Source organism: Prionailurus bengalensis, chromosome B3, assembly GCF_016509475.1.
Source record: "Prionailurus bengalensis isolate Pbe53 chromosome B3, Fcat_Pben_1.1_paternal_pri, whole genome shotgun sequence".
In the NCBI taxonomy this organism is placed as follows: domain Eukaryota; kingdom Metazoa; phylum Chordata; class Mammalia; order Carnivora; family Felidae; genus Prionailurus; species Prionailurus bengalensis.
Window position 1 is genome coordinate 135,399,829 of NC_057355.1, and position 72,089 is coordinate 135,471,917.

General features: G+C 38.8%; 1 protein-coding gene and 2 long non-coding RNA genes across 6 annotated transcripts; 1 reads left to right on the forward strand and 2 right to left on the reverse strand.

The window, feature by feature from the left end:
• Positions 1-2,903: 2,903 nt before the first annotated feature.
• Positions 2,904-40,182, reverse strand: PPP4R3A (protein phosphatase 4 regulatory subunit 3A). 2 transcript variants are annotated; one of them, XM_043556851.1, is made up of 15 exons: positions 40,041-40,182; positions 28,773-28,828; positions 25,367-25,465; positions 21,320-21,937; positions 18,008-18,085; positions 17,810-17,926; positions 17,256-17,372; positions 15,257-15,388; positions 15,053-15,155; positions 13,219-13,377; positions 7,867-8,036; positions 6,595-6,737; positions 5,825-6,015; positions 5,214-5,440; positions 2,904-4,161 (listed from the first exon to the last, which is right to left on the reverse strand). In XM_043556851.1, the coding sequence occupies exons 1-15, from the start codon at positions 40,180-40,182 to the stop codon at positions 4,051-4,053; spliced, it is 2,463 nt and encodes an 820-aa protein (XP_043412786.1). In that variant the 3' UTR covers positions 2,904-4,050. The 2 variants fall into 2 exon arrangements, with proteins under 2 accessions (XP_043412786.1, XP_043412785.1); XM_043556850.1 differs by having other exon boundaries at positions 17,217-17,372.
• Positions 40,183-42,824: 2,642 nt separating this feature from the next.
• LOC122469448 lies at positions 42,825-45,829 on the forward strand. Of its 3 annotated transcripts, XR_006293473.1 has the most exons (3): positions 42,825-42,911; positions 43,291-43,407; positions 45,372-45,829. It is a non-coding gene; the product is annotated as an uncharacterized LOC122469448 (long non-coding RNA). The 3 variants fall into 3 exon arrangements; XR_006293474.1 differs by lacking the exon at positions 43,291-43,407; XR_006293472.1 differs by having other exon boundaries at positions 42,831-43,407.
• A 370-nt stretch (positions 45,830-46,199) lies between these two features.
• LOC122469449 lies at positions 46,200-46,628 on the reverse strand. The gene is made up of 2 exons (XR_006293475.1): positions 46,521-46,628; positions 46,200-46,288 (listed from the first exon to the last, which is right to left on the reverse strand). It is a non-coding gene; the product is annotated as an uncharacterized LOC122469449 (long non-coding RNA).
• Positions 46,629-72,089: the final 25,461 nt, after the last annotated feature.

A 72,089-nucleotide genomic window follows, 5' to 3' on the forward strand; every position in this document is an offset into this window, starting at 1 on the left:
TGAGATAGCCCTTTGTTGGTATTTCTAACCTGAGGCAGGACAGGAGACAGGACAGAGGTCTCAAGTCTTCCCCTTATATCCACAGAGTGGGAATCTCATGGTCAAGGAGTCAAACTCGTAACTACGTAAGGGCATCAGCCAAAAGACTTCCCCAGTGTGTATAATCTGTGTGCACCTTACTCCATCTTTCATTCACCCAGTAAACGTTTTGGAGAGCCATCTGTGGGCTAGGGTATCTTGCTAGGTACTATGGAAACAAAGTTGAAGAGGATATAACCCCTTCCTCAAGGAGGGAGTAGTGTCAGGGGCACATTTCCCAAGGTTGAAAGATGAATATAAGTTTATCAGCAGGCAAGGCAAGAAGAGCATTCAAAGGGGCACATGACAGATTAGGCAGTCTTGTAGGGCACAGCATGATTGGACAGGGACATTAACATGCCCTGGCTGGAGCTTGGGAAGATGAGCACCCAAGACGGGGCAGTAGAGAATCCCAGCATTTAAGGGATAAACAAGGGAGCTATCAAAGGAAGAGAGCATCTGCTACTATCCACGGTCTTCTCCATACCTTGGCCTCTATTAACACCACGTGCTTAAAGATTTGACCTAGGTGTCAAGAAACATAAGGATGGAGGGGTGCTTGGGTGGCTCCGTCAGTTAAGCAAGCGTCTGACTCTGGATTTTGGCTAAGGTCATGATGTCATGGTTCGTGAGATCGAGCCTGGCGTGGGGCTCTGCACTGACAATGTGGAGCCTGCTTGGGATTCTCGCTCTCTCTCAAAATAAATAAACTTTAAAAAATATACATAAGGATGGAACAAGGGTCCACTCCAAATTTGTAGGTAGAATGTGACTTACACTAGAGCAGTGTCTTTGGAATAGTAGGAATAGAATTTAAATCAAAACCCATTCAGCATCATGTTGGAGAAATCAGTGTTCCCTACGAGTCGATGGAAGAACTTAACCTGGGACAGCAAAAAGGTCAAGTAAACTTCTGTCTCCAACCAGAGCTATTTTAAGGACCAAGACATCTGACTCCACTAGACATTTATCTGTCTGAAGAGAGGCGCTCCACAGTTTCCTTTCAGAACTATTCTCAGGAGCCAAGATGAAAGGCAGAGAAAGGAGTCAAACTGGCTTACCAGTTTATACTGGGTATCACAATATACTATTTCCCCATTTCCCCGTGTTCTCTGAGTGTCCCAGTATAACAGCAGACAATAATCCAGCCCATACAAATTTGTTTTTATAATCCTCTTGCTCAAAATGGATATTATGGCAGAAAAAGTTAATATAACCTTGTACATAAGAATTTTGAAGGTCCTAAATTTTCCTCCAAAAGTGATTTTGACCGTGCTGTTTAAACAGTTATGATAAATACCAAAACTCTGTTGAGAAACTGAAAAGTTTTCCACTTAAAGAGATCTTCTAATATCAACTGCTTGCTATTCTATTCTTATCTTGGTAACTTTACGAAGACTACTGCTTAAGGACAAAAGTAGGAGGAATGTGTCCCCCGTTCCATGCTTCTCTCCTTCATTTCCAAATTCACAAAAACTGACTTCCAGAGAAAATCATGTGCAAGATTTGAGTATAGTCAGGCAGGGAAAAAACTATCAGGCTTCAATTCTATTTAAAAAAAAAAAAAAGCCAGGGTGGCATTTCTGGACCAGAAAGGATATCAAGGTGTTTCATGCAGTTGTCTTTTTCAGAAGTTGTTGGGAAATCACCCCACAGAAATGCAATTTTTGTTTTTCATTTTAAGCACTGCAAAATGAGCAAAAGAGCCAATAGGTATCATTAAAATGGAAAATAAGAATTTCTAACTTCACACCATTATATTTACATCTGTTTTCAAGACCGTATCTATTCAACAGTACAGGCTTTTGAGTCAGGTGGACCTGTCAATTCAAGTGTTGTCCTTCTAGCAATTTATTGCTAAGTTTCCCTCTGCAAAGCGATCAGCTGTTTTAGAACTAATTTCTATTATAGCAGTTGGTGTCAGTTTTCTGCTTCAGTAACTGTAATTGCTAATAGCTGAGAAAATGCAACTATCCATCAATGAAGGGGTATCTCTTACCTGTTAAGGGCCAATAGTTAACTACTGGACCGGAATTTATGAAAGCATGGGGTGCTCCTCCCCTCTACTCAGAGCTGTGAGAACACCAAGACAAGTGTTCCAGGAGCCCAACCAGCAGTGAGTTTAAACTGTACGGTTAAGGCACAAACATGGGACTTGCTAGGTAACAAAGGAAGACGTAATATAATTAAACTTAAGATCTTTCTTCGCTTTATTGATAAGGTAACTTGATTAACTTCTATTAATAGCCAGAACTGGAGTCTCCGAAGTATCTCTAGACTGTAGTGAAATACACTTAAACGCTTATAGTTAATTATGCACCCAAAATTTGTTTAAAAAAACAGCCGACAATAAAACTTGTTTCATGACTGTAACAAGTTATCACTTCCTGGTTTTCTTTCCAACTATTAAATATAACCTTGTTTTTGGTACCACATGTTAGAATTTACTGAGGACTAAGCAAAAGAGTAGAAGCACACAGTGCTTGTTAGATTAACTCAGTTAAAAGTATGATACTTAAAATAGTATCATTTCCTGGATATGGATTTTTATTCACATTTGTAAACCCATTCTTAAGGTCTAAAAGCTTATTTAAAAAAAAAAAGTGAGGGTATGTGATGTCAAGGTATGTTTTCACTTCCTTAAAAGAATTTTAACACCTACGACAATAAAAGGAACCTATTTAAAAATACTGTTGCACTAAGGTGATAGCTGATGGTCCTTTGGCCACGTATTTATTTAGGGACCACCACTTACAACTCCAGCTGGTATTCCAAAGGGAGTGGTTAAAAAAAAAAAAAAGAAAAGAAAAGAAACATACAACTAATACAATTTCTCTTACTCTTCACTTTTCTTTTTATTATTCAAAAGTCAAATATGTTATTTTTAAATCATCCAGCCTCAATTTAGATTTAATGTACCGTCATTTTCCCAAGATATGAAATTTCAGAATCTCTTTGGAATACTAATTTCACGTTTCTAGGTTTAACAAAATGGTTGAAATTTTAAATTCCACTCTATTTCCCTGAATTCTCAAGACAGTTGCTGATGTAAATTTTAATATAAAATATTTAGTCACAAAATAGTATTGCTTTTGTATGCACATAGTTGTAAGATTACTTTGTTTTTGTCAATAAAAACTATACCATCTTTCATAAAACTCTAAACAAATTAAGAACTGTGATGTAGAACAAAAATTACACATGGTAAAACAGGTACCAGCACAACGTTAGGTTATATTACATCAAAAAAAGTTTTAATGGTCCCAAATATATATACTCAACAACTAAGCATACACTCAGGGGAGAAAAAAATCAAAAACAAAATGAAACCAAAAAATTATGACACAAATGACCACATCTAGAATTCCACTCAATCTTTAATCAAGTAGGGACAAATCCCCACTTTAAAAAAAAATCTGCAGTTTGAAGGGCAAAGGGAACAGATAAAAAAGAGGAAACTTTATATTCGCCCCTCCCCCAAAGAGGTTTTCCAAACCTGTTGTAGCTTGACTAAAATGCTCAGAATGTATGATTTTAAAGGCAGGTCTCTTTATACAAAGAAACTGCTGGCATTCTTAACTAGTGAAGAATCAGGGCACAAGAGCCTATTCTTCTGAGTCTCAAACGTGGTCCGAGAAAGCATATTCTGATTGTAGCAACTGACCAGTCAATCCAGAGTTCCACTTACAAAACCCCTGCCCTGTTGGCTTTTTGTTTCCATTTCCTTCCCTGAGAAAAGGGCAATGTGTGGTCCAAGCTGGAGAGCTCAAAGGCTTAAGTCTTTCCCCTAAATGTATAATATCCCCTCCTCCTGCTCCATTGAATTGGCACTTGATGAGCAGAAGTCAAGTGTGGGAGGCTGATCTGGATCAGTCATTCACAAGAGACCACTGCTTTGTTGTGGATTTTGTAGGGGGGAGGGGTAGAGAACCAGTTTTCTCAACAGGTACTGATCAGAGGCAGTTGCCATTATTAGGACTCAAACTTTGCTTTCTTTGACAACGGTAGCGTGTCTTCCTTGTCTTCATCCTCATCATCGTCTTCATCATCATCAGGATAATCTACCAGACCCACGAGGCCTCCCTGTTCAGAAATAAGGTTTATTTTTTTTTTAAACTACATTTCCAGCACATATTTTAAGTCTAGATAAAGGATACAGATTCCCCCCTCCCAATATACTGTGTGGTTACGTGAGATTAGATGCAACTGAAATTCACTGTATTTTCCCTAAGTTTTCCGTAATAAAATTTTTAGTCTGTAATCCTAACAAATCACCCAGGAGATGGAATCAGTAATTACTGAATTGAAAAAGTGTTTTAAAATTTAATAGTGCATTAACAAACTACAGAAGATCAACAGACCAGGAGGGCAGACCATTAGAAGTTAGGAAAGGGAGTCTGCCTTTCCTTCCAGCTTCCTTTTAGACCCGTGCCTTCGCCAGAAACCACTGCAGCTCTATTTAGGAGGCTGTGGAAGAAGTCCCACTGCTCTGTGGTCCCTTCACTTCAGCATCTCTCAGATTCACTTCTTAGCCCTTAGGGGTCTCGTGCAATTGTCAAAGAAAAAACAACTGTGGGTGGGGCACTGTATTCCCGATTTAGATCAACGAATTCCAAATGCCCAGTCTGCTAGTCCTGGGCAGCATAAGGTGACCCAGGGAATGGGTTTTTATCCTAAGATTATGTCTTGTCCACATTTTTGGTGTTAAAATTTTGATCCTTTCTTATATGAAAAGAGATGATGGTTAATTCTTTTTTATAAACCTTGCTTGGAAAAATAGTGTTGGGAATGTCCAGGTATTTATTTTTCTTCCACACAAGTCTTTATCTGGGTGTTAATTGGGAAAGTTGATAAAGAATAACTTTAAAATTTTGTGTATGTTTTGAAACAAATCTGAACCGGAGTTCTAAAACACAAACCACCAAAATAATTTATTCAGACTTTGGTATTGGTCATAAAAAACTTTCAGAAATTGCTCAAGTTCTGCATACATTCAGGTAGTAGTGGGAGGATTATTCATTCCCTCTAGTTCAGAAGGGTTTGATCAGTTCCAAAAGACAGTACCCAAAGGAAATCTCAGTCACAGTTACTGTAGAACCAGATTAAATGAGAAAGGCCTGGAAGTCAAAATGTACCTTGGTAGTAATAGCTGCCGTCTGAGATGTACTTTTAGGGACAGATCCAGGAGAGCCTGGAGATCCTGGGGATCCCGGGGATCCCGGTGAACCAGGCAGATTTGCTGCAGGTGACTGGCTGGTGAGATTAGTTTTTGTTCCACTAGAGAGGGAAAGCTTGAAACTTGGGCTCTGCCGACCAGAAAGATTCGTTTTCAGAAGCACCTCTTTTTCCTCACTTTCTTTTACTAAAAATAAGAATATTGTCAATAGTTGTCACCCATACTTGTCTTTTTTTAATCCCCCCAAATGAGGTGGCACTAAACACAATTTCCTAGCTTACTCCTTTGCTGGGGGAAAACACATGTTCAACACGCTACTGAGAAGGGATGAAACCCTCCTTCTGTATCCAGTGTTTCCACCCTTCCCGAAATAATCTAGTTCTCCTAAGTCAAGTCAAATTAAGAAAATTTAGTCCATGCTTTCACCCCCAGCCATTAAGTCACATTCTGTAAAGCAACTAAGTCTTTGAAATCTAGGTCACGACACAAAGTAGATACTCGTTTTCTCAAGAAAGAGAGAAAGAAACCAGGGTGGGAAAGCTGTCATTTTTGCCCAGCTTTTCAACATACATTTCTTCCTTTCCATGAATTTACTTATTGGATCCATAATATCATCATCGTTTTTAGTTTTGTCAGATGGAGACACGACAGCTTCACCATCTTCCATGTCATCCTCATCAGTGTTAAACCACATCTCCTCTTCGTCTTCTAGTGTTCTGGCGTCTCTTCGATACCTGTGATTCCTCAAAATGGACCGCATGCTAGGAGTAAAGAGAAGAAAGTAAACCGACTCCTCCACAGACTCCTTTAGACAGTCTTCAAAGTGGTGCTCCGAATTAGACCGTCTTAACAGAGCAAGGAGAGAACAGATTTATACACAGGCTAATGACGAACCAGACTCTACCCAACCAGATTTTTCATATATGATTGAAAAAGTCCACCATCTCTAGTATTATGGATCAGTTATTAAACTTGTTAACATCAGGAATTAATCCTAATTCATGGATTTTTAAGTCTACCGTAAGTATGTGAATTCAGGCATTTAGAAAAATATACGAGATTTCTTAAGTAACTGGTAACAAAGTAATTCAAAGCAAATCAATGAAGCCCCATTGCCACATAAGTGTTGGGTTTTCTTTTTTACTATCTAGTCTGATAAATGCCTAAAGAAGAGTCCAAGACCAAGCCAATATCCACCTACACCTTCAGGACAACATTCACGTTGGCCATTGCAGAAAACTACAATGCCCGCTTATCCCATCCCTTCCTCCCCCAGCCAGGCTAGAAAGAGGCACCACCGTCGAACTTGAATGAATAGATTAAAAAATGTAGTAATTTACCTGTCAAGTTTGGGATTATCTTGCCTTTCTCTTTGTTGTTCAAATCTCAGTTTTAATCCTTTAAATGTCTGTACATAATCTACGTCTTCCAGCGCTTTCCAGTAATTTTCAATTACATGAGCAGTTAATGATTTTATATCTTCCTACAGAAAAGAATTATAATGAAAACATACAATAGGAAAATGTTACTTTTGCTGAGAGGAGGCTTAATTGTAGAGAATTCGATAACCTGCTCCAAACAGATGAACTTCATAAAATTATAAGCCAGTCTTAATCAAATGCTGAAAATGGGCATAATTGGCTATGCTACGTACCAAAGTGTCTCTGATTTTTGGTGTATCTCAGAATTAACGGGTCTTCCCAAAGTAAATGCCCAGGTCCCACCCCAGATGATTCTTAAATTTAAGTAAGTGTGGGGTGGGATCAGCACATCACAGAAAAGTGCTAGAGACAGATGGTGGTGATGGTTGCACAACAGTGTGAGCGCACTTAATGCCGATGAATTGTACGCTTTTTAAAAAGGCAAATTTTGGGGGTTTCTGAGGGGCTCAGTTGGTGAAGCACCTGACTTGGTTTCAACTCAGGTCATGAGCTGCACACATGCTCAAATATTTTTTTTAAAAAGGCAAATTCACATTATGTATGTTTCACCATAATTTTAAAGCATGTCACAGAAAATTCTAACACACTGTTTGAGAACCACTAGCCTACTCTATTACTAAAGATTCAGAAGTCTGTAATGAAATTATTCTTTAAATTTTTTTTAACGTTTGAGAAACAAACAGAGCACGAGTGGATGAGGGGCAGAGAGGGAGGGAGACACAGAATCCGAAGCAGGCTCCCAGGCTCTGAGCTGTCAGCACAGAGTCCGACGTAGGGCTCAAACCCACAAACTGTGAGATCATGACCTGAGCTGACATCGGCACTTAACCAACTGAGCCACCCAGGCACCCCTGAAATTGTTCTTTGAAAGTATATAGGGAAAAGTCACAATTCCAGAAGCCCTCAAAGTTTTGATGTGGTTTTTGTTAATTCTACTTTCTTAAAATGATTACCATGATGGTGTTAAATCAGTCGTCAAACTATCCTGTAAAGGATTCACAGCTGCTGAGAGACTGTATTACTTTGAACTGAATCCCTTATAAGCTTCTGGTTACATGGGTTTTCTTTTTAAAATTTTCTCCAAGTATAATCTCAAGCCACAATATCAATAATGCATATTCAGTATTCTCAATTAAAACCAAAATTCTAACTGGAAAATACAGAACCTACCACTCTAATAAATTCAAACATCTCTATAATGGCAGAGTTCATCAGATTGTAGCGGGATCCGTTGTTGAGAAACGCTTTGACAACTGGCTCGAACAAAAAACTTTTCATTATGTAGCGGTTGTAAAACTCATCTTTTAATCCAATAATCTTTCTCTTAAAACGAAGAGCACCTGAAACACAGAGGCATCGTTGTTCAAATTATATACCCCACTTCCATATTTTAGATTTAAAAAAAACAAAACAAAAAAACCTGTGCAATAAATAATTCTTCGTGCAGTGTTAGGTTACCGCTTCCAGAAGTATGTACCTAAGGAACAGGGATCACAAAAGGGTTACCAGAAAAATGTATTCTGGAAATAGTGTATGTCATGATAGAACACAAGTCTCAGAGAGTGGAAAAATTCTGGAACCTACTAATGACCAAAATGTACTTCACGTCTAAAATAAGAGCTAAAACGGGGCTGACAAATGAATTAAGCTTTATACTAAAGATGAGAAAATTCTAAATATGTCCTTCTACAGTCACCTTGAAAACAACAGAAAAACCATTGTTTTATTAGGGCAATCCACGTATAATTTGATATTCATTATTTTTGGACACTCTTACTATTCTGCATCAGAGTTCTGGGTTTATGATGGCTGATCTGTCAATGTGTCAGGAGCACTACTATAAACCCACAAAACTCTGCATGACCCATAACTTGCCTTCCCATAATTTTGAAATAAATTTAGAGAATGTTGCTTTTAAAACGTGGTCCTCTAGGCTTATTGCAGCGAGTATGCTTTTTAACTTTTTTTCCTAATTTTCCTTTTTACAATTAATTAGGCTTTAACTTACAGATTAAAAGGTATATTTACATCTTGAGGTATGGGGAGTTACTTAAGTCACCATTCGTCAAGATCCAAATATACTCAGACAGCTAGACAAACCCTCTTTACCTAAATGGAGTTTATCAGTAAGTTAATGCCCCAGTTATTGTAAACAGTTCAAAAAAGCATACTCACTTCATGCAGTCACATCGTCTTCGGTTGGCAAGATTAATTATTGTGTTTGTATTTTGGTTTCTTTGGAGATCATGGAAGTGGCTCGTTAAATTGCCAATTTGTTATTAATCAAGTCCTTCATGAGCAGGTAGCCAGGCAACCATGCTGACACGGTTTCTGGGTGGGAAGGCAGAGGAGTAAAGCAGCTCAATTTTTCTTTAGTTGGCAGAAAAGAGGTCCACAAGTGAATGCCCATTTAGGTACAAGCTGGTTATAAACTGCCTTAACAATGCAACTTATTGAAGAGTGTCTCTTTCTAAAGTGACACTCTGGGCAGGGAATTTCAAAATAATGTATAGAAGAGGAATTGCATTTTTTTTTTTCAACTACTGAATTATTTTCAAATACAAAAGCATGGTGAAATTAAGACATTTTAAACAGTAAGAGGCACCTGTGTGTTAAGTCAAGCCTAACAAGGGTTTATTTTCCCAAAACAGTGATTTTAGAGTTTGGTTTTTTTGTGATGTCACTTGACAAAGGAACTTAGTGAGGCGGTTCCATTTGTCAGAATAAAAAACAATCCATTGGAGCTCAGGCCAGATGTTCAGTTTTTAGTAATTAAGGCACAAGCTATTGTTTCAAGAATCAGTACTCTGAACTCTGCAGGCTTTGTGGAGACTTGTGTCCTACCATAACACACGCTAGCTGCACCCTGTGGTCTGCGTGCGGTTCCTAATTGGTAAGAAACTCTCTTCCTAGAATTCACTAAGACCGAGGTGTGCAGTGGGACCACTATTTCCTCAAGAGCAGTTCTGTCCAGAAACTGCTGGTGTAGATGGAAGACGGTTCTACTGGTCTTTGTTTTGTTCCTCCTTTCCATTTGCCCTCATTTATTTATATCCAGAAGTGGGTCACGTCCACTCAAAGTCTTCCCCAAAAGCAAACCTGCATCAAGAGTATCCAACCACTACTTGCTGTTGAATAAAGGTTGCTTTCAAAAATTTACCAGTGAGTTCTATCAAGTCAAGTTGCTCAGAGTAAATTAGAGAAAGCTTCTGGGAGAGGCCACAGTGGCATAACTGGAGGACTTTCGATGTAAAGTGCACTCTGCTTCCATGCTTCCCTCTAAACTTTATCAACATTCCAGGAATCTCTGGTGCTTCGTTTCAATCATCTCTAAAGTCATTCCTCTTTACCTCACACAACGGGAGATTTCGTGTCACAAGTTGAGACTTCTTGCCTCATATGTAACTAATGTGGCCAAATAAAGCATCTACAGTAACATTTTTATTTCATTCCTTTTATAGGTGTCCACATCTTTAACAAAAAAACTAGACATGAACCCTGAAAAACCAAGGAAATAAGACGGATAAAACTGCTCTATGTATATATCTAACCTATAAAGGCCTACATTGTGAAAGGACTGCTAGTCTCCCCTACAGAACCGATTTGTTGGCTTTAGGATAAAAGCCTTCTAATAAGCAGCGGATATTTAAAAAAAAAAAAAAAAAAAAAAAGGCAAGTTCGGTGAAGTTCCCAACTCGTTTACATTTAACCACTCATTCGTTACCTGCTGTCCTTATAATCTGGCGTCTAAATTCACGTATAATGAACACTGTACCTAACGTTTTCTTTCAATGTGATGTTAGCAGACTGAAAATGTTCTACATCTCCTCAAATTTATACTTCGTTCTTTAAGAAATCCTCAATCAAAAACTCCTACTCTGTACTCTACAGCCAGTCCTAGAGTGCTTATTCCTTATGACTGGCATCCTCTTCCAGAAACTACTCATGTTCTCAATCTGGGAAGACAGCCACACGGAGAATAATTTGAGAGTGAGTTAGGTTTAATGCTAACTCCGTTCGGAAAATGCGAAGAATAAAGCATAACTAAGGTTTTCCTACAATAGAAAGCTTCCCTGAAATGAAATCTCTTCATCGTTCTCATTAAATTTTGAGACCTTTTCTTGATGATACTGCAAGCAAAATAATGAGATCAAGAACTGCGAACCAAAAGCCCTTTTTATCCCTCTCCTGCCACTCTCCCACTGGACTCGTGTGTTCTACCTACACCAAACCATTAACATGTCACACTTTCCCCACATCTGCACATTAGCTGTGTGTTCAAGCATGCCACGTTCTCCCATGACCAATACAACCCAGTTTACCTCTTTTGCAAAATTTTCCTGATCTGACTCATTCGTGGAGAATAAATTCTTTCCACTATGCTTCCAAACACACCTCAATATAGTACTTAGGGCATTGTATTTTGATTTTTACAGGACTATCTCCTAATGAACTCTGATCCCTTTGACAGCTGAGTCCAGGTCTTAATCATCTTCATTTTCTTTGTACCAGGTATTTAGCATACTTCATCAAGTCTAAGATGCCACTGATTACAAGAAACTTTTTCTACTCTAAGAAAACCAAACCAACCAAACTATCATTCACAACAACATGCCATTAATTTTAAGACTCACCTTGATCTCACAGATGACAAATGTCTAAAATGCAGAGCTTAGTTCTGACAAAATAGGATAGTAGGTACTTGATACATTTATTGAAATAAATGATCAACATACTCATTTATTTAGTTTTTCCATTCTGTCCTAAACTGCCTTTCCCCGCACTTGAACAAAACCTTCTATTTTAACACGAAAGAAGTGTTCATTATGAATTCACTCTCAATTTAGTCAGGGGGCTCTCACTTTTGCTGTGGTTGGTATAGAAGGAAAATGAGTGAGTTTAAAAAGCCCTTCTTTTGCAAATGCTGAGCTCATTGACAGTACATTAGTAAGGCAGGACTGAAATAATGCATTTGTTTTTTTTGTTGTCCCATTTATTTTTTTGTTGTTCTTAGCAGTCTAGATTAATGCCACACATGCTCCGAGTTACTTTTGGCTGAAAAAGTTTACCAAGGGTAGCATCAAAGTTTCAGGACAATCAACAGAAACTAATTTTACTAAATATCTGAAAGTTGAAAAATGAAAATATACTATGACTACGTGTAGTCTCAGTCCATACTGCTGTGTGTACATTGGCCCAAAAAACTAAGTCAACTAGCGGTTACCCTGATAAAAATGTTTAATGTTTTTAGAAGGAAATCTATTTCTACTTACTACTTTAAAGTATTGTAGAGCAAATCAACATCAGACACATCCTTATAAAAATAATGTTCTTATAATGTTAAGGATATTTTAAAAATCCATTAAGTAAAAAAATTGTAAAAGAAGTTAAAAAAAATAGCAAAAAATGGATATACATGTATATACATATATTCAGGCCTTCAATTAGTGAATGACTGTGATGCCTTTAAACAATGACAAAACAACCAAACTTACCCATAAAAACCAAAAGACAAATTACCAGCAGACATTTTATGGAGCCTCTAAGGTACCCCCACATTGGTCTGTCAACTTACCAAAGGCTGGCTGCTACATGATCAAGTACATTCTCAGATAACCTATTTGCAATTCTGAAACATGTTTTATTTCAACAAATAGGGCCTTAACACAGTTAAGTTTTGAAAAACGTGTACAACTAAGAACAATCCATGTGTTGCTCTAAGAGAGCTGACAAACTTTTCCCATAAAGGTTTACGAGTCCACATTTTAGGCTTTATTAAGCCACATATGTATGGCATCTGTAGCGTTTTTTTTTTTTTTTTTTTTAAACAACCCTTTAAAAAACATGAAAACTTTTCAGCTTGTAAGTTGTGCAAAAATAGACCACAGCCTGGATCTGGTCACCTCTGAAGTCTGCCCCTCTCGCTCTGAATTGTCAGAGGTAATAAAATGTTATACTGTCCGGCACTGGTTGTTGTATGTGAAGTGATGAATCACGGTATATACACTGTATGTTAGCTAATCTGACAATAAATTATATGTTCAAAAAAATGTTATATTGTCAAATAGAAATAAACATGAGAAAAAAGTATTTGTGCTGGGCATTTTGTAACTCGGAATGTGTTTTAGGAAGTCAGTGCTGTTAGCTATAAATTTTCCAAATTACAAAAATATTCTTCATGATTTAGTGTAAGACCCAGGAACGCCTAATTTATAATTAGTAATGCAGTCCTAAAAAAGTTACGGAGATCAAATGATCTAAGGTGCCATTTTAATAATGGAATACTTTAATATTAATTTTGTAGATGCACACCAACCCCTTCGCTTATATAACTGAGAAATATGCAAATGAGGAAAATCATCTCAAAATGTGGTGAAATTATATAATCAGTGTAGTTTCCTATTAGAATGTAGGTCTCTTGACCTGAAATCCATGATCTTTTCTTAGACAGTTAAGACCCAAAGGTACCAACAACATGATAATATATCAATAATAAATAATTCTACCAGAAGTAACACTTACATAATGCCAAGAAAGCATGCTTCGAGGCCATAAGAACTAGCACTCTCCGGAGGATGTCCTTATTAATAATGTAGTTCTTTATGTGGTAGGTATGGTGCTCCACACAAAATGTTAACAACTCCAGTACAAGTGCCAACAACTGGGCAGTCTGAAAATCATCTAAAAACAAAACACGATTATATTTAATGACTAATATTCTTTTCCTTTCCAAATGTAAGTATCTAAATTCCAATCAAGTAAAATCCTATCAATCCAAAATTTTATTTTTTATATGTTTATTTACTTGGCGGGGGGGGGGTGGGGGGGGGTGGATAGAGAGAGAATCCCAAGCAGGCTTCCAGCTGTCAGCGCAGAGCTCAACACGGGGCTTGACCTCACAAACCGTTGAGATTGTGATCTGAGCTGAAATCAACTCAGATGCTTAACCAACCGAGCCACCCAGGTGCCCCAACCCCAAATTTCAAGTTAAGGAAAAGGGAACAAACAATGGATTCCTATCCTACCATGTGCCAAGAACTGTGCTTTACATTTTCTTCAGCAACTCTAAGAGGAATTTGTTTCACAAAACCCAAGTATGAACAGCAAGGCAGAGATGAGACATGAATCTATTAGATCTGCTTTATTCCAAGGTGCAAGAATGCTCTACCATGTCTTAACACATCCCTCATAAGATGGACAGTACACATGGCACAGGAGGGCTTGAAAGATACCATCTGGTCTTTGGTGGAATTATTCTCTCTGCTCCTATGATTCCACTATGTTTTGTGGCTCCTTTATTACACAGGATGAATCCACACTGAGTTATAATCACTGGCTTATCTTTCTTCCTCACCAGGCAGAAAGCTTCTGGAAGTATTTTACTTACTTTTTTCATTTCCCCCATTTAGTCCCTAAAGATTATATATAGCACAGTGCCTTCCACACAACAGGTTTTTAATAAATGTTTAAAGAACTAAATAAATGTGTTTGGAAAAAAGCCTTAAGCTTTACCTAGTACAAATAAAGTAGACAGAAAAATGAATTATCATGGTTCCCAGACTTAATCCTAGAGCCACAAAAAACTAAATTTAATATTTATTTTCTAAGTGGTATGTAAGTTATATTGTACTGATAATTCATCGAGAACAAAATCATCTTCTCGAAACATCAATAAAGGATTTCCCTTGAACATCCTAAAACTACTCTCTGGGGGCACCTGGGTGGCTCAGTCAGTTGAGTGTCCGACTTTGGCTCAGGTCATGATCTCACAGTTCGTGAGTTCGAGCCCCGCGTCGGGCTCTGTGCTGACAGCTCAGAGCCTGGAGCCTGCTTCCAATTCTGTGTCTGTCTCTCTGCCCCTCCCCTGCTCAATGCTCTGTCTCTCTCTCTCTCAAAAATAAACATAAAAAAAAATTAAAAAAAACCTACTCTCTGAAATACACACACGCAAGCTAAAGGAATGAAATGCAGAAATAATGAGTCATCAGTATATGAATAATCCCCAATGGAAAGAAAGAGTTTAAGAGTGAGCACAGCCTTGCTCTGCACATCTGGAGTGCAAATAACAAAATTACTTTGTTCATAATTACTTCCTTCTATTTTTTTAACCTATGTAAATAAAAATAAAAAAATATGAATATTGCCTTAAAAACTTTTAAAATTCTGAAAGCAACAATTATCTCCTATTACGCTTTATTGTCTTCAATTATAGCATTTTTAAAGAAATTTTACCTTGAGCACCTTTTTTGAAAATGTATCCAAATGGCGTGAACTTTTAACGACTATTACTCTACATCAACTCTGAATTTCAGAATTCAAGAACAAAGAACTTCACTACCAACCTGCATTATCTTACCTTTGCTGGGTTTGTCTTCTGTTGTATTTGCCAGTAAAGGAGCAGTGAGGACATGCATACAGTGCTTATAAAAGAAACCCAGAAACTCAGTCTTCTCTGTTTTCTAAGGAATCAAAAACACTTCCATGAACTTTAACGGCATTGGTTCCTACCAGCAATAAACAATATACTAGTATGAAAACGAGAAAAATGCCTGTGGCTTACATTGGCAGTAGCTAGCATGTTCTCTGGGTCAACTAAAGTTCGAAGCAGGCCCATAAGTTGGACTGCTCCTCCAAGTTCAGGGTCTGTATCACAAATCATATGTTCTATAATGAGGTTGATGAGCAAAATATCCTGGTGAGAAAAGTACATACAATAAGGATCACTTACTATGAGTGAGAATGTAAAAGCACACACTATGACACGTTACAGCATTATACTAGCTGCCTTGTTAACTGCAAACAAAAGAAATGACTAACTTCTTTAACAGGATATATGGCAGTGTTTCCCTCAAGCACGCTACAGGCACATTTACACTAAGCAGTACAGAAAAGAAAGTCTCTTTCTTTCTCTCTGATCTTTAAATCCCTTTGATTATGGCAAACACAAAGTTCATTTGGTGCCAGTAGAGCTTTGTACTTCTTGATAACAAAATTTCCCTTCTGAAGAAAGCTAATGGGCTTTCAGTTTCATAGTAAGAGTATTTAGCTAGAATTTACAGCATTGTTCTATTTTCACTGCATTTCTATAGATTCTTTCTACTTATGGCAAATGATATCTGTATGTGTTCTCCACTTATGGAAACGATACAAAATTTCCATTAAAAATAAATTCAGTTGGTACCTAAATGTGTGAAGTTAGAAGAAATAAGATTATGGTATTTAGATAGCATAGAGAACAAATGTATTATAATGATTCCCAATGTCAATGAAAACTGATTGCTAGTTTTCCTGAAGCTCTATGACTGCAGTTCCTAGCCCAAGGAGTAAAATAAAAACAGAGAGGGATTCAGTGAGGAAATCTCTCCTCTTGCCTGTATGTTCAGCAGTAGGATGGACGTAAAGATCGAAATTGGGAATTAAGAGGCCTACTGCATGAAAGTGACATACTAAATTAATGTATGTGCAACTAGTGAGTTTCAGGGCCAACAAGAATAGCCTTTATTTTTAATAATACAGGTATTTTGGTTTTCTGGATAGGACTACTTATAAAAGAAAAATGTGACAACATTTAACAGTCCAAACTGGTACTTTTCTACACTTACCCTGGTACTACGATTAAAAAACAAACAAAAAGACCAACCCTTAAATACAGAAAATTACTAGGCATTCCACTTCATTTTGACATTTCGTTTAAGACTTTTTAAAAAAGTAAAATCTATTTTCTCAATTTGTAAAAAATGCAAGAATTCTGCATAGATTTTTTTTTTCCTAAATGCCTCCCTCCCCTTTCAAGATGCAGTTGAGGGCAAAACATATTAGTTTATTTTTAGAAGTCACTTCTAAAATTTTATGGGAGCAGGAAGAAAAAAATTCAGAATCATTGGATCAAATATCTAAGAATAAAACAGAAGAGCACACACATTTGGGGCTGCTGCATACGCCATATAGCACACTCCAGGAGCATGCTTCACACTACGGATTCTCTCACTTTAAAACTGACGTGTGTGTGTGTGTGTGTGTGTGTGTGTGTGTGTGTGTGAGAGAGAGAGAGAGAGAGAGCGAGTAAACAAGGCCACAGCTCGTTCCCTAATGGTCAGGCAGTAAAGAAAGTACCCTAAATACTTTTCCAAGGGACTGTGCTTCCTTTCTTCACTCCTGGTGTTTTTGAGAATCTATCCCTAGCAAAGCCAATGTTTTCCTAGGGAAGTTACTTATAATTCCACATACAGAAGAACAATTTATTGATTAATGATTCAAATAAGATAGCATATCAAGTTAATGACAGAATTAAGAAATGTGATCTCAAAAATTTAAAAAGAAACTTAAGGTGAGCATTAACAAATAATTGTCGTAAGACACAATTTCTAAACTAAGGAGCCAATTTAGGGGAAGAAAAAGCCATGTGTATTATGGCTACACTTTTCCCAAATATTAGCTATTTGAATCTTTAAAAATGAATAATAAATACAGTTACAGCTCCCCATGTACAAATACTTACTGTTAGCGCAAATAATATTTACCTTGTTGGTTATTTTTTGCTCTGTTAACTTCTTACTTACATCATCATTCTGTTGTGCCTCCTGCATGACAAACTCTCGTACCATGGATGGATTATATTCAACCAAGTATGAGAATATATCAGTAGCAGCACTTCGCACCTGTGTATCATCCATGCCCTGCAGATAAAAAGCACTTATTTCTCCTAGAATTATAAAAATATGGAACTTACAGCTACGTAAACCCAAAACCTAACAAATCATAAGAAAACAATGCAGTAAGAAAGAGGTCAAGGTAATTTGGCACGTAAAACCTGTTCTGTGGATAAAGTTATACTTTCTTTTATTCCTGTTTACTTTTCTTCTGTCACATTTCAACGGGCTGCAAATTTAACAATTTATTATTAAAAATACGGAAAATTCCCGAGTATTCTTTCAATAAGGTTTAAGGACTCTTCTCTAACACTAGAATTTCATAGTTTTTACTGTATGTAATAATACACAGCTAATATTAAATCTTGGCTATAACCACAAATAATTGCATGTAACATAAAAATATATTATCTTTGTGGATTAAAAATATAATGAAAATTAAATATAAACAGAAACAAACTTACAAGGATGACTTCTAAAGCTGGTAATATGCCCATGTTTGACAAAGTCTTGAAAAAAGCATCTCTGTTTTGAGGTTGAAGCGTTTGGGAAAATGCACAAAATTCTTTTAAAAAGTTAACCTAAAAGAAGGAAAAGGACAAGTGAATATAAAAGATCTGTTGTTTTAGTTTTGTGCCTTTCATAAGTATCAAATTTCTTACCAATTCCTGTCTCTTTTCCTCATCTGTTGCTTCATCTGTTAGTTGTGCAAACAAATCTGTCAGAAATTTTTCATCTTCCTGTTAAATCAAAGGACAAATTTATGCTAATGGTAAGAGTATATTAAAACATAATTTTCAGATACTATAGAAGGTACAAACCGAATAAGTGGAAAAAGGAAAGATGGTATTGGTAATGGTACTCTTTAAAAAGAGAGAAGGAAAAACTAAACTATTAAAGGAGAAACTGGGGATTTATCAAGGAAAACTCTTCTTTATATTTGGGCAAGGCTTTAATTTCCTAAGCCTATTTAAGGGCCACCATGTGCATATTTTTAGGCTTTGTGGACCATATGGTCCCTGCCACAATCATTTAACTCTGTGGTTACAGTAAGAAACAGCCGTAAGCAATATGTAAATGAGCGTGGCTGTGTTCAAATAAAACTTGACTTATAAAAAAGGATATGGGCTATAGTTCGCAACCCCCTCATTTACATAGGATTTTAAAACCTTACCTTTAGAGGGTAAGGTTCTACAACCTCTCAAATGAAGGTAAAAATTAAGAAAAGCTTCCTTTGGGGTGCCTGGGTGGTTCATGTGGTTGAGCATTCCATCTTCATTCAGCTCATGATCCTATGGTCTGTGGGTTCAAGCCCATGTCGGCTCTCTGGTGTCAGCACAGAGACCACTTCAGATCCTATCCCTCCCTCTTTGCCCCTCCCCTGCTCACACTCCCATGCTCGCTCTCAAAAATAAAACATTTTAAAAATGTATTTTAAAAACAAATTTTTTTTAAAGCTTTATTTATTTTTGTGAGAGAGACAGTGTTGTGAGCAGGGGAAAAACAGTGAGAGAGAGGGAGACACAATATCTGAAGCAGGCTCCAGGCTCTGAGCTGGCAGCACAGAGCCTGATGCAGGGCTCGAACCCACAAACCACGAGATCATGACCTGAGCCGAAGCTGGATGCTTAACCGACTGAGCCATCCAGGCGCCCCTCCATCACTATTTTTCACTAAGATTTTATTATACTTTGGGGCACTGGGGTGGCTCAGTTAAGCGTCCGATTCTTGGTTTCACCTCAGGTCAGGATCTCGCAGTTTGTGAGTTCGAGCCCTGCGTCTGGGCTCCGTGCTGACAGCTCAGAGCCTGGAGCCCGTTTCGGATTCTGTGTCTCCCTCTCTCTGTCCCTTCCCCGCTCACGCTCTCTCAAAAATGAATAAATGTTAAAAAAAAAATTTTTTTTTAAATATTTAATAATGTTACACAGAGCAGTTAAGAGTAAGGGGAGAGTATGATTGTGTACATAAGGTGGGTAGAACCTGGTTTAAATTATATCTCAATCATCCCTTTCCAAAATTTATAAAATTCTTTCCTTCGTACCAGCACTTTGGATCTAAGTGGCCCCGCATCATGAGAAACAAAACTACAGCATTGGCAGCCAAGATTTTGCAAAGCATACTGTAGGGAAACAGACTCAATAACTTCAAATTACTCATACTTCATGAGTAAAACTGGCATCTCACAGGTATGAAGACCAAGAAAACACAGAAGTGACAAATCCCTGCATAACAAAATGAGAATCACGTGGAGCTAAAGGAAAAGACCAGAAGCACTCAGGACTATCAAGGAAACCAGAAAGAGGCTCCAGTAAAAACTAGATGCTTATCAAAGAACAAATAGAAATTGGTACTGGAACCTTCTCTCTGTTCTATATCAATCACAATATACTGTACAGAGATTACTATTGTCCTTTACTGTATTGACTGTATTATTTAAATGTCTCTTTTAAAAAGAATGGAGAACATGTCAAATCAGTCAACATGAACTGGAATTATTCCCAGCTCCAGGACAGCAGTGTTGGTAAAATGACTTTTCTATTTGGGGCGCCTGGGTGGCTCAGTCGGTTAAGCGTCCAACTTTGGCTCAGGTCACGATCTCACAGTTTGTGAGTTCGAGCCCCACATCGGATTCTGTGCTGACAGCTCAGAGCCTAGAGCCTAAACTTTGGATTCTGTCTCCTTCTCTCTCTGCCCCTCCCCACTTGTGCTCTGTCTCTCAAAAATAAATAAAAATGAAAAAAAAAAAAAGACTTTTTTATTTGAACTTATAGTTTTGTTTCTTTAAGGTGACAAAGGCAAGAACCCTGAAAATACATCAATATTCTAAAAAGGAACAACCATAAAAATTAAACTTACTACTTTATTCATAACATGTCCTATCAAGCAGCTCTTACTGACATTTATTTGCCTCCTTTAACAAAACCAGGTTTCAATTATTTGTAGATCTGAGGTAAAGTCTTATATCTTTCAAGTCATATCATCTGTCTGTTATTCTTACAATATCATGGGCATCAAAGAAACAAAAAACATGGCAGGTGCACAAATCATAGAACTTTGCGCATAGCGCAAAGATTTATCTCGGTTAGACTAGACTAATTCCTACACTATAGGATAATATCCTGAGAAGTTTTTGGACCTTGAAGGTGTTACAAATGTGGATTGCTGGCTAGCTCTCATAGATTTTGATTTCTGTGCTTTGTGCAGAATCCAGGAAACATTACACCCTAGGCAATTCTGATACAAGCACCCCTAAAACACCAGACCTGAGAGACTAGGGATACTGTAAAAAGAAAATTTGGGGTTTAATAAGGCAAATATTAATAGATACTTTAAAATAATGCTCAAAAGGCTTACATCACGTTCATGCATGATCTTTTATCATCACATGACTTTACAGGGTAGATACTAGTATCACCATCCTTCCGATCAGGAAACCGAAGCTTCAGGAGGTTAAGAAAGTTGCCCAAGTCACATAGCTATTAAGTGACAGGTGGAGCTGTAACTCATATCCACATCCAACTTCCCCCTACTCGTCTAATAAAGAAGCATGCATGCCCTTTGCTAAGGAGACAAGCAACTATAATTTGCCAACATCTGTATTTCCTTGACCCTAAAAACTGGGTCCCTTTATATATAATTACTTGGCAGCGTTACCAATTCTACAGAACTTATATTCTTCAGTTAATTCTACATTCAACCATTTCATTAAGACCATTCCCTTAACTTCTTCAAGCTAGACTTCTTTATCACATTTACCTTCCCTGACGTAAACATAACACCCCTCTGGTCCCACAGTATTAAATATTATAGTCTCTTCTAATAACACCAACATACATACCTTCAGACAAAAATCAAAACTCAATTTAGGTATTTACAAGGAACAATAAATTACTTCTGCTAAATCAATTAACCGTTTAAACGGTATCAATCAAGAAGTATCTCTGTAAGTAGGAAAATAAAATGATCTAACTCACCTGTAACATACCAACAATTTCTACCTTATTGAAAAAGATAAAGGAGTGAAGTGTTGATAACATATTTTCTTCAAAGACTGAAGGGGTAGGTAGAACCATATCTTGGATGTACTGAACTCTGTATGTCTGATGAATTTTTTGTTTCAGCTCAGGATCAGATATGGGAATCACTTCCTTAAACTTGGCTGTTTTTGTCAGAAATTCCCTGTGTTTTCGTGGTTGTGATAAAGCAGGATCATATTCTAAGCATCCAATGACGTCCATTATACATTCCTCAGAAAACATAACTTCGAAAAGAGCAGTTCGATTCAAGAGGAAGATGCCTTTGATAATTTCATACAAGTGGTGCAGTCCTTCAATATTTTCCAAATCCTCACACACATGAAAAAGCTCTAAGAGCTTTTTAATATAACCCTCATTTTCCAGTGCTAGTGCAAGTTTTTCACGACGCAGGGGGGAAGGTAAAGATGATGCCACAAGTTCTGCAATTTCCTCAAGGCGACTTAATTCACAAGATGGCAATTCTAAACCCGGTGATGACATATCATCAAAACGCTCCTCTTCAGATTCATCTACGAGATCCTGAGTGATATCCACTGAAGGGTCCTTTCCTTGAACCTATTAAATAAGATTTACGATGGCTGTCATAGAATATAATCAAGCAAATCTAAATGATATTCTTAGATGAATACAAGAGATGTTTTAAGAATCCTAGCACTGTATGCCAGGAGAGCCACCAAAGTTTAAGTAAAATTCAAATAAATATCAAACATCATAATGTTGTGATTACAGAAAACATGTAATTAATTATAAGCTACAAGGAAAATTTTAATATCAATTCCTGAAAACAAGGGCCAATGACATGTGCAAACTGGCTTTGGACCAAAGTGGGTCAGTGATATGCTATGAGTGCTGGTTGGTGGCCCCAAAATATCAGTTAAGAAAAACTATGGGAAACAAGCATATTTACACAAAAGTGAAACTATTTATAAAAAGCAACTGTAACATACACGTAATAGAGCACAGTAGAGAAGAGTCCCCAAGATGATCTACTAAAAGTAACCAAACCATGGAAGTTTTCCTTTCTATTCACCCAAATCTATAGGTTTCATGATCCCTTCCAAGAAGCCCGAAAAGTGTTGTAAGCTCCAACTTAATGTCAATATATGGGCTCTCAGGGTTCACAATTAAATACATTTTAAGGTAAAAGGATATTTTTACCAAGGGGCATAGACTTATTTTGAAATAAAATAAGTTTTGCTATCTTAGCCCTATAATTTGAGACACTGTCACTAAATTTAGCAGCCCAACAGGCCAAGTTGAATGATAAAGGCATGGAAAACTTAGACCTTATATGAAACGGCCAAGAAACTGAAATTGCTTAGCATGGTTAAGAGACTGTTAATGGATATTGGAAGGGGAGAAGGCCTGGAGTAGGTTTTGAAATTATGCTCCAAGTTGATATCATCTTGACCTTAACCCACTGGGCAACAACCACTGAAAGGCAACTAGGCACATTCACGGATTGTACCAGCCATAGTCTCAAGTTGGCTTTGGATTGTTAACTACATAAACTCTCAATACAGCTTTAGATTCCTGATACTCAGGCTATGTCTTTACCTACAGAAATACAGTAGCATTTGATTAAAAAACCAAATGTAAAGGGACAAAAACCCTTACTGTAATGACAATGCTATCTTGAGTTTATCTGCAAATATGAAGGGAATCAAAAAGGCCTGTGGTTAGGATATTCTTGGAATCTGATCTACTCAGGGAATCAAGGTGGAATTGTAATGATTTGACAAATACGTTCCAGTCTTACTTTCGGAGAAGAAATGAAGAATGAAAACAGAAGAAAGGGAGAATAAGCTACAAGTCTTCCTTAAGAGAAAGGATAAGTCTTTGAAATGAAATGAAATGAAATGAAATGAAATGAAAATGAGAATGTGGAGGCCATGAAAAGTGTAAGGAAGAAGAGATATATACAAACCTAGTATCTACTATCAAGGAGGATACTAGAAAATGGGGGTCGAGACTTTTTGCTGTTTCTAGATCAAGAAACGAGCAGAGTTCAAGAGTAAGAAAAACATGTTAAGATCTCAAAAGAGCAAAAGGTAATGCATTCCTTAGAGCTAGGATCTAGAAATTAAGAAGTACAGACAGGATCATGAAAGACTGTGACTGAGAAACAACAATTTGAATCTGAAGTATGCACAAGTTGAAGGGGAAGATCAGAAAATCATAAAATAGCCAGTGAGTCCTAGGAAAGTTACTAGAGACAAAGTATACAAATACTACTACCTATGGCCCAAGTGTAAATGAAGAATTACAGCCTAAGGATACGTATAGTGAGGATGTGACAATTTATTAAAGGCAATTTATTAAATTTATTAAAGCCTGTCATGACAGCAACACATGGAGTCCCAGGTGTGAGTATTGGCCCTAATAGACTGTGTCCAGGGTGAGCTTGTTCAACTCAGAAAAGTGAAGGAGAACAAGGTCTGTCTGAGCAATGGGTGCCCTTAGTATACCGAACTCTTCAATCTCCTCTCTCTATGGGAGAACTACTACACACAGGACAAAATCTGGAGGCAAGTGCTATGAAAACAAACATATGGGAAAGAAAGCAAAGAACAAGAATGAAGAAAAAGGAATTCAGATATAAATGTCAGTCTTTCACACATTAGCAAAAAGGGACAGTTTGTTGGTCACGTTAATATGTGAAGAACACAGCTGAATAGGCGATCAAGCAGAAATAAATTCTGCAAATAAGGAAACACTGTGCCTCAAGGACACTGCAGTTTTATTAAAGCGATGGCTCTCAAACTTCAGGGGGCATTGAGAATCACCTAAAACAGGAACTGACAAATGATAGCCAAACATGGCTCACCACCAATTTTTGTAAATAAATCTTATTACCAGAGAACCACGCTCTTTAGGTATGCATCACGTGTGGCTACTTTCATTTTACAACAGGAGAGTTGAATGGCTGTTAAACTGCATGGCCAACAAGGCCTGAAATATTTACTATCCCGCCCTTTACAGAGAAAATGTGACCTGGAAGGCTTGTTCAAATGTAATTCAAATACAATTACTAGGACCTACTCACAGAACTTCCGATTCAGTAGGTCTCAGGGTGGGGGTCTCAGAATTTGCATTTCTATCAGTTCTCAGGTCACGCTGCTGGTCTGACGACCACACTTTGAGAACCAATAAATTAAAGAACCTGCTAAAGAGTATTCTCCAATTAAAATAAGTGTGGAGACTGAGAAACTGTCCTTAGGATGCAATCGTTTAAATGAGTCTATAACAAGAGCCAGTGGCTTTAGCATATAATAAATGCAAAACAGAGTGCATGACAAATGCATACCCAACAAGACGGTGGAGATCATGTGACTAGAGGTACTAGAGTCACTAGGAAATTCCAGAATCAACTGAGAACACGCAAGATGAGGTGGAACAGATAGTCAAGAACTACTAGAAGTTACTGAACAAAGTGAGATCAGATTGGCATTTTTAAAAAGATCCTTCTAGCTGTGGTATGGATTTGTGAAGACCAGTCAGGGTGAAAGCAATAAACAAGGCAAGAAATGACAGTGGCTTAGTACATTGTCATAGCAGTGAAAATAAAGAGAAGTGAACGAATTTAAAATTTGTAATTGAAGGACTGAATGGATGTTAAGTGATGAAGGAAGGATAAATATGACCCACAAGTTTCTGGTTTCAGCAACTGGATGGCATTTACTGAGATGAGGGAGATGGGAGAATGAACAGATTCAGAGGAGATTATGTTCGGTTCTGAACTATTAAATGAGACACTAGTGAACACTCATGGAGGAGCTCTCAAAGACAGCTGGATATGAAAGTGTGGAGTTCAGCACAGATTGAGGTAGATAAATTGCACTTGCCTATAAATCAAGCTTTTCACAGAAAACAGTGAATTTAAGAAATATGAAATGCTATTTAAAATCTTGGGCATTAGCTAAAAGCGCAGCAAAAAACAATATACTCAGAGAGCATGTTAACTTTCTAGTTTCCTAAAATTACCTGACATATTTTCTCCCAAATCTCATCACATCCAGCTTTTTCTTGAAAGCTAAGGGCCAAGTCATAATTTTCTGCTTCAGACCACACAATCAAAGTATCCTTGAGAGAAAAAAAAAAGTCTGATTAGTATCAATTATCACAAACTAAAGTATAAGGCTTAAATAAACAAAGCAACAAGGAATTGCATGTGAACAGTACTCAGCAACATCCATACTGGTAATTGCCAAGCCTCTGTATACCTGGCTATAAAATGAAAACAATGTTTTCCTTAAGGAGAAGTTAACAAATAAATAAAAAGTACTACAAAGCGACCAATCTAAATGTACTAAAAGATACATACCTAAACACTGTATCAATCCTTTGCCTGCACACTAGTTACATTTTATGCTCTAGTCACAATGCCCAGAAAGGAAGCCTGAGCATTCATTAATTAGGGCACGTTAGGAGGATGGAATTAATAAACAAAATTCCTTCTCTCATCTCTCTATTGTCAACATTGGGTGTTCTTTACCTGGGGCACCTGAAGCCCATGAAATTACTGGCTAAATCTGTAATATGTGAGCACTTATCTGGGCAGAAAGTTTTTTAACCTCCGCCGAAGTGCTGTAGTTCAAAAAGCAAGATGCTCCTACCACCCACAACTCCTTTGCTCCTACTTGGACAGGCTTTTATTTAATGGTAATAAGTTTAATGAATAGTAAAAATATTGACAGGGTCTAAGATATCTTTTCAAACTTACTGACAGTAATAAGCATATAGACTGTTCCGGAGTCATCAACTATTTCAAAAATAAGCCCTCCAACTGAGAGAGTTTTGTGACCCATATATGAAATTTTGAATGGTACCAAGGAGAATTACATTCAAAAAGAAGCCTAATGGAACAGCTACCATATAGCATTTTTTTTCAGGCTGGTCCAAAGAAAAGAATTAGGAGAAGTCAGAATTAGGAGGATGTGAGTACAACATAAAGAAAACATAATTCAATCTAAGAAATAACTGCAAGGAGCCAAGCAAAGGTTAGGTGAGCATCTACCAGAATGATAAAAGGTTCCTGTATTAAGAAGGAAACATGGCTAGTCCATCTTTAAGGTAACTTAAAAGGTATGTCTACATGGAGGAAGCTTCTAATACTTTTCCCTATCAAAGATACCCCTTATTGTACACAGATGGATCCCCTGATTAAAAATTTGTCTCCTAACCAGCATATTAATTCCTTTCAGTCAATTATGTAACTGTCCATCATGAGGACCAGTAGTCTCTCGCTGAACTACAGTGATGCCAACCAGAAGTAAATAAATGATCATCTGAATAGGCTGTGCAGTATTACTAATAGAATAAATCCACAATTTTTATTCAAAATTTTAAAAAACAGCTCAAAGACTCCTTTTTACTGTCCTCAAGAACTTCTAGAGATCATAGATACCAGGCACACATCTGTTCCACAGTGACTGAGTAGCAGTTCAAACTCAAAATAATTTATAAACATTGTAAGATCAACACACCAGAAATTAGTCAGTTGGGAAACCTCCTAGAGTCTGCTTCATCTTTAAAATAGGTAGAATACATACTGTTATGAAAATTGCTGATAATATAACACCTACTGGAACAAACCTAAAACCAATGATCACATTAGTAATAAGACAGATTTAATACAACCATAAGCAATTACTCTGGTACAATGTAAATTCAGATTCATCTACAGGCTTAAATCAGTGCACAGCTAGCTATTTGCAACCACGTGGATGGAACTGGAGGGTATTATGTTAAGTGAAATTAGAGAAAGACAAAAATCCTATGACTTCACTCATATGAGGACTTTAAGAGACAAAACAGGACAAAACAAGAGACTCATAAATATGGAGAACAAACTGAGGGTTGCTGGAGGGGCTGTGGGAGGGGGGATGGGCTAAATGGGTAAGGGGCATTAAGGAATCTACTGAAATCATTGCTTCACTATGTACTAATTTGGATGTAAATTTTAAAAAATAAAAAATAAAGTTAAATAAAAATACAGAAATAACCTTCAAAAAAATATCAGTGCACAGTTAGACATATGCTCTTAACTGTCCATTTGACAAATTTAGAAGTTTGAAAATTTTTAGGAATTGCTCTGTTTTCCTTAAAGAGCCTAAAATCATCTTGTTTATCATCCAACATTAACCTATAGGTTAAGACATACGGAGCTCTTCATTCATCCTCAAAATAGACTTGATCTTTCCTTTTTCTTCAGATGACTTTTACTCTTCAACTACCTAAAACCTCAAAACACTAATTTATGTATTTAGGGATAGAATAGCAATGGCAAATACTCTAGTCTCCAGCCACTCCAATCAACCAATCTTAATGGTTCTTAATGGTTTTCTTAAGATCACTAAATGCAACGGTGTTAGCAGAACATTAGACTATCAAGAAAATATTTCAATTGTACCAAATGTTTGTTGGACAAATACATCACCACTAAACAGATTTAGGAGTTAATATCAGCTTTCCCATATACTCTCTGTGTGACCTCAACCAAGTCACAATCTTTAGGGATCTAATATGCAAAGTAAAGCCAACACTAACTTTCCTCTAGTAGTATTTTAATGGTCAGTGATGAAGCAAAGCACTTTACAATTTATTTATAGATTAATATATTTATAAATTAATATACACATATGAATGCATTGGTAATAGCCTTTAGTCTAAATTATTTTATATCTATACCTTCAGGGTAATGCGGGGACTGATACTGCTTTTACTGGCTTTGTACAGCACTCAGTGGGTGGGTGGGTGGGTGGGTGTGTGTGTGTGTTCTGAATAAATACCCTTTGATGACAGTGCTACTAGGTACCAAATAGAGAAAGATTTACTTTCAGGTATCACTTGCTCTCTGAAGGATACAAGAAAGAGCATACTGAAACTAAAAGTTGTCTTAACAAACTGCATCACTGTTATATTACCATAAGGTCCTATTCAGGCTATGTAAGAAATCAGACTCTTACCTACACTGGATTGCTGTATAGGGACAGAAATATCCCTTCTGCACTAGCATCTACAACAGCAAAGAAAGCAGTTTCTACCATTTCGTTGTGTTAATAGCTGATTATATCAGTAGCCACTTTTTTCTTTAGGGAGAAACCAGAAAACTATACTGTTTTAGTTTTAACTTTTGAGAATTAAATCTTAGTTGCTAGAATATCTGAAATATAAACTAAGTTTAACTTGAAGTATTTTTTTTAATTTAAAATAAAATGATTGCTTTATACAGAGATTGGTTAAAATCACATTTTAGAATTAGACTAGGAAAGTATGTTGTAACCTGTTTTGAATTTCTCATTGCAAGTAATCAATGGTAAATTTTCATTTAATCACCAAACTGAGAGGATAACATACAAGGTAAAACATAACATCTTCACATTTTTACCTGTTGTTTCTGATATGCGGTGTTAGGATTTATTTTGGACTCTAAAAGCAGAGAACCTGGGAAACAAAAGAAAAACAAAACAAAACATTCCATTATGTGATTGCAAAGCAGCACAATTACATTCCATCACATACACACACATTTCCTTTCCTGAACACTCGATACAAATGTAACTTCAGTTAAGGAAACAGTGTTTTAAAAACAATTTTAAATATAATAAAACTTGTAACCCAACAAATACTTGATATATTATGTTTACTTTTAACAAGAAGAACACAATTATCTGAAGAGTGAGGAATGGGTGGTAAAAGAAATCTAACACCTTACGGGCAGCACAGAGTAGTGACATGGCACAGCACGTAGCAGGATGACCTGGGTTTAAATCTCTGAAACACATCAGGACCTGGATACGATCCATTTCCCCAGTACATCCCCACATTATGCTTCACCTTCAGAAAGTCTCTTACTTCTGTTCCAGAATTGCCACACTTCTCCATCTTCAAATAATCAATTGTTTTCTGATAGTAAACTAATTTTAATTTGCACATTTCTGTATTTTTCCCCCCTGGCCATATCATAAGACTTGCGATATTCAGGAAATAACTAGTACTTTGTTGGGGCGCCTGGGTGGCTCAGTCGGTTGAGTGTCTGACTTCAGCTCAGGTAATGATCTCACGGTTCATGGGTTCGAGCCCCACGTCGGGCTCTGTGCTGCCTGTTGAGGATTCTTTCTCTCTCTCTTTGTCCCCTGCTCTCTGCACACTCTATCGCAGAAGTAAACTTAAAAAAAAAATGTTTATTTATTTTTGAGAGAGAGAGAGAGAGAGAGAGAGAGAGAAAATGAGTAGGGGAGGGGCAGAGAGACAGGGACACACTGAATCCGAAGTAGGCTCCAGACACTTAACTGACTGAGCCACCCAGACTCCCCTTAAAAAATAAACTTTGACAGTTAAAAACTGAGAACAAACTGAGGGTTGATGGGGGGTGGGAGGGAGGAGAGGGTGGGTGATGGGTATTGAGGAGGGCACCTTTTGGGATGAGCACTGGGTGTTGTATGGAAACCAATTTGTCAATAAATTTCATAAAAAATTAAAAAAAAGGAAAATTAAAAAAAAATAAACTTTGATAAATTTCCCTGTGCTTCAATTTTCTTTATGCACAATTATTGGACTTTTAAATTTTGTAATTAGAAGTTTCTAGTGTTGCATTCATAACACGAAAAAGCAGCAAGGACATGAATATCTAGAGTCAACATTATTAAAAGCCTTCAACTATCTTTGTAAATATTCCTCCACTGTTTCCTGTAAATACTAGAACAGAAATTGCAATCTGTCGTTTCCCAGTGAAATCAGAGTATTCAGGTACATTATGGATCAAACTTGACTTTTTATAGATGAGTTGTGGCATACAATTATACTCAAAACGTGGTTTCTAGCAGAAAATACATTTCCAAAACCTACCTGAAATACCTATCACATCCTCAAAAACAATCCATCTTCAAAAAACTACATAAATAACAGACTGAAACTGGATTAAAGATCCAAGAGGTCTTGTGTCTTACAACCAAAATAAGTAATGCCTCTTTAAAATTAGGGGCGCCTGGGTGGTACTGTTGGTTAAGCGTCTGACTTTTTGGCTCAGGTCATGATCTCGCGGTCCATGAGTTCAAGTCCCGCATCGGGCTCTGTGCTGACTCAGAGCCTACTTTGGATTCTGTGTCTCTCTCTCTTTCAAAATAAACAAACGTTTAAATGAATGAATGAATAAATGTTAAACTGCACAGGGGCGCCAGTGGCTCAGTCATTTAAGTGTCCAAATTTAGCTCAGGTCTTGATTTCATGGTTCGTGGGCTTGAGCCCCATGTCAAGCTCTGCTGACGATACAGGAACTGCTTGGGATTCTCTCTCTCTCTGCCCCTCCCCTACTTTCATGTGGACTCTCTCTCAAAATAAATGAACCAAAAAAAAAAAAAAAAAAAAAAAACAAACAAAAAAAAAAAACCCCAACAAGTTAAGCTGCAATAAAAGCATGATCTACCCAAAAGAAAAAATTGGACATCATTGATCAATGATAATTGGATAGGATCAAAATCAAAATCTGTGCTACAAATAACACCATCAAGAATGTGAAAAGACAACCCATAGAGTGGGGAAAAATAATTGAAATCATATATCTGATTAAGGGATTTTTATACAGAACTCTGACAACTTAAATAATAAAAAGACAACCCAATTTTGGTCAATAAATCTGAACTGACATTTCTCCAAAGATATACAAACGGACCATGAACATAAGAAAAGATACTCAACATCATTAGTCATTAAAGAGATGCAAATAAAAACCACAAATAAGACCATTTAACACCTGCTAGGATGCCTATAATCAAAGGCAGTGTTGCCAACCATGTGGAGAAATTGGATCCCTCATACATTTTGCTTGAGGTATGTAAAAAGGCATCCAGTTTGTAAAACAGTTTGGCAGTTCCTCAATTGCTAGAGTTACCAGCAATTCCACTCCTAGGTATATACCCAAGAGAAATGAAAACATATGTATGGTCACACAAATATGTGTACATGTAGTTTCTTAGCAGCACTTTTTCATAACAGCAAAAAAGTGGAAACAATCCAAATGTCCAAAAACTAATGCATAAATACTATTCAGCTATACAAAAACAAAAAACAAATAAAAAAACCCCAAAAAAACGCCATAACATGGATAAAACCTGAAAACATTACAAGTGAAAGAAGCCAATCATAAAGGCCTATATTCTATGACTGTATTTATATGAAATGTACAGAGTGTACAAATCAGAGAAAGAGGTGTAGGTTAGTGATTGTTTAGGGCTGGGGAGGAAAGGGGAGTGAATAGGTAGTGACTTCTAATGGTTACACGATTTCTTTCAGAGAGGACAAAATATTCTAAAATTAGATTGTGGTGATGGTTGCGTAATACTGTGAATATACTGAAAAATACTGAATTATACACTCTGAATGGGTGAATTATATGGCATGTGAACAACGTTTTTGAAAAAGTGTAAATACTCATTTGGTAGAATACCACATAGCAGTGTTAATGAGTGAACCAAATATGTGAATCTTATAAATATCTACCATATAATTCTATTTACATAAAATTTAAAGACTAGCAAAAATTAACCTGTGGTGTTCATACACAGGTGGAGATAGTGACTGAGAAGGGACAGGCTTCCAGAGTGCTGGTTATTTTGCAAAAATTCATCAGGCGGAATACTTATGATCTATGTGCCTTTTTGATGTATTACACTTGAAAAGTTTTTTAAAAAGTTCAAGAGTAGGGGTAAACAGAGGGGTGGAGTTATCACTTCAAATTGTGCTTTCGAAAACCACACCTGTAACAGTGTGTCAACTATACTTCAATAAAAAGAAAGAAAGAAAAAGAGAGAGGAAGGGAGGAAGGAAGGAAGGGAGGGAGGGAGGGAGGGAGGGAGGGAGGAAGGAAGGAAGGAAGGAAGGAAGGAAAACACACACCTGACCTGGCCGCGCTAAGAACAAAAAGTGGTAGTGGTACAACTATTATTTTTCAGGTACCAACTCCTTTTGCATTTGCTTCAAAACTCTCTCTCCATAAAATTACAGGGTTAAGGGTAATTAGAAAGGAAAAACCACAAATTCAAGTGTTCCCTCCAAAAGCCCTAGCTAAAGCAAGAATAAGCACATAACTAGAAGCTTCTGATGTTGGCAAGTTTTTCTTTTTTTCTGGGCCGCTCAAGATGTTAAAGGGAAGTATCTTCTGAAACACATTTTCAGTCACATCCCATGGCTTTGACCTAATATACCACCTTAGGAAGTCCAGCTCTGGTCCCCAAATACCAGGCTCCCTAAGAAAGCAGTAAGTAGGCTGCAGAGGGTGAAGCATGGAAACTGCCTTTTAGTTTGGGGGCTAAGATAATAACAAAGACATATTTCTAGTTTTATATCTAGGCTATCTATTAGGTAGGTTCCCTTCCCCTATCTCTTAGTTTCTACTAGATCAAGTTATGAGCACTTCTCCAATTAACTGAAAAAGAACCAGTTGAGTGTTAATACGCATTAACACAATCCTTTCTCCCAAGTTTACTTGTCTCAGTTGCTATAGCTACAGTACCCGGAATAGCCATTTCATCCTAGTAATATATGGGTATGGCTGGGGATATAGAGTTCAACTGTAGGTGAGAGGCATTTATCATGGTAGCAGAGACAACAGGGGAGAAATGAGGAAGATGATCCGTAGCAGCAGACCTCAAGCAACATTGCAGGAGGTAGAGTTGGTTCTCATTAAGGAGAACACATGCTTTTGATACCAGGTAGGTCCAATGTTAGCTTAATAACTGAAGCACATATGCACAAGAGTCCCCACCCAAACTTCATTTGAGAAACATACCCATCCTCTCCAATAAAAGATGCCTTATCCCCAAGAATTCACTCTCACCCTCTCCATGACACCTCCTCCTCGTCTGACAAAGACACTCTGTCACACAGACTAGAGAAAGACAAGCCTACACAGCAAACCCCAATATCAAAGACTTGAGAAAAGCCAGTTGGCAAGGATATACTGGACACAAAGAAAAATCAAGACCATGATCAAACTAAAAGGAATGCATCAATACATGGAATTCAATTTGTCACTGCAGAATCTATCATTCAGACCAGTAGCAAAATCAAACACCCTCAGGTGAGCTAAAGTGTATTCCTACACAGCAAATGCTTGTCGGAGTCTATGTCAAAGAAGCTCTGATAGGCCTACGAGTCCATATTTGCACACAGACTTCTTAAAAAAAATAAAATAATTTTTTTTTACTAATACCAAGACTGACAACCAGCACAACTTTTGGGGAGGGTCATTTTATCTGTATCTAAGAGACTTTTAAACACATACTACTCTTTGGTCTAACAGTTCTGGAAATTAGCCTACATGTTCACACAGTGCCAAGTATACGAACAAATGGGTCACTAGCAGCATCTGTAATGGTAAAAACCTAGAAACAATCTCTATGCCAGCTGTCCTCAAAGTGGGGGACCTCAAGGAGTCTGGAAAATCAAAACTATTTTCATAATATGACTAAAATATTATTTACCTTTTTCACCCTTATTTTTCTCAGTGTTGACACTGATATTGCAAAAGATTGAATGCAGAAGCAGGTTAAGAAATTAAACCAGACACTAAAGAGATTTGTAAAACTACGAAACAAGGGACACTCTTCTCACTAAATTCTGACTTAAGAAAAGCTTTTTAAAGTCTTAGTTTTAAATTCTAATATGGCAAATATCAGTAGATACAACCCACATAAAACAAAAGTTTTGGGGGATCCCAAGTTCTAACAGTATAAAGATCTCCTGGGGAAGAAAGTAGCAGAAATGCTACTCTATGCCAGCAACAGTATACTTGCAGGAATTAAACATATACAAAGATTTACTATGCTTTTAGATGACAGATCTGTGTATCTTAACATAGATGCCCTAAATATATAGACAAAAAGGAGGTCTGTACACTCAGGAAACAGGGGAACAATGGTATAGGAGGGAAAATGCCACTCAGAACATCACCAAGACAACTGTAAGTAGAAGTTGTCAAACATAGATAAGCAAGAATGATGGACAATAAAACATTTAGTACAACAATGAGTATAGATGATTTGAGGTCATTAAAAACTTTACCTCCCTGCTTCATGACATCTTTGTTCCTCCTGTAAAATGAAATGTATCTTTGAATCTATTCTTGTATCCTGCTGCCAATTCCCAACACACCTCGATCAAAACAAATACCTCCAGGGAGTGGGATGAGAAGTAGTTGGTAGCACACCAGTGAAGCATCATTCCAAAAGTGTCTGAATCAGAGAACCTACAACTAGTGCCTGCCGCCTGGATCCAGCCAGCAGACAGCCTGTTTGGGCTGCAGTCTAACACACATTCATACACTGAATTCATGAAAATGTTTTAAAATGCAAAGACTTTACATTAAAAAAAAAATCTAGATTTCTGGCTGAGTGAAGGAAAAAAAGACCACAGAACTAAACTATTTAATCAAAGAGTCACTAGAGCAAGACTTATGGTTAGAAAAAATGATATCCCTAGGGTTGTTGTATTAACCAAAAATTTCAAGTGCCAACCCCAGCATCTACTACATAACCAGCACTCAGTACTTGTTTTTTTTAAAGCATGGTCAAACTATCATTTCACTGGCATCACTGTGCTGCTGAATAGCAGAAAAATTAGTAATAAAAATGATCCAGAAACATATTACAATGAAAGATTAATCAACAGGTTTATATTGCTTAAGAAAAATACTGTAGCAAATAATACTTAGAAAACACTCCAAGAAAACTGTTAAGATTTTTAATCTTCTGATACAGTGTTATTTAGCTAGAAAGTTCACTTGATTAGAAGATAGCATTTCCTTTCACTGGAGAAATGAGATGTTACAGTTTCTATAACTTTTATGGTTCTATTTTCAGTATCAACCAACGAATCAAGTTCAGGTTGTTAAACAGTTTAGGGGCGCCTGGGTGGCTCAGTCGGTTGAGTGTCCAACTTTGGCTCAGGTCATGATCTCACAGCTTTTGAGTTTGAGCCCCGCGTTGGGCTCTGTGCTGACAGCTCAGAGCCTGGAGCCTGCTTCGGATTCTGTGTCTCCCTCTCTCTGCCCCTAACTACCTCGCATTCTGTCTCTGTCTCTCTCAAAAATAAATAAACATTAAAAAAAAATTAAAAAAGAAAAGAAACAGTTTAGATTTGGATAAATTAAAGATTTCAGAATGAACAGGTCCAGCTGTCACTCCACGGTAAGCAGTTTAACATCTACTCATCTCTGGTATACTGTCCTTAATGCTCAAAATTAAGGGTAGGAGCTTAAGTACTGTGCTTCATTAGAGGAAATAAAACACCATCAAAAATGAGTTATTTCAAGTCCAAAATATCATCTGGATAGGACAGCAGCATACACTTTAAACCTACAGCAATTCTGTGTTCCAAGTCCCTCTCTCCTGATTTTGTGGCTCAAGTTACACACAGCGTTTAAAAACTGAAATGAAGCCTGGGGGAAAAAATGGTGGCATTACATTAAGAGGTTCCACGCCTATGTCAAACTTTCACTACACTCCAGCCCGGATCACCTATACCCGACCTAGCTGATGGACTTCAAACTGTCGAAGGTACCACCCACAACAGATGATAAATAAGGGTTTGCTCACCCTAGGCCTACTGATTTTCTACAAAAGTAGGTCTACATAAGAAAAAAAAAAAAAAACAGGGGGCTTTAAATGGACTTTTCAAAGTGAAATCTTTCTCCCACTACTGATACCGAGCTCTCCTTAGCAGCTAAATCTGGAATGCCAACTGTACACAAGATTCTATACTACTTACTAATTTATGAGAGAGAAAAAAAAAATGCTGTTACTATCTCTGTTCAAATCACCACAACAGCCCAAACAAAACAAAACAGGCTTTCCACCTAAAGTGTTCTGACCTCCTTTTCTAATTATAGTGGGGGTGAGCCACTACCTACTACCACGTTCTGCAAGAGGCAGACGTACAGGATTCTAGTTTTCGCCACAGTAGCAGTTCTGCCTCGACAGAAACACTTCCCCGTCTCATTTTCTTCATGCCCCAAGTAATACTGAAAATTTAACCTTCTAAACTCTGAAATAGGTAAGTCAGACAATAGGGGAAACTATTTTGAAATGTAAAAATTACTTAATATAACTTAAGGTAAAAACCAAATGTAAGAACACTATTCTTTTTTTTTTTCAACGTTTATTTATTTTTGGGGGGACAGAGAGAGACAGAGCATGAACGGGGGAGGGGCAGAGACAGAGGGAGACACAGAATCGGAAACAGGCTCCAGGCTCCGAGCCATCAGCCCAGAGCCCGACGCGGGGCTCGAACTCACGGACCGCGAGATCGTGACCTGGCTGAAGTCGGACGCTTAACCGACTGCGCCACCCAGGCGCCCCAAGAACACTATTCTTGATGCTTGGCAAGTAATCCAGAAAAAAAAGAACATGGATATGATTTTATGTAAAAAAAGACATCCTTCACTGTGTGGAGAAATTCCAAATTCTTTTATCAATTCTAAAATTGGAAGATGGAAGTGATAAAAAACACAATAAGACGTTAGAATGATCTGAAATAATAAACTGAGAGGGCAAGGTAAGGGATGACATTATTATCCTTCACTTCAAGCAACTTAACAGGTACAGCAGAAGTTGAAAGAAGAAAAAAAAAACCACAATACCAAGTAATTTTTATTGTTAGATGGAATTTTGCAGGTACCTGAGAAATGAAGTAATCTATCTTCATCAAAGAAAGGGTTGTGTTCGTACAAAGTATTTTACCAGTATGAAATAATGAATAAGGAACCCCTAAAAAAATGGGCTCGATAGCTTGCAGGACATCCCTTCCTCCAAGGCAAGGTGGGCTACAGATTTGCCAAGCCACTCAGTTCAGAGGGGAAAGGCACATACTTACACACAAAGATGCACCCTGTCAACAGAGAGGCCATTCAGGTACTTCCATTCAGAAGTGGCCTTCCTGATTTTCGGTGTAGTGTATAAAGGCCTCTAACAAGATAAAAGGCTCATTTTATGGAAAATCAGAAATACTTTCCATTTTGTTCACCACAATAAATACAGAGATTCTCAATTATCCTATAATGGAGAATGGGAGAAGCACACAATAATGGATGACCCAAATTAGCAGTCCATATAAAAACTTCCATCTGGCATGAAGATAAACTATAATTTTAAATATCTTTAGGCTAAAAATTTTTTTTATGTTCTCTGAAATAAGCTTTGAGTCTGTAAGTATAAAGCAGCAAATGCAAGTAGACAGCAATAATGGGAATTTAAAACACGCTATAAACAGTTAATGATAATTAAATAATAACAGTCTCAAGCCATAGGCTAGCTGTCTGAGCCTCAGTTTCCCCATCTGCAAAATATAGCTAATAATAGTACCTACACCAGATGACACAAGTAAACAGTCTCTGGCACATAGCAGGTACTCAATAAATTTTTACTTTGAATCCTATTTGGAGTTTTCCTATTAGAAAAAACATTAACCAAACTAGGGATTATTTAAATTGTTTTGTTTAATATTTATTTATTTTTGAGATAGAGCACACGCAAGTTGGGGAGGGCAGAGAGGGAGAGAGAATCCCAAACAGGCTCAGCACTATCAGTGCAAAGCCTGGTGCAAGGCTTGATCCCACAAACTGTGACATCATGACCTGAGCCGAAATCAAGAGTGGGATGCTTAACTGACTGAGCCACCCAGGTGCCCCCAAACTAGAGATTATTTACGACATTATTCCATAAGTGTGCTGGAATTTTCTAAACCCACTCTTTGGATTTAGTTTTCCTTTATCTTAAATTTAACAGAGGCACATCAGTTGTATTTAGTTCAGCCTTTTCTCTATCAATAAATAAAAATAATAAAACTAATGGATAAAAATTAAAACCATTTTGTTTTTGCCATTCAACCTGTTTTATTGCAGAGTTCCAAACTTTCCAAAGGGAGGAAGGGAGTTTAGGGGCTATTTCCAAAGAGGTAAAAATAAAAATGGGGAAACAACCAGATCCCTACATCAGTACATTAGAACAGGAGGATTCCCTAGGATAGTAGGACATTAAAACATAACACTTAATACTTTAAACAAAACACTCTGCATAATGAGTCCAATTAAATACATGATGTGAATGTTAAACATGTTATTTTAAGTTATGAGATTTCAAAGAATTTACCTCAAATCTACCCACAGTTTCATTTGGAAGCTAACTGAACCTACAAAGCCCATTCTTTCAACTCATTATGTAAAAAGTTTTCCAAACATGCAAAGGAGATGTTAGAGTAGTGGTGACTATGTGATACTCACACAAAAGCATGCTAACACATTCAAACTTGTATTTTTAAGAGGCAAATAAGAGGCCTCAGAAAAATATTCCCAGTGTATTCAAAATCCTTTAAATCCCTCCCAAAGGAAATAATCTCTCCAATTAGGCTATTCTGGGTAGCCTTATAAAGATAACCTGTGGCCAATATAACTCCAAATTACAATTTTTCAAACCAAATTGAAAATCGATGTCCCTTGAGTGTTCAATTACAGAAGGGTGAGTCTTGTTTGTTTTTCATGGAATGGGGAGTTCAGGGTTGAAAGTCCAATTAAAATTCCTTGAAACGAGTTTGTAAGAATTCTGATACAGAACAACTACAATCCTAATAAACAAATAGCTAGAGTGAAATTATAGACTAATGTAACAAGACAAGTTTTCAAATTCGGGAGAAACAATTTGAAAACACTTTCACCTGACGTGAACATTTTAAGTGAAACCCAAGCTATGCCACAGAGAGAAGTGGCAATCCCTAAATAAAGTACGTCTTGAAAAATGTGAAACACTTATTTTCAAACAACTGGGTCTTTGAACCTGCAGGGCTATTTCAAAACATGTGAAGCACAGGCACTAAGGCAGATTCCAAAGGTTTTAAAGTTACTGGCCAATTTCTCCCCACCTGTTAATTGAACCAAATAATGAATATACATTTAAGCAATCAAAAACAAACAAAAACAGCTCGTATAAAATTATCCCAAGCTTACAAGGAGTTTACACAAACAATACACAAAAATCTGTATTGGTGGAAAAGACAACACTGGGGGAACACAAATCGATCTTCTCACGGCAGAGCAGCATTTTCTCTGCCGAATGCAGAGTTGCCAGATTCATGAACCAGTGTTGCCAACGTGCAACACGATCAAAAAACTGTAGCAGAAAAAGTTAAAAAAAAAAAAAAAAAGGCACAGCAAAACGTGCTCCAAAGACTGAAACACCTAAGAACTTTCTTCGCTCCGAGAAAGTTTCACGCCTGCTTTACAGATGAGTGAACTAAGGCAGAAGATCGGATTAATCAGTGCCTTTCTCAAGGTCACTCTAGTGCAAAAGCACAGTCCGGGCTCCCGATCTTAGGCCCCCGACCTCTCCACACGCCCGGGCAGCACAGTTCAAGCGTGCTGGGCTCCCCTCGTCCCCGCAAGTGCTACCAAGCGCTGGGAGGAAAAACACATTTCGAGCGCTCCCCGTGCAGCTAGCTCCGGGAGGACTGCGGTGCTGGTGGCCCGTCCTCCCCGAGGGCGGCAGCCGCCCCCAGCCCCAGTCGCCCCCTCCGTTCTCGCCTTAGCCCCAACCAACCAGGGAGGCGGCCCAGGGCCGGGGTGGGGTGAGGGAGGGGAAGCAAGGGTCCCGCCGCAAAGGGCTTCACTTACCATCGCTCTCGGCCCTGACAAGCAGGGACATGCCCTTCAGCCGCTCCACGTAGCCCGACGAAACATGCCCGGTGCCCCGGTCGTCCCACTGCCGGTCCTCGTTGAGCGTGTAAACCTTCACCCGCCGCCGGGTGTCGGTCATCGTGCCGCCCGGGGGCCGGGGCAGAGGCCCCGCTGGCGTCGCCCAGGAAGGGGGGCCGGGACAGGCGGGAGCCAAGGCAGGAGGACGCCCGCAAGCGGAGGACGCCCGAGCCTCACTGCCGCCGCTGGCCGCTGCGGGGCCGCGGGGCCGCCCGCATGGCCCGCTCCCGGGCCCGAGCTCTGGGCCCCGGCCTTTCCTCGCCTCCGACTCCTCGGCGCTATTGTCCAGGCCCGGCGAGCCCGGCCGCCCCGACAGGGGCGCGCAGCGCTTCGCAGCCTCCCGCCCCGATGCGGTAGGAACTCGAGGCGCCGGTCACTGCCCTGCTCCCGCCTCCGCCATGATCTCCGCGAAGCCGCTTCCCGCGCCGCCGCCGCCTCCTCAGGCCGCCGCCGCCATGTTTTCCTTCCTTATACCTGGCCCTGCCACCGCAGCCAGTGGCTCCGCTCCGCTTCCCTGCTTCAGATGTCCCCAGCCGAGGGGTGCCTGCTCCTGCTGCAACTGCTACCACTGCGCGGGAGACTGCGAGAGCCCCCAAGCGCACGAGCGCTCCTGGCTCCTGGAAGTCCCTTTCCCTTCGCCGCTGCCACCGCCTCTTCCGTCTTCCTCACGAAGCCAAAGCCGCCGCCATCTTGGTTCGCCCCTCAATAGCGGCGCGCGGGGCCACCCAGGCAGCAGCTGCAGGGGCGGCCCGTTGGCCCCACCATTTAAAGAGACAGGAGCGAGGCCGGGAGCCTCGCTGCGGCGGAGGCCGCGGACGGAGGCGGGAGGCGGGCGCCGAGTTGCCGAGGTGGCGGGAGCGCAGGGAGCGGAGGAGGCGGAACGCTGGTCGCGCCGGTGACGGCCCGGGGCTCCCTCGCGCTCCCTGCACGCACCGTCGTGCGAGCGCGGGGCGGTGTGTGCGCCGTCGCGCCCTGTGTTCGTCATCAGCCCCGCTCGGGGATTCGAAAGGGGCGTGGAACTCGCCTCCGGCCTCGGCGCGCCTGCCCGCTGTGTGCCCGCCGCGCGCCTGGCGTCTCGGGCTCCGAGTGCGGCCGCCTTCCCCGGTGGCTCACCGTCCGGCAGCTGCTGTCCCTGCCTGGCCTGCAGGCAGGCGCCGGGCCGCGTCGCCCCGGGGCCCCGTCGCGGCGTGTCCGCCTCCGCGAGTGTCCTCTCCCTGCCTCGGCTCCCGGAGCCTCGCGGAGTCCAGGCGTTTCTCCTTTGGGGAGAAGCTGAAAAGCTTCCGGGAAAGGCCGCAGGTTTGCACGGCAAGCTCAGTCGCAGGTCTTGGGAGCCGCCATGGGGCACGCACTGGTGTGGCTAATCCAGAAACGGGACGGCTGGCGCCAGACCCGAAGTGACATGTCTAAAACCTCCCCTTACATTCCCACTACTCCCGCCATTCCTTTAGTCTTCATCAGAACTGTTCTTTTCTAGTCCTCCATGTTGCCAAGAAAAAAAAAATCGTGAAGGGTTTACGAAACCAGATACGGATACGATACAATGTAATCGGGATGAGTAACTCCCAACGTTAGATGTTCAACACTGCTAATCTTCACAAAGGAATCAGATTCTCGTTCCAAATTCTTAACGCTCGTGATAGTAAAAGCCGCCGTTTGGAGGGCTTTTCCTATTTGCCAGGCCGTCTAGGTCATTGCTGTCCACTAGAAATAAAATGAAACCCTTGTAATTTAAAATTTTACAGCAGCCGCTTTTTGAAAAAGTACAAAGAAACTGCTGAAATTTATTTTAATGTGTTTTATTGAATGCAGTCTCTTCAAAATACTCATACGAAATTAATGACATTTTACCTTTTTTTTCCGAACTAAGTTCAAGATGCGAGGTGTGGCTTACTCATGGTGTAAATGTCGACTTGGAAGGCAAATTTTCATCGCAAATACCTAATCTGTATTTAAAGTTCATTAAATTTACAACTGAAAAAGTAGATTCACATGCTCAAGTTATTTCAAAAATGATTTTCCAAAAACAACTATCAATTTTTAAATGTAAAATTCAATTAAAATGAAATAAAGCTTAAAATTCAGTTCCTCATTCCCGGGTAAGCCACGTTTTAAGTGCTCAGTAGCCACCTGTGTCTAGTGGCCACTGTTAAGGCAGGTTCAGGTGCTTACATCACCAATAATCTCATCTCAGACCTGCAATGCAGTTCGTGTTACACCCATCTACATTCAGAAAGAGGCCCTGACAGCATGACCAGGGCTGAGGAGTTCCCCAGGATGTGGGATTTTCTGTTTTAAAATCAGAAGTTGGGACCTTTCCTCCCTCCCACCTCCCAGTCAAATACAAAGACACGCTTACAAAGAACAGCTGCAGACTTTTATTTGCAAACAAAAGTGGAAAATGATAAAAACAAGGCAGTTTTCTCTAAAATGTAAAATGCTATAATTTCAAGCATCAGGGCATGACAGCAATTTTGTCCACTTTGGATGCAGTTAGACGTCATTACATGTATTTGTATTATTATTTACTCCATCCTCAAACCAAACATGAAATAATTTGTGGGAAAATCAGCTGGTCTCACTGCCTTCACTCTCACCTCCCTCCTAAAACATGCTGTATATTATAACTGGTGGCGATTGTCCGAGTTAAGTACAATCTAGCCAGCCAATATGTTTTTATTTCTACTATTTGTATCTTTCCCCATTCTAGGTTAAGAGAAAGAACTTGAGCCGTTGAAAGAAAGCTCCTCTCCCTTCTGAGGGCACCAGTGAAAATCAGACCTTGCCATAATGGTAGGTGTTACTGGGAGGTGACCTGTGGAATGCAACAGGGTAACATTGGTGTCTCTACTCAGGAGGTGGGTGCTGCTGTGGCATACAGCGTGCTCCTTAAGTGGATTCTTTTGTAGCCAAGCCAACTTCCCAGCTAAGAACAAGCCAAGCACCTGAAAACAGAGGTCTAGAACGACTAAATCATGGTCTGAAATGGGCCATTAGCGTCCTGTCTCTCACCAGGCATATCTGTCTTGAGAAAGACAACCCAGATCCTGAAACTGATTTTGATCTAGGGGAGGGAAATCAGGTTGGGGAGGTGGGGAGGTGACTGATGCCCATTTATCCTTTCCTTTTTCTCTACCACTTCTGACAAGTCTCCTCTCTCACCTTTTTCGAGACTGGTGTCAAAGAGTGCTTTATTTGGTTGAGATGCATAGGTACTTAATGAAGATTTGAAATGAGCGGTCTGCAACAATTTAGTCCACAACCATTTTCTAGTACTTCAGGTAAAAATGTGAGTCATTTTCACGTTTTTTTCACCTTTGTACAGAGTCCCTCACCAGGGCCTGCTAACTTACTTCTCTTTCATATCCCCTGGATTTGATTCTGCTATTTTATTTCCTTGGTCATCACCCTAGGATTTGTTGCACCTGAAATTTTCCAACTAAGTTACAAAAAGTAAGTCCAGAAATTGTTGATATTCAACTGCTCAGAGCCCTGTGAAAAACACTCCCAGGCACTAGCAGAAAGTAGCAGCGTTAATTGGCATCAGCATTTATATTAGTTTGCAGGGCAACGGAGAACCCAGAGACTTCTTTCAGTGTGCATGCTGCACAGTCTCCCACTTGTCTCCCAAGCCCTCATGCATGACAGCCCAAGCACCCAGAAGTAAAAGCAAGGATTCCTAAGGAATGGTCAAAGGAAATATTTAGAGCAATAAAGAGAAAGAGGAGATGGGTATTGGAATTAACCATGGGGAATTTCAGTGCACACATGCTTTCTTAGTTTTGTACATTTCCCTCAGGGGAAATGCTTTGTGTGCTTACAAACGGACAGCCCCTTTCTGCTGCTTGCTAGGTGTTTGAATAGCTCTAGCTGTGTGCATTATTCAGGTGATGGCCAATGTGGCAGTCACAAGAACATGCCTTTGCAGACCTCTTTTTACAAGGAACAAAATTCACCAAAGACCCCAGCTGCTGCACTCTGAAATTTATCACGGTGCTTAGGTACAGTATACCTCCCACAGGGTGCTCCCCACCAATGACTGGATGCAGCAGGGTACTAAGGCAGTTGTCCTGGGAGACATCTCTTCTATAGGCTGACTTTGGCTCAAGGACTCCCTGGCCAGCTTTGCCAAACCTTCCTAAGGGTGCACAACATTCCAGGATGCTTCTCCTGACCTTCTCTCCCTCTTACTTCACTCAGGATTAGATGCCTCTCCCAGCCATTCTGGCTCTCTATTTCCTTTCAAATAGGTGTTTCCTCAAATAAAATCCTTACATGTTAATCTGCTCTTGGTATGTGCTTTTTGGAGGACCCAGACTAGTGCTAAATGCAGCTCTTAGATGCAGTAAGTCTTTAAATGTAAAAGGGAGAAGTCTTGATTTATCCACGATATGAGATTTTAACTAGGAATGAGAACACAAAAATTTACTTATGGTTATGTTGAGGCCTGCTGAATATATTGAGAGTTGATATGTACTTAATGTATTTGACTTTTATAATCTTTGCTAAAGCTTTTCTACAGAATGAGATTTGGTTTTTTTTAATGTTTATTTATTTTTGAGAGAGAGAAAGAGCGTGTGCTTGAGCAGGGGAGGGGCAGACAGAGAGGGGGGACAGAGGATCTGAAGTGGACTTCGTGCTGACAGCAGAGAGCCCATTGTGGGACTTGAACCCACAAAATGCAAGATCATGACCCGATCCGAAATCGGATGTTTCACCTACTGAGCCACCCAGGCGCCCCCCAGGATGAGAAGGTTTTAAATACAACTTTCACTTTGTTCTCTCTCAGATCTTTCTTAAGAATTCTGATTTCTGTCTGTAGGTTTGCAATACAAAAAGAGATTCTCTTTTTTCAAAAAGAGAACGCATCTCATCTCAACTCATCTCAACTCAACTCATTAACTCATAACTCAATTCATTAACATGTAAGGATTTTATTCGAGGAAACACCTATTTGAAAGGAAATAGCCAGAATGGCTGGGAGAGGCATGCGTCTAATCCTGAGCTAAGTAAGAGGGAGAGAAGGTTGGGAGAAGCATCCTGGAATGCAGTGTCCAGGTCTTTTGAGGTTCTGAGGTCTATTAAGAAGAGAGATGAACCAGTCCTTTCATCTATACCCTATCTTGGCCTCTGAAACTTCCCTTGTATGATTGGTCATGAATGCAATCTCTTTCCTTAGAACTCCATGAGTAAACATCATCTAACATCGTTTAAAAACTTGCCCTCAAGTTCTTTGACATTTTTCCCCACTAGAAATGGAGTCTTTGTCTCCTCCTTTAAAATCTGGGCTGGTCTTGGTGACCTGTTTGTAATCAGTAAAACGAAGCAGAAGCGACGCTGTGTGACGTTGGAGGCGGGGCAACGGTTTTCTGGAGTGCTTTCTGCCTGGTTTTCTCGGAATGCTTTCTGTGCCATCAGGTGAGAAGCTCCCCTCTCCTACTAGGCTGAATGTCGCCGCTCTGGTAGACAGTCTTGGCTGAGCTCCCAGTTGACAGGCAATGTCAACTGCTGCTAGCCTTGTGAATGCTTCATCTTAGACAACCATGGCCCCGTTGAACTCTTGGATGACAGCGGCGCAATCATCTGACTACAACCACACAGCAACCTTCAGACGAGAACTACCCAGCTAAACCCTTCCCCAATTCCTGACGTGTAAAATCGAGAGCAAAATAAAATGGCCACAGTAAGCCACTGAGGTCATTTGTTACATAGCATTAGGTCATTTTGTTACATAGCAATAGTAACAAGAGCATAGGTTTGCTTGGGTAATTTATTCTAATCACAAAGAAATGTAGCAGTACACTTTCCAGGGGTGGAATAGATGGAATTTAAATTGTTTTGCGTTTTTAAAAACCTTTCTTCTGATAGGTTCCTTGTAGAACTCTTAAGCAGACACAAGGACACAGTCTAGATTCAAATATCTGACTCTGGTTCCAAAATTTGATTTGGGAAATATAGATCAGATCTTATTAAATCAACCTTATAGGAACTGTATGGATATTTTATAATACTGAAAATCTCTGTTTTGGTGTTATTTTATTTTATTTTATTTTACAAAACTGGCCTTGAAAATTTTGTTTCATTAAACTTAACTTTCACTTATTCTATCTGAAGTTGGATCAAAGGGGGAAAAAGAAGGGGGAGATGATGATAAAAAATGAGGGCAGAACCTTTTTTCTTTTTTTTTTTTTTTTTCAACGTTTATTTATTTCTGGGACAGAGAGAGACAGAGCATGAATGGGGGAGGGGCAGAGAGAGGGAGACACAGAATCGGAAACAGGCTCCAGGCTCTGAGCCATCAGCCCAGAGCCCGATGCGGGGCTCGAACTCACGGACCGCAAGATCGTGACCTGGCTGAAGTCTGACGCTTAACCGACTGCGCCACCCAGGCGCCCCCAGAACCTTCTTTCTATCAGTGACTACGAGAACACTGTGTTTTCTCCGAGAGACAGTTAAAGGTCAGTGTTCCTTTCTCAAGCTCTGAGCAGGACTGATTAAAACAAAGAACACAAGCTTGCCAGATTAGTGTGGGAAAGAAAACTGAAGCATGGTTGAAGTTGAGGTGTCCTAGCTAAGGTACCTCAGAAAGCAGAGCCTGAGACAAAGACTTTAAAATCAGTATTCGGCTGGAGAATGTGAAGAAAAGCAAGGAAGAGGGGTAAAAGGCACGAGGCACCAATACAGGGAGGTGTTCCCCAAACATCGCCACTGCCGCGGATGAAGATTTCTTTGGTTCCACGAACCATTAATCTGGGGGGTGAAATGGGGCATTTATCCATAGCTCCCATGTCCCTAGTCAAAAGTTCGCCAACCGTGTTCACTTCTGAGTTATGCACAGTTGGACTTGGAGTGGTTTCTCATGGCACCCCCACGCTACAGCACTGGAGAGGCCCTGGGGAGGGAAGGGAGAAAAGCATGTGACACACAACTGTGGAGGCTATTAGGTCACACCTGGGTGAATCCGGTCTAAAAATCTGGCTTTCGAATTTATTGAGAGTGTAAATACTTCATATTCTTTTTAAATATTAAAAGTTATTTTTAAAATCTATTTTTTATATTTGCTTAATGGTATCCAAAGCATATAGTACAAGTTCCTCTGCTTACAGATTCTAGCAGCAATTATGAAGCTTATAACTATACATAATGGCAAACATATCAATTTGTTTAAAACCCATTGGGTAGATTTAAGTCATTCTGCTAAAAAAGAACTCTTTTTTCTGCCTGAAAAATCATAAAAACATTTCACATCCTAAGAAATGGCTATTGTAAGTGGGATGAAAAGATGTTTTGGTCAGTGAGAATAGTTGGGCATGTATTTAACCATCCGTATTATACCACTCACCGGATTCTGACCCTGGGTATAATTATCTAATTCCTTTTTGAACTATGAAGAATTTTGAAACCATAGAGAGCAAAGCACTCTGTCCATGGCTCTAACCATAAAATAAAAATGGAATTTTGTAGAACTCATTTAATATTATTTGAATTGAGGTCTGGGATGCTGGTACTCACACACTGATGAACGCTTGTCAGAAAATTTCAGGATCTTAGGGGATGAGAATGGCATTTGGCAAGATAAAATCTTTGGTTTATAGCCACTCTAGGACTTACCTTGGCTTGAAGTCAAATGTGCTAGTTATTCTTCACCTGACTGCCTTCCCTGGGTCTGTGGCTTGGGTACTGATCCCCATGGAGGGTTTCACCCAGACTCTCTTGCCCTGTGGCTCATTGTTTCTGGTTGGGTTCAGTCAGTAGGAGGAATGGCAGGAGATTATTGAGGGAAGAAATAAGAGGAGAAAGTGATTGTGGTATTTCTTCTTTTGTCCTCTTTTTCCTTCAGTTCTGTCAGGGACAAGTAGTTTGATGTGGCTGGGGTGCAGGGGGCTATAGTAGAGCGAGATTGTGCTAGAATTTGGTGGGGACCACATCCTGAAGGCTTCTCTTTGTTTTGGATTTTTTTCTGGAGGGTACAGGGGTTCATGAAAGGATTTTTTTTTTTAAGTTTATTTATTTATTTTGAGAGAGAGAGACAGAGAGAAGGAGAGAGAGAATCCCAAGCAGTCTCCATGCCATCAGAAGGAACCTGATGTGAGGCTTGAACTCATGAACCATGAGATCGTGACCTGAGCTGAGATCAAGAGTCTGACACTTAACCGCCTGAGCTGCCCAGGTACCCCATGAAAGTATTTTAAAAGTAGGGGAATGTGATCTGCTTTTTCAAGATCCCTCTGGAAGCATTGTGGAGGAAGAATTAAAGAGAAGTGACATCAAAGCAGAAGGGTCCATTTATAAATTAACTGTCCCAAGTTAGGCAAGAAATGACAAATTCTTGAATTTAAGGCAGTGTCCGTGAGTAGAGAGGGGTAGGAGTGGATTTCAATTACTCTTTTCTTTCCCAAACAGGGAAGTTATCAGTGGGGGTGCTGGAACTTCCATTCTCTCCCAGCAGTCATGAGGAGCGTCTCAGCTTGGAAGTCAAGAGGGCCAAGTGCAAACCTGCACTTTCACCCCCACCTGGCAGGAATGAGGCAGCACTCCCTTCCCTGGCTGGAGTGGGGTCAGAAAAAGCCATACAGGGTTTAAGTAAGATCCAGAGTCTCATAACATATTATCTAAAATGTCCTGATTCCATTAAAAAATCATTGTCCTATCAAGAACCAGGCAGAGCCCAAATAGAATGAAAAAATACACTCAACAGATGCCAACACTGAGATGGCAGAGATGTTAGAGTTACCCGGCAGAGATTATGAAGCATTCATCATAAAAATGTTTCAACTAGCAACTATGAATACACTTGAAACAAGTGAAAAAACAAAGTCTCAGCAAAGAAATAAAGAAGAAGCAATTAGAAATTTTGAGAAATAAAAAAATATAGTGAAAAACTAAAATAAAAAACTCAATGGATGAGCCCAGTAGCAGCATCTAGGAGACAGAGGAGAGAATCCATGACCTTGGAGACAACACAATAGAAATTACTCAATCTGAGCAATAGGGAGAATAGGCTGGAAAAAAAAATGAGCAGAGCCTCAGAGACCTGTGGGTCTTCACGAAGATCCAACATTCATGTTATTGGAGACTCAAAAGACAGGTAGAAAGAAGACCAGGCTGAAAAAGTACCCAAGGAAATAATGGCTGAAAACTCCTGCAATATGGCAAAATCCATAAACCTACAGATTCAAAAAACTGAGTCTACTCCAAACACAGTAAACCTAGAGAAACAGCACCATTTGCATTATAGTCAAGCTTCTGAAAACTAAAGAAGTATTGAAAGCAGGGAGAAGCACCTTAACTATAGGGGGAAACAATTTGAATGACAGCAAATGTCTCATCAGAAACCAAAGAGGCCAGAGGGAAATGGCACAACATTTTTCACGTGCTGAAAGAATTGTTAATCCAGAATCCTATACCCAGGGGAAATATTCCTCATGAGTGAAGGAGAAATCAAAGCATTCCCAGGTGAAGGAACACAGAGGCAATCTGTTGGTGGAAAATTACCTTAAGAAAATGACTAAATGAGATTCTCCAAGGAAAAAGGAAACAATAAAAGAAATCTTGGAACATCAGAAAAAAAGAACGTGGTAAGCAAAAATATGGATAAATACAACTGGCTTCCCTTCTCATACTGAGTTTTCTAAAGTACATTTGGTTGTTGAAAAAAAGATTATAACACTGTCTAATGTGTATCTTAATGTATAAGGAAGAAATACCTAACATAAATATATGCAACAGGGTAAAGGGATGTAGGCAAACGTCCCACACTTTTCTTGAACTGGTAAAATGATGACATTGGTCAACTATGATAAGACTACATATATATATATATATATATATATATATATATATAAATTACATATATATAATTTATATTTGTGTATATACATACTTGCATATGTACATATATATGCACACACATTCTTGGGTATGTATATACATATACACACACCCAAACACACACAGAGCAGACACTAAAAAGCCATACAAAGAAACACACTTAAAACACTACAGATAAATCAAAATGGAATTCTAAAAACTACTCAAGTAACCCCATAGAATAGTGGGAAAAAGAAAACAGCTAAGCACCAAAAATAGCAGACTTAAGCCCCAACATACCAATAATTATAAAATATAAATGGTCTAAATACACCAATTAAAAGACATGGATTGGCAGAGTGGGTTAAAAACAGCCCAAGCATATGTCATTTACAAGAAACTTCCTTTAAATATAACAATGTTGGGTGCCTGGGTGGCTCAGTTGGTAAGCGTCCGACTTCAGCTCAGGTCATGATCTCATGGTTCATGAGTTTGAGCCCTGCAACAGGCTCTGTGCTGACAGCTCAGAGCCTGGAACCTGCTTCAGAATCTGTATCTCCTTCTCTCTCTGCTCCTTCCCCACTCACGCTCTGTCTGTCTCTAAAAAATAAACATTAAAAAAATTTTTTTTAAATGTAGACAGAGTAAAAGGATAGAAAAAAAAAGTATCATGCAGACAACCACAAGAAAGCTGCAGAGCTATAGATCAGAAAAAGAAGACTCAGAACAAAGAAAATTTCCAGACACAGAGAAGGACTTGATTTAATAATAAAAGGGTCAATCCATCAAGAAGACATAGTAATCCTAAATGTATATGACCCAAACAACAGAGCTTCAGAATGTGTGGATAGAACTGAAAGGAAAAATAAACAGTTCCACAACTACAGCTGGAAACTTCAACACCCTCTCAAAATTGATAAAGCAACTGGACAGAAAATCAGCAACGTTGTCGAGGAACTTCAACAACAGCATCAACCACAGGATCCAATCAACATTTATAGAATTCCACCCAACAAAGCACAATAAACTTTCTTTTCAAGTGCCCACAAAATATACCTAGGTAGATCATATACTGGGCCCTACAACAAACCTCAATAAATTTAAAAGAATAGAAATCAGGGCGCCTGGGTGGCTGAGGTGGTTAAGGATCCAACTTCGGCTCAGGTCATGATCTCACAGTTCGTGGGTTTGAGCCCCACATTGGGCTCTGGGCTGATGGCTTAGAGCCTGGAGCCTGCTTCAGATTCTGTGTCTCCCTCTCTCTCTCTTCCCCTCCCCCACTCATGCTCTGTCTCTCTCTGCCTCTCAAAAATAAAGAAACGTAATAATAAAAACAAAATTATAAAAAAGTAAACATTTTTAAAAAATAAAAATAGAAATCATACAGAGTGTGTTCTGCAATCACAATAGACTCAAACTAGAAATCTGTACCAAAAAGAGAACAGGTATGTCTCTAGCAAATGGAGACTAGACAACATATGTATATACAGCCCATGTATTAAAGAGGAAGTCTCAAGGGAAATTAAAAAAAAAAATTAACTGAAGAACAATAAAAATACATTATTTTAACAACAATAAAAATGAGCTGAACGAAAACTAAAATACAAATTTTAATAGCATGTTACAATTTGTAGGACACAGCTAAGGCCGAGTGGAGGGAAAATTTATAGTTATGCATTGGTTAGAAAAGAGGAAAATTCTCAGATAATCACCTAACCTTTCACCTCAAGACCTAGGAAAAGAAGAGCAAAATAGATCCACAGCATACAGGAAAGAGGAAGGAATAGAGGTTAGAGCAGAAATCAATGAAATTGGAAGCAAAAATAATAGAGGAAGTCAGTTAAAAAAGAGATGATTCTTTGAAAAGATCAATAAAATTGACAAACTTCTACAAAGTCTGACAAAGGAGAAAAAAGACAAATGGTCCACGTGAGGAATGAAATGGGATATCATTACAGACCCTGCAGGCATCAAAAGGGTAAGAAGGGAATACTATCAACTGCTCTATACACATAAATCTGACAGCTGAGATGAAATAGACCAATTCCTTGAAAAACACAAACTACCCCAACTTACCTAACATAAAATAGATCATTTGAATAGCCCTAGCGTTGTTAACCCTATGCATTTGTAATTAAAAATCTCCCCCGAAAGAAATCTTCAGGCCCAGATGTTTCACTGGAAACTTCCTGTCAAGATCCTTAACTTAATGACCTCTTTTGCCATATAATGTAATATTACCCTTTTGCTGTATAAGGGGACATTCGTGGGTTCTGGGGGTTAGGATGTGATCATATCTTTTTGGGAGCCACCATTCAGCCTACTACATTCAGCCACAGTAATCAAGATTGGTATTGGTAAAGGGATACACATAGAGATTAATCAGAATATAAACGCAGAAAATAGACCTATGTAAACATGTCCAACTGATTTTTTTTTTTTTTTTTTTTACAAAAGTACAAAAAATAATTTGATGGAGGCAAGAGAACCTTTGCAACAAATGATGCTGGAGCATTAGGACATCCATAGGCACACACATACACAAAAGAAACTTGATCTAATTTTTACACCTTATACAACATTAACTAAAAATGGACCTTGCCTTTATTTTTATTTATTTTTATTTATTTTTATTTTTTATTTTATTTTTTTAATGTTTTTATTTATTTTTGAGACAGAGAGAGACAAAGCATGAACAGGGGAGGGTCAGAGAGAGAGGGAGACACAGAATCCGAAGCAGGCTCCAGGCTCTGAGCTGTCAGCACAGAGCCCGACGCGGGGCTCAAACTCACGGACCATGAGACTCACGAGATCATGACCCCAGCCGAAGTCGGACGCTTAACCGACTGAGCCACCCAGGCGCCCCTGGACCTTGCCTTTAAATGTAAAATGTAAAACTATAACCCATTTACCAAAAAAAAAAAAAAAAAAAAAGAAAGAGAGAGAGAGAAATTCCTTGGGAACTAGAAGAAGGAAAAAATTCTTGGACTCCAATTTTATCAAAAAAGTTGATAAAAAGGACTTCATCAAAAATAGAAACTTCCTTGATGATAGATTCTAGATGAAAAGATAGAGACTGGGAGAATTTACTTGCAAACCATAATGTCAGACAAAATATTTTTTCATAAAAAGAACATTCAAAACAACAAAACAAAACAACAATAACAAAAAACCCCACACACAATCCAATTAGAAAATGACCAAAGATATGAGCAGACATTTTACCAAAGAGGATGTACAGATGGGAAATACACACGAGATGGTCACCATCATTAGCCATTAGGGAAATGCACATTAAATCTACAATCAGATGTGTCTACACACTTAATAGCTAAAATGAAACAGTAGTGACAACACCAAATGCTGGTAAGGATGCAGAGAAATTGGACCACTCATAATACCAGTGGAGAATAGTTTGTTATTTTCTTAAAGGAAAATGAATTATGAGCCCAGGCAATTGCACTCCTGGACATCTACTGTAGAGACTGAAGACTTCCATTCACATAAAAATGTGTACACAAATATTTATAGCAATTTCTTTGTAATAGCCCTAAACTGGAAACAACCCTGATGTTCTTTTATGGGTGAATGGTAAAACAAGATACCGGACATCCACACCACGGAATGGCATTCATCAATAAAAAGCAATGCAACAACCTGGATGAATAGCCAGAGAACTATGCTGGGTGAAAAAAGCCAATCCCAAAAGGTTGCATACTCTAGGATCTCATTTATGGACCATTCTTGAAATGATAAAGTGATTGAAATGGAGAATAGATTCGTGGTTGCCAGGGCTTAAGGAGGTGGGTATGGTTATAAAATAGCAACAGCAGGTATCCTTGTGGTGATGGAAACATTGTCTTTGTGTATCTTGACAGTATCCATGCTAGTATCCTGATTGTAATATTGTGCCATATATAGTTTGCAAGTTATCTCCTTGGAGGAAAGTGGATTCAAAGTTATGCTGGATTCCTCTGTATTATTTCTTACAACTGCATGTGAAGCTCTAATTATCTCAAACATTTTAATAAATAAAACTATTAGTATGAAGCAAACAACCAGTGTAACCACTATATACAGTTGGCTAACGTGCTGTTTTTCATCACCTGTATGACATTCTCAACCATCATTCTTCAAGTATTGCCTTCTACCCTCTTTTTTTTTTTTTAATTTTGGAGTGAGAGAGAGCACGAGCTGGAGAGGGGCAGAAGGAGAAAGGGAGAGAGAGATAGGGAGAGCGAGAGAGAGAGAGAATCTCAAGCAGGCTCCATACTTAGCACAGAGCCCAATGCAAGACTCCATCCCACGACCCTGGGATCACGACCTGAGCCAAAATTAAGAGTCACCCCTGCCCTCCTATCCTCCCTTTGGGGGACTCCATCTGACGGTCTCTTACTGTCTCTTCTAAATCTACCCTATCTTTTGTATTTTCCACAGTTTTTCTCGCGAATCTAGTCTGACATCCTTTGTTATTTTTCCTAAGTTTATTTATTTATTTATTTTGAGAGACAGACACGGTGAGTGGTGGGAGGGGAAGAGAGAGAAAAGGAGAGAGAGAATCCCAAGCGGGCTCTGAGCTGTCAGTGTAGAGCCCAACACAGGGCTCGAACTCACGAACTGTGAGATCATGACCTGAGCCGAAACCAGGCTCAGGTCATGATCATTTTATGAGCTCATTTAATGAGTCAGACGCTTAACCGACTGAGCCAACCAGGTGCCCTGACATCCTTTACTTTTTATCTGGATTGTTTTGTTATAACAACCTGTGATCCAGTTAACTAACCCTCTCTTTCCCTAGAAATATTTCCAACCTTGGTTCTTATTTATGTAAACTTAGCTTGCACAGCTGTCTCATAGCCTGTGCCTGATGACTTCAAAGCCTGAAGGGTTTGCAGGTCTGTTTCTGCCTTCTCTTGCTCAGAGTCTGATTTCTGGGGGTTCCTGATATTCTTGGGCTACTGTTTGGGCATTGTATTTGGAAATTATTTGTATTCCAGAGTGGCTACTGCCACTCTGGAAAACAGTGTGGAGGTTCCTCAAAAAATTAAAAATAGACCTACCCTATGACCCAGCAATAGCACTGCTAGGAATTTACCCAAGGGATACAGGAGTGATGATGCATAGGGGCACTTGTACCCCAATGTTTATAGCAGCACTTTCAACAATAGCCAAATTATGGAAAGAGCCTAAATGGCCATCAACTGATGAATGGATAAAGAAGTTGTGGTTTATATACACAATGGAATACTACTTGGCAATGAGAAAGAATGAAATATGCCCTTTTGTAACAATGTGGATGGAACTGGAGAGTGTTATGCTAAGTGAAATAAGTCACACAGAGAAACACAGATACCATATATTTTCACTCTTATGTGGATCCTGAGCAACTTAACAGAAGACCATGGGGGAGGGGAAGGGAAGAAAAAAAGAAAGTTAGAGAGGGAGGGAGCCAAACCATAAGAGACTCTTAAAAAGTGAGAATAAACTGAGGGTTGGTGGGGGGTGAGAGGGAGGGGAACGTGGGTGATGGGCATTGAGGAGGGCACCTGTTGGGATGAGCACTGGGTGTTGTATGGAAACCAACTTGACAATAAATTTCATATAAAATAAATAAATAAATTCGCCAAAAAAAAAAAGAAAAGAAAGAAAAAAAAGAAAAGAAAAAAAAATTATTTGTAGATATAACTCGAGGCCAAGAATGGAGGTACTTTACTTCAAAGAAGAGTTTCATTTGCCTTTGCCAGGTCCCTGGGTCACTACCAATTAAGAATCGTGTTAAAGCAAGTTTAAGGCTAAAAATACCTTTGCCAAACCAGGTGACTTGAACACTGGCTATAGTTCTGTGAGGGGTGTTCTACTTCTGGTCTGTCTTCTCCAATAAGGCTTCCTCCTAATGTCCTGGACTTTGATTCCGTCCTTCTCTCCTGGGGAATTGGGTTCTCTTCACTTTTGGCCTTATAATTTCTGACTGTATTATCACAGGTTGCGTTAAGATACTTACAGATGTTTACTCACCAATTTTAGTTATTTCATCAAACAAATCAGCTTTCCATGATAGGATGACATATGGTATCTTTTTTTTCTTAGTAGATACAAAATTCTCAATAGCTACCACATTCTACATAGTTAAATAAAGGGATCTGAAGGAACAATGCATACTTGAAACCTCATTTGATAAGATCTGAAATATTACAATTTGTTGTCACAGATTAAATAATCATTGAACCCAGAATATAATAGTCCTTTCTTCAATGTTCTTTTAAATTTCTATCATTAAAACATATAGACATAAGCAACTATGGAAGATTAGAAAATTGAAAAACAGTTGACATCCTAGAAACACATCTGAAAGTAGTGTAACTAATGTGAGGTATTAGTTTCTTGGAACTGCCATAACAAATCACTACAAACGGGCTTAAAAACAGAAATCCGTCTCTTACAGTTCTGGAGCTGAGAAGTCCAAAATCACGGTGCTAGCAGAGTGGTGCTCCCTTCCAGAGGCACTAGGGGAGAGAATCTGTTGTTTGCCTTTTCTAGCTTCTGGTGGCTGCAGGTGTTCCTTGGCTCGTGGCCACATTACTCCAACCCCTGCCGCCATGGTCACATTGCTTCCTCCTCTTCTGTATGCATCAGACCTCCCTCTGCTTCTTCTTACAAAGACACTTGTGATGGCTTTTAAGTCTCATTCAGATAACCTGGGATAATCTTCCCATCTCAGAACCCTTAACTGAACTACATCTGTGGGCTTCTTTTCCAAGTAAAGGAACATTCGCAGGTTCCAGGGATTAGGACATGGATATATCTTTTTAAGGACCACCATTGAACCCATTACAGGTGATATGATGGGAAATAAAATTAGGTATAGCTATTTGGGTGGTAACATCTTGTTCAAATGTATAATAGTCATTAGAAAGTTCATTTGAATTTTGTTTTATCATTTTTTTTTAACATTTATTTATTATTGAGAGACAGAGAGAGACAGAGCATGAGCATGGGAGGGGCAGAGAAAGGGGGAAACACAGAATTCAAAGCAGGCTCCAGGCTCTGAGCTGTCAGCACAGAGACCAATGCGGGGCTCAAACTCACAGACCACGAGATCATGACCTGAGCCGAAGTCAGATGCTTAACTGACTGAGCCACCTGGGCGCCCCTGTTTTATCATTATTTCTGCCTGGCTAAATTGAATATCTTACAAAGTCTCTCTCTTTCCCTCTGTCTATAAATATAGATATAGATATAGATATAGATATAGATATAGATATATAAATATAAACATGTAGTCTCTCTAATAATAGTACATTAACATATAACATATAATATATAATAATATATATGTAATATATAATACAGAAAGTAGTCATAAAGCATTTTAAGCATCTCAAAAGAAAGGAACTAGATTAGAATGGCCTGGTATTTACATCACTAATACACATTGTTTACTTGACTCTAATTTACTTAAATTCTTATCAGCAGTGTGGTTGTTACGTTGAAACCATTAGAGTCTTGGTGTGCTCCACTATCCCAATCATTTAAAGGAACAGAATACCTGAAAATGAAATACAAAGTTTTAGTGTAACTAAAGATCAAGTTTCAGACAACTGTTGGTACAAAGCATGCAGGTGATACCATCACCTGATGTTGAACCCTGGGAAAAAGTCATAATACACTACATTTAATGCCAACTAAAGAGCAGAAAGTTCAATATAAAAGATTTTTACTGTAAGGCTATCTTTTGAACTATTTCTAATGAAAAAGATGAAGTCATTCTCTTTTTTTAGGAAAAAGGATGTTACGTGCTAAACATGAGCAGACTGTTAAGATCAAGCAAAATACTGATTAACTGGAATTTGAATGCTAACATTAACTGCTGTCTCTATAAACCCCATTTTATAAAAACGATTTGTTAAAATATCAACATGTCATTCGGCAATTTAAATTCTACAGCCACACTATGCAAACACCAACTCACTGACCAACCTAAATGAGAAACCTAACACGTGTAGAGAGAACAAATGTGTTCAGAAGTTGTCATCCTTTCAGCAGCCTATGAATGATAGGAATTTACATTCAGCAACTGTTTGCATATTTGAACATTTTCATATTTAGTTTAACTTAAAAATTTTTTAAATAAATTTTAAGTTGAATTCTTCAAAAAACTGAAATATAGTTATGTGGTATATATATATGAGGGAATATTACTCAGTCTTCAAAAATAATGAAATCTTGCCATTTGCAAGGACGTAGATGGAACAAAAGAGTAAAATGCTAAGCAGAAGAAGTCAGTCAGAGAAAGACAGATACCATATGATTTCACTTATATGTGGAATTTTGGAAACAAAACAGATGAACGGAGGGGAAGGAGGATAAAGGGAAGTAAACCATAGAAGACTCTTACCTACAGAGAACAAGCTGAGGGTTGCTGGAGGGGAGGTGGGGGGGGATGGGCTAAATGGGTGACAGGTATTAAAGAGAACACTTGTGTTGAGCACTGGGTGTTATATGTAAGTGCTAAATCACTAAATTCTACTCCTGAAACCAATATTGCACTGTATGTTAAACTAGAATTTAAATAAAAATTTGGAAAAATAAACAAACAAACAAATAAATACAAAACCAAACAACCAAACAAAGCCAGACAAAGACAAATATAGTATATTCCACTTTTTTTTTTTTTAAGTCAAACTCATAGAAGAGAATAGAATGGTGATTACCAGGGGCTGGGAGGTGGGGAAAATGGAGAGATATTGGTCCAAAGGTACAAACTTACACTTATAAAATGAGTAAGGTCTGAGGATCTAATGCACAACAAAGTAAGTATAGTTAATAATAATGTATTATATACTTGAAATTCACTAAGAAAGTAGATATCAAGTGTTCTTAATATCCCCCCCCCAAAAAAAAGTAACTGTAAGATGATGGATGCATTAATTAACTTGATCGTGGTTGTCATTTCACAATGTATCAGTCATTGAGTTGTGTACTTTGAATATAGAAAATTTTATTTGTCACGTATACCTCGTTAAAGCTAGGGAGAAAAAGAATTACGGAAAGCCTGGATCTCTAAGAACATCAGAGAGTCAAGCCACCCTACTGGCCCTAGACTGCTAATTATAGGCTTTTATGTGAAAGACAAATTTCCCTGTTGTTTAAATCATGGTTACTTGAAGTTGCTGTTACTCACAGCTGTACCTAATCCTGATCTTATTTTGCATGTTCTTGCTTCTTGGTTGGCGTATTTTGTAAGATCTCATATTAAAAAAAACCCTTTGCCTGAGCAAAATAAATTGTAGTTGACACAAAACGTTCTATTAGCTGCAGGTGTACAACATAGTGATTCAATCTGTATGTTATGCTCTGCTCACAAGTGTGGCTACCATCTGCCACCATACAACACTATTACAGGATCATTGACTGTATTCCCAGCCCGTGCCTTTTATTCCCGTGACTTACTGTTCTATAACTGGAAGCCTGTATTTCCCATATTTAATTTTAAATTTTGCATCTGGAAAGATTATCTGAAAATATTGTAATTTCTGGAGTGTCTGGGTGGCTTAGTCAGTTAAGAGGCCAACTCTTGTTTCTGGCTCAGGTAGGTCATGATCTCACAGTGGGTGAGTTTGAGCCCTGTCTTAGACTCCTGGCTGATAGCTCGGACTGAGCCTGTTTGGGATTCTCTCTCTCCCTCTCTCTACCCCCCACCCCCCTCCCAAAATGAAATAAACAAACCTTAAAAAAAAATTTTTGAATATTTTGTGGCTTCTGAAGAGGAATTTAAATTGTATGTGAAGCACGGGATTCCTCCTAAGACTATCGTACTTGAACTTTTCTGGGGATATGATGGTTCATGGGATAATTCTGTATTTAAAGGGGTTTTCACAATTTCATATCCTATGTGTCTTCTGCTAAAAAAATGATTGGTATTTCTTATTGGTATTTCTTATTTCTTAGCCAAACAATATCTAGGAAGCACTCTTCAGAATAAAAATAAATGCAATTAAAGGTGGTGGCAGTGGGATTGAACTCCAGAAATCATGAAATCCAAGCCTCTCATTTTAGTGAGGAGAAAAATGAGGTTGAGAGAATTAGGACTCACCCAAGCTTCTCATAGCTGGCAAGAGAGAAGATGGAGTTTGAAGCTTAAAGCTTGAAGGTGGGGCTCTGGACCCTGAATTCAATGTTCTTTCTACCACAGGAAGCTATTCATCAAAAAGATGTATTGTTTTTCCTCTTCAAATAACGGGTACAATACTTCTAAAGAGTCCCTTTTATTAAGAGCATATGATAATATATCGAGGAGTGTTAAGTATATCCTGTTTTTTTTTTAATTTTTTTTTCATGTTTCTATTTATTTTTGAGGCTGAAAGCATGAACTGGGGAGGAGCAGAGGGAGAGGGGGAAAGGAACGAAGCAGGCTCCGTGCTGACAGCAGAGAGCCTGACACAGGGCTCGAACTCACGAGTGGCGAGATCATGACCTGAGCCGAAGTCAGAGGCTTAGCTGACTGAGCCACCCAGAGGCCCCCATTCCCTGTTATTTTTTTAAAAACCATGGTTTAAAATTATTTGTTAACATGATGTATAGAGGGAATGTCAAGTCTTTATTATAAAGGTTAAAAAAAAAGTTTGTATCACCCTCCCATATGGTTTAGCAACAGATTTACTTTTTAAACAGAATATGGACCCAGTATGACAGTGTCATTACCTACCAGGTATTCACTATTGGGATTCTACTTGAACTAGATTATTTTATTTTATTTTATTTTAATGTTTACTTTTGAGAGAGACAGAGACAGAGCGTGAGTGGGGGAGGGGCAGAGAGAGGGAGGCTCCAGGCTCTAAGCTGTCAGCACAGAGCCCAACAAACTGCCACATCATGACCCGAGCCGAAGTCAGACGCTTAACCGACTGAGCCACCCAGGTGGCCTGAACTAGATAATTTTCAAACCAAAACCTCTCAAATTGTCCTGAAGAATGCAGGTTACACTGAAAAAAATTTATAGGATTACAAGCATGCAATAGTACTTGGGTATCCTTTATCCTTTATCTTCTGTCTTTTTAACAGAGTTGGGAACTAATGAAAGACATGCTTAAAAGATTTACAAGATAATTTGCATGACATGATCAGGGCTGCTCTGGTCAAATTGTAAAGTGTCTTGGGGTGCCTGGGTAGCTCAGTTGGTTAAGCACCCGACTCTTGATTTCGGCTCAGGACATGATCTCACGAATTGTGAGTTCGAGCCCCACATTGGGCTCTGCACTGACAGTGCAGAGCCTGCTTGGGATTCTCTCTCTCTCTCTCTCTCTCTCTCTCTCTCAAAGATAAATAAACATTAAAAAAAATTGTAAAGTGACTTAGTTATTCTTTATATTTTCCTCATCCTTCCACCTTCCCTAAGTGTCTTCTTAAACCCTGACTGATATATCTTCCTATCATATCCAGTTACCAAAAACTACGTCTAGAGAGTCATTACATGTACACTATGTTTTCCGTACAGAAATAAAGTTGCACGGAAACCGAGCATGTTATCTCTGAAACTCTAGCAATGATCACTCCAGAACTGGATCCCATTCAGGATACACTGACAAGCCTCCTGTATAATAGGTTGCCAGAGCAACTCAAATGTTTGTGGCTGTCCTCAGAACTTTTTTTTTTTTTTTTCATGCTTATTTATTTTTGAGAGACAGAGAGAGACAGAGCATGAGCAGGGGAGGGGCAGAGAGAGGGAGACACAGAATCCAAAGCAGGCTGTAGGCTCTGAGCTGTCAGCACAGAGCCCGACACAGGGCTCAAACCCGCACATCACCAGATCGTGACCTGAGTCGAAGTCAGAGGCCCAACTGACTGAGCCACCCAGGCGGCCCGACTCAGAACTTTTCGTGTAACCAGTTAGGCACTAACTGGCTCCCAATACTATTTTCTGTTGCATTTCGTCTAGGAGCCGGCAGGTGGAGATGTTTCTTATTAGAGTGGTCATCCCTTTATACCCTCCACCAACTCTTTACACCCAGAAGTTCAACATGATCTTTTTGAATTTGGGAGTCAGCTTTTTGATATTTCCTAATGGAATTGACTTCTTGAGTTTTAAAACATTAAATAATAGAACAAACATCAAGAGCGTGTTGGCTCTTTTGATAAACCATACGTGAGAATGCTTGGCAAAGAGCTGCGTTTTCAGAAGACATTTGAAATTCAAAATATCTTTACATTTCTAAAGGGAGGAGAAGGAGATAAAGAACAGAGATTATGGTCCAATGCCCTACGGGGCCACCAGTGTCAGTTAAAATTCTAATAATCAACATGCTTCTGATTTCTGCCTGCTTAACCTTTTGATCCTTTAACCAGGGGTTGCAAACTACTAATCTAAGGGTTAGATCCAGTTCGCTGACCTATGACACGTGCCTGCATAGTTTAAAAATTGGGAAATTTTACATAAAAAATCTGGACTTCTGACTTCTCTTCAGGGATTGGGAAATCTGGCCACATTGCTCACATTACCATGGGACAACAACGGGTAGGTGACACAGAGTAGAAACTACATCTAGAGAGAGCATACACACCTGTCAGTGCTCACTTATCCTGCTTTTTTATCCGTGCCTGGCCCCTGTAAGCCCTTAAGTTTCTGACTATTAGAAGAATCAGTAAGTGCCTTGTAGCTACAATAGGTAACCATATGCAGATGAGTCAGTAGAGCAGTTTAAAAACATTTGTTCCCAAGAAAAAGAAGTTCCAGAAATTCAGCAGACTTAATTAAAAAGGATGAAAATTCCTCTAGGTGGTGTTGTTTTATATCCCTTTTGAAATTCCTTAATTCGTTTGTTTATCTATCTAACATGTTTTTCTTTTGCTAAGAACATTAGATTAGAACTTAGATTATTTAATCAAAGTAAGATATTTACCAAAGCCATTTTTTTCTTTCTAAAGTGATTAATAATTTTTTTCTTTTCAATATTGGGTTGTGAATCAAGCAGACATGCTTCTAATGGTGGAGCTTACTAGAAGCTATTATTTCTACTGTGTAGTTTATCAGTATCATCCGTATAATTTGTCATTTTTATTTTAAGCACATTTAGATTTCCCACTAACACTTGAATAAATGGTAAATACAATATACCAGCAGCTGCTGTGGAACAGAGTTATTAACATTCAAAAACATTTAAAAACTTTTTTTAAAAGTCAACATGTGGCAAGATGCCATAAATTGGCAGACTTTCGACTGTATCTGGCTCACACACTGTATTAAAAAATTCTAAATTAGTTGCAAACACTGAAAATTGCAATATTTGTAATGAAGCTTCCACAAGGGGGTGCTTCTGGGACACTTGATTGTGCAAAATGACATGCCTGGCCCCACAGACATTGAGTTTGTGACCTGCGCTCCAAAGTTATTCTTTTTTAACTCAGCGATATTACAAGGAACCTCATTTTTCACCCTTTTTTCTGTTGTTTGAAAGGCATTGACAATATATAAAGACATTAAAAAGTACAAAGAAGTACTTATTGGAAATGATGAGACTAAAATGTGACATCATTGTATGAAATCAAGGAACTCAGAAATTAGCAAAGAAATCAGCAAACTCCCAGAACTAATCAGATTTAGTAAGATTTAATGTGAATAAGATAAATACAGTTAAGAACACTCAAGTATTTTAGCATGGAAAATATAAGATAATTTCTCCCTTACCTCATCTTTTAAAAAATGGGTACTAAACACAGTCAGTTCTCATTATATGTGGTAGTTACATTCTCCAAGGTCACTGCAAACCCTGAATTAGTGAATAGTGCATCATCGCTTCTAATGAAACACAGGCTTAGGTTCCTGTGAGCCTCTGGTCACCACATTTTTGTCAACTGACCATAACCTTGTTTTAATGTGTGTTTCTGTTGATCGATTTGGAGTTACAAATAAATTTTAGTAAATAGGCAAACTGGAAAATATAGAATCTGCAAGAAAGAAGAATCAACCGTACGTAAAATTGCAAAAACACCCACTTATAATTTTACCTAAATACATATATACTTTTTTTTTTTGATGCAGTGTTTTTTCTTTAGCTTTTTGGTTGTTTCCCTTCTCATTCTCCTTCTTCTCCTTTACATCCTTCCCTACTTTCATACCATGTACCAGGGGAATTTATGTGAATGTCTTAATTGATATCATCCTGTCTTTTCCTCATGTTTAATCACATACAAAATAAACACATATCCACAAATATATATTGTCTTATAAAAGTAGAATTAAACACCTTTATCTCCGTCTTGCTTTTTATATCTCATGGAAGTTCATCCAAGTCACCCAGTATATCCCTAATTCAATCTTTATAAAGGCTGTATAATACTCCATGGTTTGGGGCATGTATCTATTTTCTATTGGTAAACATTCACTTTGTACTTGTTTTATTTTTGCTAGTATAAACAATGCTATAATAAAGTTCATAGAATATATATTCTCTCTTATTTCTATGGGCTAGGTCCCCAGGAAAGGGACTGGTAGCTACTGTCAGATTATTTTCCAGAAAGTCTGATGCTAACATTTGTACCAGAAATATCTGAGAATATTCTGATATCCCTATAAGGAATAGATGCTACCAGGCCGCTAGTAAAAGGATCATTTCATTGTTATCTTAATTTGAATTTCCCTGAGTATCATCAAATTTGAGCAGTTTTTCGTGTTTGTTGTCTTTTGGATTTGCCTGTCTGTGAACAATCTACTTTTTCATTGGGCTACCTAATCCATTTTTTGCTGAAATGTAAGAGCTCTTTCTATATTTAGGGATCATAAATAATTTGTTCTCTGTTTTTAAAATATCTTCTAAGTTTGTTATTTTTTAAAAGTTTTTATGTAAATTCCAGTTAGTGAACGTACAGTGTAATATTAGTTTCAGGTGTACAAATAGTGATTCAATACTTCCCTACGACACCTGGTGCTCATCACAAGTGCCCTCCTTACTCCCCATCCCCTATTTCACACATCCTCCCACCCACCTCCCCTCTGGTAACCATCAGTTTGTTCTCTATGGCTAAGAGTCTATTTCTTGGTTTGCCTCTCTCTCTCTTTTTCCCCCTTTGCTTGTTTTGTTTCTTAAATCCCACATACGAGTGAAATCATATGGTACGTGTCTTTCTAACTTGTTTCACTTAGCATAATATTTTCTAGCTCCATCCAAAGAATGGATGCCAAGGTTTTGGCATGCACATTCATATATATATGCCACTTCTTTATCCACTCATCAGTTGATGGACACTTGGGACGTTTTCGTCATTTGGCTTTGAAGATAATGCTGCTATAAACATTGAGGTGCGTGTATCCCTTTGAATTAGTATTTTGTCTTCTTTGGATACGTATCTAGTAGTGCAATTGCTGGATCGTAGAGTAGTTCTATTTTTAGCTTTTATGAGGAGCTTCCACACTGTTTTCCAGAGTGGCTACACCAGCTTCCATTCCCACCAGCAGGGCAAGAGGGTCCCCTTTCTCCACATCCTTGCCAACACCTGTTGTTTTTTGTATTGTTGCTTTTAGCCATTCTGACAGGGGTGAGGTGGTAGCTCATTGGAGTTTTGATCTGTGTTTCCCTGATGATTCTAAAGTTGTTATAATATACAGACTTCGATTATAGTATTTTTTCCAAAACGTGATTTTAATTTCTATGTAGTCCAAATCTCACCTTTCCTTTATAGCTCTTGGATATCCAGTTTTGTCCAGTCTTCCTGTCCTAGATTATATATGTGATATTTTATATTTTCTTGAAAGATGTTTATGCTTCAATCCATATAGAATTTATTTTTTTAAGTTTATTTATTTATTTTGAGAGAGAGTGCATGAGCGGGAGAGGGGCAGAGAGAGAGAGAGAGAGATGGAGAGAGAATCTCAAGCAGGTTCTATGTTGTCAGTGCAGAGCCTGATGCAGGGCTCAGTCTCATGAACTGTGGATTATGACCTGTGCCGGGATCAAGAGTCGGACGATTAACTGACTCAGCCAGTCAGGTGCCTCTAGAATTTATTTTTATATATGGTGCTAAGATAGGCCTTCAACTGTATTTTCATCCAGGCGACTAGCCTGTTGTGCCAGCACCATTTAATTAAAAAAATCCACTATTTTCCACATATTTGAAATAATACCTTTGTCAATATGAATACTACTATATTTATATTAGGGACAATACATTTTACTGATCTATTTATCTATTCTAATGACGGGTTAAAGGATTGACATTTTTGTATTTTTTCCCAGTCAAGAACATGATGTGTCTTTCCTTTTGCTCAAATCTTATTTTATGGCTTTCAAAAAGATTTTTATAGTGTTCTTCATATAGGTTCTAATCTTGTTACGTTTACTTCCAAGTACTTAATAGATTTTGTTGCTATTATGAATGGGAAAAATACCCCCATTTATTTTTCTAGGAAATTAAAATAGAGAATGGTTATTTTGTACATATAACTTATAAGCCATTTTATGAACTTCATGAATTTTATTGATTTTTTATAAATTTTGTTAATGTTTATTTATCAGAGAGAGAGAGAGAGACAGAGCACGAGTGGGGGAGGGGAAGAGAGAGGGAAACACAGAATCCAAAGTAGGCTCCAGGCTCCGAGCCGTCAGCACAGAGCCTGATGTGGGGCTCGAACTCGTGAGCTGCAAGATTATGACCTGAGCTGAAGTTGGGATGCTTAACCGACTGAGCCACCCAGGCGCCCCAAGGAATTTTATTGGTTCTAATGCATTCTTCTCATGAGAATCTCTTGGCCTTCCTGGTTATAAAATAACGCCAGCAACAAATAGATGGTTTTTATCTCTCCTTTTCCAGTGTTATGCCAGTACCTTATTTCTTGGTCCTAGTGTTCCTGTTATAACTTCCAAGACGATGTGGAATGTTACAGTAGCAGGTTGTCCTGCCTTGTTCCTAATGGTTTTGATCATTTGACCAATGTTCATTGAACGTTTGCTGAGAGTCAAGCAGTGTCCTAGGGGCTGAGGATACCTGGGGGGATAAAGCAAAATCCCTGGACACATGACGCGTACATTCAAGAAGGGGTACCATGGAAGGGGACTTGGGGTGCCTTTGTTCCACAAATGTTTGGTCATATTCTTGATTTTCACTGATGTCGCTTCAGTGTTTTGTCACTTAAAGATATCATTTGCTATTGATGTTTTTGTAACTATGCCTATGTTATAAAAGGAAGAGCTACCAAATTTTATCAAGTACCTTTTAAGGATTAAATTATATGATTATTTAATTTTTCTCTTTTAACTTACTGATGCATTTGAAATGAACTATGTTGCTTAGCTTCCTGACCCTGAATTGTCCTTGCACCCTTGGACTATATGACTTGGTCATGCTGTATTGTGCACTTAACTGCACTGCTGGATTCGATTCACTAATATTTTATTTGGAATCACTGATCATTTTTACCATTAAAGGTACATAAACTTTAGAAGAAGAATTGGGGGGCGCGCCTGGGTGGCTCAGTCGGTTAAGCGTCTGACTTCGGCTCAGGTCATGATCTCGCGGTCTGTGGGTTGGAGCCCCGTGTCGGGCTCTGTGCTGACAGCTCAGAGCCTGGAGCCTGTTTCAGATTCTGTGTCTCCCTCTCTCTCTGACCCTCCCCTGTTCATGCTCTGTCTCTCTCTGTCTCAAAAATAAATAAACGTTAAAAAAAATTAAAAAAAAATTGGGGGAGGTTCCACTTTTTTTATGGCAAGGAAACATTCAAATACTATTGGAATGATCTTTTCTGTATAGGTGACAAATCTCAGCTGTTAATCTGATTCTGGTTTTATTTCAGTGGCAGTTGCTTAATACCTTTTCTAGTCTCTTTAATGATAATTGGTTTATGCAAAGTTTCCATCACTTCTTAGGTTCATTTTGGTAACTTAGAATTTGTTAGGGAAGAATGCATTCTTCCAGGTTTTTTATTTTGTTTTTTTTCCTTTTTAAAAAAAGTGTTTATTTTTTGAGAGAGAGAGACACACAGAGCCTGAGTCGGGGAGGGGCAGAGAGAGAGGGAGACACAGAATCCCAAGCAGGCTCCAGGTTCTGAGCTGTCAGCACAGAGCCCGACTCAAACTCACAGGGCTCAAACTCACAAACTGTGAGATCATGACCTGAGCCTAAGTCGAACGCTCAACCGACTGAGCCACCCAGGTGCCCCTCTTCCAGCTTTTTAAATTTGCTTTTTCTGTCCTGTTGCCCTTGGAGATATCATACATCTTTTAATCTTGCCAGGATTTGTGGTTATATTGTCTTTCATGTTTCCATTTTTAATTTTTATTAGCTTTATTGAGATGTAATTGAAATATAATAAAAGACACATATATGAAGTGTATAATTTGGTAATTTTTGACAAATGTGTATGCCAGTAAAAAACATCACCACAATCAAGATAATGAAAATATCCATCCCCTGCTAAAGTGTCCCCAATGCCCCTCCCACTGCTTCACCCCACCCCCAGCCAACCACTGATCTGCTTTCTGTTGCAATAGATTGGTTTGTATACAATGTGTATTCTTTTGGTTTCTTTTGCTCAGCATAATGATTTGGGGTTCATCCCTGTTGTGGTTGTACCCATAGTTCATTCCCTTTTCTTGCTGAGCAGTATTCCATTGTGTGGTCATAGCCCAATTTGTTTATCCATTCACTTATTGATGGATATTTGTGTTGTTTCTAGTTTTGGGCTAGTCTAAGTAAAGTTTCCATGAACATTTGGGTAGAAGTCTTTGTATGGACATGTACTTTCATTTCTCTTGGGAAAGTACATAGGAATATGGTCAGCAGAAGTTTAACTTTCTAAGAAATGATAAAACTGTCTTCCAAAGTGGCTGTACAACCACTGTATGACCTATACCTCCAACACGTGGTATGATCAGTCTTGAAACGGAGCCATTCTAATGGTTGTATAGTGGAACAACAGGTGTTGGCGAGGATGTGGGGAAGAGAGAAGCCTCATGCGCTGTGGGTGGGAATGCAAACTGGTGCAGCCACTGTGGAAAAAAGCATGGAGGTTTCTCAAAAAATTAAAAATAGAACCCTATGATCTAATAATCACACTGTTGGGTGTGATTTACCCCCCAAATACAAAAACACTAATTTGAAAGGGTACATTCACTCCTATATTTATTCCAGCATTATTTACAATAGCCAAATTATGGATGCAGCCCAAGTATCTATCACTAGATGAATGGGATAAAGAAGATGTGGTATATATATACAATGGAATATTATTCAGCCATAAAAATGTAATCTTTCCATTTGCAATAACATAGATAGACATAGAGAGTATAATGCTAAGTGAGGTAAGTCAGAGAAAGACAAATATTATTTCGCTCATTTGTGGAACTTAAGAAACAAAACAAACAAAGGAAAAAAAGAGAGACAAACCAAGAAACAGACTCTTGAGAACAAACTGATGGTTTCCACAAGGGAGGTGGGGGGCGGGGATAGGTAAAATGGGTGGGTGATAAGGATTAAGGAGTGCACCTGTTGTGATGAATACTGAGCAATGTATAGAGTTTTTGTTGAATCACTTATTTTGTACACCTGAAACTAATATAACCCTGTTAATTATATTGGAATTAAAATCAAAAATTTAATTAAAAAAACTAAAAGAAAAGTACCATGATATGTCACTGTACTTTTAATTTTGATATACATTTGATCTTTATTAGGGTTTGATTTTGATTCTTGGTTTGAATTCTCTTTCTGTTTGGCTTTGTTGCTTCACAACTGAAAGAGTTAGAAAGAAACCAGGGTGATCTATTCCTTCCACAGCAACCACACATAGGGATACTTGTAAATCTTATTTAAAAAAAGGGGGGATCTCAGACTTGAGTCACCTGACATTAAAACAAATAGAAGAGTGACTTTTCCCCGAGAGACCCTCCCCCTTGTCTCCACAAGTGACTCTCAGTGTGGAAGGGGAAATAATGATCCCACCACCTTCCCAGTGGGCACAGGAACAACACATTCCACAACCAGCATCTCTTTTTTCCCCACCACCATCCCCTGGAGTATACAAGCCATACCTGAGGCAAGACGAGATAATCTGCCACATGATTTGCCTTTATTTAAGCATCTCTCTGGCTCACCAAGACCCCTCCCTACAGCACAGCCTTCTGCTTAGCCCACTGCCCAGTAAACCTTCTGAGAAGATATTTACTCTCCAATTGGAATATCAGTCTTTGCCCTCTCTATGACCTCACCCTCAAGTCCCTGACTCCATGCCTATTATCCTTGCCTTTCAATGACTCTCATGCATCATATAACTTCTTGTTCGAGTCAAAACCCTTTGGATTCCCTTAAGTGATGCTACAGGCTGAATGTTTCTGTCCCACACAGATTCATGTGTTGAAAACTAACTCCCAATGTGATGGTGTTAGGAGGTGGGGTGTTTGGGAGGTGACTAGGTCATGAGGGTGGGGCCTTTTTGAATGGGATTAGTGCCCTAATAGAAGAGACTGCAGAAGAGCTCTCTTGACCCTTGCCATCATGATGGCTGTTGAAGTGGTGCCATGATCTTGCACTTAGCCTCCAGAACTATGAGAAATAAACTTCTGCTGTTTATAAGCCACCCAGTGCCTGATACTGTTATAGCAGCCTGAACAGACTAAGACAAGTACTAGCTACGTTAACTAAGATACCTGACTCCCGTTGAACTTGCTCCCTCCACTTATAGGCCAAATCCGGGAGGCTGAATCTCTCAAAGTAGAAATAAACCAGCCCATGCTACTTCCAAGATTACCGTAAGATCCTCTAAAAGCAGAATCCTTCCATGGTTTTCAACTTATAATTTAAGGCAGTCCCTGTAATACCTCTATACTCCCAGTAAAGAGACTTACTGCCAAGAGATACTGGACCCCATAAGACTCATGAACAAGAAACAGAATAGTCAAACTCAGGTTTCCTCCAGCTGCTAATTCCACACTGTTCTGGCCTCTATCCCACACACTACTCACTTCATAGTCACTGACTTATATTCTGCTTTTTCCAATATACCTCTTCACCCCAACTACAATTTTTTTTTTTTTTGCCTTCACATGTACAGATCACCAATACCCATGGACTGTCATACTTCAGGGGTTGACTGAAGCTCTGCTTTATTTCACTAGCACTTAAAATTAAAACTCCTTATCCTATTCTATTTACAAACATGAAAGCATCCTCACTCAAGCACACAACAAGCTATCAGCCTTTTTGGCTCTTTAACCTCATTTTAGACCCAGTGGTCAGGTACTTTCCTCTTATTCATGAACAGTTTCCATACTGGTCCATACCCTTCATAATATCGTACATTGTGATAGTGGAAATCTTAAGGGTCTCTACAAATGGGTCTCCTCCAAAAATGATGAGGACACTTCAGCCCTCATATTGAACAGGGAACCTTACTTAATTTGTCCCATCTTCCAGAACCATAGTCCTGGTAAAAATGTAAAGGTAGAGCAAGGATGATAGCCAGCTCCCCAGGTCCCTTTCTCCACTGGGAAATGGAATTGATTAAACTCCCAAAGTCTCATGGATACAAATAGGTTCTAACTATAGTCTGCATTTGAAAAAGGATGGTTGGAAGCTTTTCCCTGCGAATAGGCTACTGCCACAACTCTAGCTAAGTCACTGTTAGAAAGGATTTTCCCCACTTGGGGAATCCTTTTGTTCCTCTCCAGAGATAGAGGAACTCACCTCATTGCTCAAGTTATTCAAGATACTCAATGTGTTCTTTCATCTTACAAAAATTGCATGGTCCGTATCACCCTCAATCCACCAAAACCAGAATGGGCCAATGGTGCTCTTACACTTAAACCAGTCCAACTCTGAAGAACTCAACCTGACTTAGCCCAAGGTCTTGCCATCAACCTTGTTGACCCTTTGATTTTCATTCTCCTCTCAACACTGATTATCCTTTTATGAAATAATTACTGGAAAGCCAGTGAAGATTCCTTACTTTTTTTGTACCATAGAAGATTCAAATCTGATCCAATCTGATATTCTTTTTTAAAATTTTTTAAATGCTTATTTATATTTGAGAGAGAGAGAGAGCGAGCAGGGGAGGGGCAGAGAGAGGGAGACACAGAATTCAAAGCAGCCTCCAGGCTCCAAGCTGTCCACAGCACTTGAACTCATGAAATGTGAGATCATGACCTGAGCCAAAGTCGGACACTTAACTGACTAAGCCAC

Coding starts and splice junctions, on each gene's coding strand:
- PPP4R3A (XM_043556850.1), bottom strand. CDS start 40,182: ATGACCGACACCCGGCGGCGGGTGAAGGTTTACACGCTCAACGAGGAC. Junction 17,927..18,007: donor AGGAAAAGAGACAGGAATTG/GTAAGAAATTTG, acceptor TCCTTCTTTTAG/GTTAACTTTTTAAAAGAATT. Junction 6,738..7,866: donor TGTTTGAATTTATTAGAGTG/GTAGGTTCTGTA, acceptor TCTTTTCTGTAG/GAAGATATAAAATCATTAAC.